The 72,089-nt window shown below is 40.3% G+C and overlaps 2 protein-coding genes across 5 annotated transcripts in view; both read left to right on the top strand.

Annotated features, from left to right (window-relative positions):
- LOC306765931 (choline transporter-like protein 2) overlaps nucleotides 1–15,955 on the top strand; it is a 29,191-nt gene extending 13,236 nt beyond the window's left edge. For 2 of the 3 annotated variants that reach the window (XM_079253471.1, XM_079253472.1), the window contains 18 exons: nucleotides 4,965–5,049; nucleotides 5,254–5,367; nucleotides 5,521–5,581; nucleotides 7,304–7,427; nucleotides 7,557–7,640; nucleotides 7,729–7,841; nucleotides 8,980–9,111; nucleotides 9,195–9,294; nucleotides 9,385–9,477; nucleotides 10,252–10,336; nucleotides 10,426–10,688; nucleotides 10,762–10,856; nucleotides 10,943–11,046; nucleotides 11,797–11,870; nucleotides 11,955–12,025; nucleotides 12,329–12,417; nucleotides 12,936–13,020; nucleotides 13,467–15,955. In XM_079253471.1, the coding sequence (XP_079109597.1) occupies nucleotides 4,965–5,049; nucleotides 5,254–5,367; nucleotides 5,521–5,581; nucleotides 7,304–7,427; nucleotides 7,557–7,640; nucleotides 7,729–7,841; nucleotides 8,980–9,111; nucleotides 9,195–9,294; nucleotides 9,385–9,477; nucleotides 10,252–10,336; nucleotides 10,426–10,688; nucleotides 10,762–10,856; nucleotides 10,943–11,046; nucleotides 11,797–11,870; nucleotides 11,955–12,025; nucleotides 12,329–12,417; nucleotides 12,936–13,020; nucleotides 13,467–13,639 (1,945 nt within the window). In that variant the 3' untranslated portion in view covers nucleotides 13,640–15,955. The remainder of the gene's footprint in view (nucleotides 1–4,964; nucleotides 5,050–5,253; nucleotides 5,368–5,520; nucleotides 5,582–7,303; nucleotides 7,428–7,556; nucleotides 7,641–7,728; nucleotides 7,842–8,979; nucleotides 9,112–9,194; nucleotides 9,295–9,384; nucleotides 9,478–10,251; nucleotides 10,337–10,425; nucleotides 10,689–10,761; nucleotides 10,857–10,942; nucleotides 11,047–11,796; nucleotides 11,871–11,954; nucleotides 12,026–12,328; nucleotides 12,418–12,935; nucleotides 13,021–13,466) is intronic. The other variant, XM_079253473.1, reaches the window with a different exon arrangement.
- A 12,098-nt stretch (nucleotides 15,956–28,053) lies between these two features.
- LOC306765021 (ral guanine nucleotide dissociation stimulator-like 1) lies at nucleotides 28,054–43,718 on the top strand. Of its 2 annotated transcripts, none has more exons than XM_079252350.1 (17): nucleotides 28,054–28,227; nucleotides 29,944–30,233; nucleotides 32,942–32,986; nucleotides 33,088–33,287; nucleotides 33,393–33,538; nucleotides 33,619–33,861; nucleotides 33,995–34,098; nucleotides 34,477–34,561; nucleotides 35,393–35,464; nucleotides 36,008–36,094; nucleotides 37,186–37,218; nucleotides 38,159–38,280; nucleotides 38,551–38,640; nucleotides 38,823–38,952; nucleotides 40,904–41,185; nucleotides 41,981–42,095; nucleotides 42,185–43,718. In XM_079252350.1, exons 1-17 carry the CDS (start codon nucleotides 28,204–28,206, stop codon nucleotides 42,322–42,324), a joined length of 2,208 nt encoding a protein of 735 aa, XP_079108476.1. In that variant the 5' UTR covers nucleotides 28,054–28,203; the 3' UTR covers nucleotides 42,325–43,718. The 2 variants fall into 2 exon arrangements, with proteins under 2 accessions (XP_079108476.1, XP_079108475.1); XM_079252349.1 differs by having other exon boundaries at nucleotides 40,904–41,236.
- Nucleotides 43,719–72,089: the final 28,371 nt, after the last annotated feature.

Below are 72,089 nucleotides of genomic sequence, written 5' to 3'. Positions count from 1 at the left end.
GAAGTTGACAGCAAAGCTCCAGGCGCCGTTTTCACAAAGAATCCTGGGGCTAAAAGTCGCTCTTCATCTGCTGATTTAGAAACAGCTCCTTCTAAAAAGACCTAAATTTATGACTCCTGCTTTGCCTGACAGTATTTCACAAAGCATTTTAGTGCTAAAACCATCTCCTAAACCTGAAAATGGTAAGAGCACAGTTACAAGAACTCCTAAATGCTGAGAGAAAACCGAAGAGAAAATCACTGATGGCTGCTGTCGGTTACCCAGGCAACTGAATCAACATGTAGAAAACTTTAATGATGCTTTTAACAGAGTTTTACCTTAATCACAAGGGTATCACAACTTTCGTAGAGCTGGTCCAGGATGCAGTAATGTCACTGACAAAGAGAAATAAGGAACACCAGAGATCAAAGCTGCGGCTACAGTCCGTTAGTTGGCAGCGGGACGTGCCGATGACTTCGCCATATCGCAGCCATCGCAGATCCACATCATCCCACAGTGTCCATGTAGCGTAATGGATGTTTGTTTAAACTGAAAATAAAAAGTAAATGTTTGGGGGGGGGAAACAGAACACTTGTGGGCGATATATCATATTTTTATTGGAATTCAGCAGCAAACCTCCTGCAGCAGCCATCAGTCATAACCTGTATAAAATAATCTGAAGAACAAACCAGCTTCTACAACCTGCCTGGTACTAAATACACGCTAAATATGCAATTGAAAGCAACATGTTGGGAAACATGACGGCATCCATGGCAACAGGCTCAACCCCGCCCTTTCTCTCAGTTTCTCATTCAGTTACACTCAGCAGCTTTGTGAATGGGTTTTCAGAGGAAGCTCTCAACTAAAAACTTTTACAGCTGTTTAGGCCTCTTAGTGGTGACATAAGAGATTTTCTGGAAACGTCCCAAGATGTCGTCAATTTTTTTTTTTTTTTGTTTGTTTGTTTTACAGCACTTTGAAAAGTGTCTTCAAAAGTGATAATACACCCCTGAGTTTTTAGCAGACATGTATAAAATACTAGAAATCTAGACTCAAATAAAAGAACAAGTACTCTATGAATGAAGTTACTTGAATAGAAATAAGTGTTCTTGAAATGCCCCACTTAAGTAGAAGTACTAAAGTATTTAACATTTTTTGTACTTAAGTATTACAAGTAGATTATTTTAAGATTTTTAACCAAGTACTGAAAGTAAAAGTAGTTCATTGTGTTGTGTATTTATTTAAGACAACATTAAACTTAGTATATCGTATTGTTTATGATTTCAAACTTTTATCCTGACATTCAGAAATCCTTTCGCTGAGCAGTAGTACATGAACAGGAACATCCATGAAAAATAACACACAGTTGTGCTCATATTCATTCATATCCTTTCATTAGAAGGAAAAAAAAACAGCTGCCTGTAAAATAAGCTGAAATTGACTAAAGTAATAATAAATAAAACTTTTATGAAAATGAATACATATGAGATGGGATGAATACATATGAGCACAACTGTATCAAGTGTGTTCATTCCCCTCCATAGCTTTTTCCCCTTCTTAAACCAGTACTACAATACTACAATAATAATAATAATGATAATTAAAACCGCAAGCGGTGATATAGGCCCTCGCACCATGGCGCCACTCGGCATAATGCCACCGCCTCCCCTGGCAACATCCTTCCCATGCCTCTCTCAACCTAAAGTGCAGCCAGACTTCACTTCAGGCCATTTAGACCTTATGAACGGTCACTTACTGTCACCAAGGGGCGGGGCTAATTTATAATCTAATTATTGACATACAGAAATGTGAAGGATATGACTGGCATCATCTGTAGCAAATTTGGTGCAGGTTGGTTGTTTTTTGTGGGAGTTATGTCAGTTTTCCTTTTCATTGCATCACATCTGCTTTGCTGCCCCGCCTCTCCTAAACGATATCCCCTATTAAAAGAAATAGCACAACTTTTAATCACACATGCCTCTTGAGCATCCTGACTCATTTGGGTTAAAGTTGGACAAAATTCTTAGGACAAGTTCCTCCAAATGCATGGCAAAGAAAATGACAGAAATGACCCCAAAAATGGCACCCTTTTCAAAATGGCCGACTTCCTGTTGGATTTAGCCCATATGTCCAAGAGACTTTTTTGAAGGTACTGGGAGGGTCTACAAGTTTCCCGAATCATATCCATGTCAGTCAATGTAGTGGGCGGGGCTGATTAATTAAAATATTGTAGGGGGCGCTATGGAGCCATTTACTATCTTCTCCACTATATTTTAATTTTACTCTATTAAGGGCATAACTTTCATGACTCATGGCAAGTATGGTGAAGATCAAAGGTTTCATGGCTTTGTTACAAGTACTTCCTGGTTCATGATATCAGACACTTGTTGTTGCCAAGGGGTGGGGCTAATTCATAGTCCCATTATTGCATTGCATATTTTGTTCATCATGGGACTGGCATCAAATGTGTCGATTCCTGTGCTGATATGTTGTTTTATGTGGGAGTTTTAGCAATAAGTCATTGTTAATGAGACATAAAACTTTGAGGGCCCGCCCCTCCTAAACTAAATCTTCTATTAGAAGAAATAACACAACTTTACATCACACATGCCTCCTGAGCATCCTGTGCAAGTTGGGTGTCAGTTGGACAATATCCCTAGGAGGAGTTGTTTAAAATGCATGGCAAAGAAATGACCCCAAAAATGGCACCTTTTTCAAAATGGCCGACTTCCTGTTGAATTTAGCCCATATGTCCAAGAGACTTTTTTGAAGGTACTGGAAGGTTCTCCAACTGTGCTGAATTTTATCCATGTCGGTCCATGTAGTGGGCGGGGCTGATTGATTGAAATTTTGTAGGGGGCGCTATAGAGACATGCTCCATGTATTCCATTATGTTTCAATGGGGCTTAGTTCAGGGCCTTACTGTCATCAGTCATGGCAAGTATGGTTGCGGTCCAAGGTTCCATGGCTTGGTCACAGGTACTTCCTGTTTCATGGCGTTGGACCGCCATTCGCCATGTCCCGTTTAGCGTAGCGACTTGAGGTTTTTATTGTGGCATCATGAAAGGGTTTGACATGTTTTGGAGGAGGCTCAAGTCTTTTGGACCATTTGCTTAGAAGCATGACCCTCAAACGTGCAAAAAACCACTTCCTGTTGTAAGTGGGCGGAGTTTAGGTCTACACCAGCAATGGTCACAGTAATCTGTTCAGGACTGATCCCTTATTAATCCCTATAAGTTTTAGGGTGATCAGATCAAAATTGACAATTTTATAGTGATTTATGATGTCACGCCGCCGCATAGAACTTCGCCATGGCGTCACGGGCACGCCGTGCAGCGTAGAGCAACGTCCTTTACCAGATCTCTTCACCAACATGTTTTGTGATGCCTGAGTGAATTTGGGCCATGTGGTGTCCACCAAGCCAGAGTTACGGGTGTGTGAGCAAAAAACAACACTTTTGACCTCCAGGGGGCGTGGCTATTTCATAATCAAAATATTGGCATATAGAACTCTGTAGGAGGTGACTGCCATCATATCTAGCAAATTTGGTGCAGAAATGTTGCTTTATGTGGGAGTTATATCCGTTTAATTTTTCATGGCGAGACATCAAACTTTGAGGCCCCGCCCCTCGTAAACTAAGTCTCCTATTAGAAGAAATAACACAACATTTAATCACACATGTCTCCTGAACATCCTGAGCAATTTGTGGCTCAGTGGGATAAAAGCTCTAGGACGAGTTCGTTAAAATGCGAGGTGCTAAAACGCCAAAATATTGACTTTGACCTAAAATGGCCGCCTTCCTGTCGACATTTCACCATGACATTAAGAGGATTTTTTGTTCGCCCTAGCATGTAGATCATGTGTATGAATTTTCATAAAAATTAATGACATGCAGTGGCGGGGCACCTAAAATAGGTGGCGCTCTCATTCAGTTTCGCCCAAACATTCTGGAGCACCTCAAAATATCAAATTTTTCGCATTCCCTTGGGGGGGTACGCAAAATTTGGTGAGTTTTTGAGCATGTTCAGGCCTCCAAAAAAGCAAATCATTTATTAGGAGAATAATAATAATAATAATAATAATAATAATAATAAACGCTGCAATTACAATAGGCCTTCGCACCGCCAAGGTGCTCGGGCCTAATAATAATGATAATAATGATGATAATAATGATGATGATAAAAATATAATACTTTAAATGCTTTTTATTTTATGTAAAGACATGTCTCTTCATCCATAACTTCTGGCAACCAAAGGCAAGTCGGCCACTTTTAAGCAAGTTCTTCTGTGAAAACTAAAGTAATTAGTATTGTTGACTCTTCCCTTTGGATCTGGGATCCATCTTCCGAAGACTCGCACACACTTTTTATTCAGTCATGTCGCTTACTTATAAAGCACAGGAGACATTATGTTGCTGCTAACTTGCTGCGTGATGCTCCTTCACTCCCACTCAGCAAAGCTGCCAGAGATCCTTTTGTTAGAGGAAAGAGATCCCACTCTTTTTATTTTTCTAACTGGCATGAAACTGAAACTTACGTACAGAGATTGTCTATAGCGACACACACATCGCACTCTTAACAACTATAATAGATTTAAACAAATCACCATCGTATTTTTTTTTTTCCTTTTGTGCTGTTGTAACAAATAACGACGCAAGACAATAAAAATGTAATGTAGTAAAAGTATCATAGTGATCCAAAATATGTAGTGGAGCAGAAGTATGAGAGAAAAAGTAATACTTCAATAAAGTAGACATACCACATTGTACTTAAGTACAGTAGTGAAGTAGTTCTACTTTTTTACTATTTTAGTCACTTTTTTACTTTGAATTAGCAAACATTTTCTATCTTAATCATATTTTTAGGAGATATTTATCTAATGAGTCTTATTCCTAATGAATCATATCTGTGGGCTTTTGAAAGCAAGTTAACCTGCTGACATAAAAGTTGATGCTTTTCTGAGTATTTTTTTTCTGCATTCAACAGGAAAAAAAGCCTCTTGTTCTACTTCAACATCATGAAGTGTGCCAGCCCCATGGTGCTGCTGGAGTTCCAGTGTCCAACAACACAGGTGGAAACTTCCCTCCTTCTCCGGAGTTATTCTCAACAATCATTTGGTTTTTTTTGTTTTTTTTTTAAAGCTTTGAATGCTCAGAATTGGTTTGTAGTGAGGAAATTATGTCAGCTTCTTTATGGTTTTTCTTCCCCTTTCATCAGACCTTACCTCTCTGCTTTTCCCTGCTCTTGTGTCCTGCTGTAAATATTTGCTCCTCAGATCTGCGTGGAGCGCTGCCCTGATAAGTTCATGACGTTAATAAAAGCCTACACCAAGCCGAAGGACTTTGACTACTACAAAACCTTCTGCAAGGAAGGTGTAACATCATCAATGGTACATTGCTGCTTTTATTTTTAGACCCCCTTCATTTCAACTTGCATGAGTTTTATACTGTTTTTCTTTGTTGTATTTCTACTAGTTTTCTTTGGACATAGATTTGTCTGTTTAGTTGAGAATGAAATAAAACTGAACTATGCTGTACATCAGGGTGTACCAGAAATCCTCCGTCAAGGTCTCTGTCCTGCCATGCTGATACCCAGCAAGTCCTGTAAGTTTTGTTTCTACGTATTTATGAAATGTTCATATATTTATAGAAACTTTTATATAATATTAGTTTAGTGTCTGTTGATTTGCAGTTTGCAGTGCACTGTTGGACTTGTCAAACTCCAACATGTCTTGGTTCTGCGGTCAGAGAAGCTACCAATAAACCCAAAAGCTTCATCTCAGACACTGTCGGCCTCAGTAATCACGTTGGATGTTAAAGACATGTGGAACAATTAGAAAAAGACTGCAGTATTGTGTTGCAGGAGGAAAAACACTTCTTTTTAAAAGAAAAGAATAAATAAAGCTTACCCTGGGGATCCGCTGAACGTTGTGGAAGTGCTGCGCCGAGCTTTCCACCAGACACCCTCTTCCACCTGCAGAGTTTCAGACGTCAGTGTCGCGGTTCACATGAGGATGGCGTCGTCGTGCTGTAGCTGCTGTACGCCGACTTAAAATGCTTTATAAAACTGCTTTAAAGTGAACAATAAAGCAGCCAATAAAGCAGCCACCGTTGCACCGTGTCTCACGTGCTGCTCTTTATGTCCTTATGGTGGAGATGTGTGGTGTCCAAAACAACAGGTTACAAAACGGCGCCGCTTCTCCGACATGAATGCACGTTTCCCACGCTGTCATTTATTAAGCGAAACTGTCTCGCATCTAACGGCTCGGTGCCGCCGGTGATAAACAAATGTTAATGTTTTTAGATTGAAGTGCATCCAAAGTGGACATGTAGTCTTTTACTGGTGGAGTCCACTGGATCCACTTTGGTTTTCATCAAATGATTTCCTGCCTGAACGATCCGCTCGGCTTCAGATTGACGTGGTTTCAAAGCAGCAAGTGGGAAAAATAGAAGCAACGTGTATTTTAGAGAAGCGGAAAGCGGCGGGACGCTTCAGAAACAGCGCCCCTGGTAAAACCAGTCCTGTTGACTGGTGTTGCGAAGGCGCAGTGCAGCCGCATCACGGCGCTTCCACGTTCAGTGGACCCCAAGATTATAGTTGTGTCTGAGCAAACCCCAAACTTTCTGGAATATTTGGACAGACTAAGCTGAAGATGAGATGTTTGTGCAGAGCAGTGTGGTTACACAGCTTATCAGCATGAAAGCATCATACCAGCAGTAAAGCACAGTGGTGGAGGGGTGATGATCTGGACTCATTTTACCATGGAGCCTGTGTACCAAAGTACTGTGGAGATAAATCATGCCTGATGGCTAAAAGCTTGGCTGAATCTGGGTCATGAAACGGGACAATAATCCCAAACATGGCAGCAGCGCTACATAACAACAGAATGAATGGAAAAGAAAAGAATTGCCGTGTTGACATGGTTCGGTCAGTCCAGATCGTAAATGGCTTGAAAAGATGCTCAGAGTCGTGCATTAAGAGCCGTCCACAAGCTTAAACTAAAGCCACACTGTGGACCAAAATCTGTCCAATCATGAGCTTGATGTGGTCATACAGAACGGTGGATTTACATGCTACTGGATCACGCTGTTTGCCGGGTTTTACATGCTACTGGATCACGCTGTTTGCCGGGTTTTACATGCTACTGGATCACGCTGTTTGCCGGGTTTTCCCAGTAATCAATGACCTAGTATAATAAGTCCTGTGTTCATCGTTAAGACCTGGTGAGGACCAGCTGAGTTGAATGTCCTGATGGCAGAAAATGTCTTTTTTTATTTATTTATTTATTTATTTATTTAATTTTTTTTTTTTCTGCTGTCATTCAGTCACTCGAAGGTGCTTCCCAAGTTTGGGCATGAAAGGCGGCGTGATAACTGTAGGAAACAGCTCCAAGTTCGAAGATGAATCCGGAAACATCAGAGATGCCAAGGATCTTGTGGACGGAGTGAAGTGAGTGGAATCATGGTGACAAAGCGTCACACTGATGTGTGTCAGGCTGAAAATGGCTACATCAGAACAGTCGTTACTGAGGAGTTCCTCTCTGTGGGTTCAGACAAACACTCGGGCGTCTCTCCACAGGAACGCCACGGTGGTCATCGAGGCTCGCCAGGTGGTGATGAAAATCTTCGAGGATTACACGCAGTCGTGGTACTGGATCATCCTGTGAGTGAAGGGTCTTCATTTGTTCCTGCTTCTTGTTCACTTTGACCCAGTCCGTGTGCCGTTAACCCCGCCCACTGACTCTCTGCAGAGGCTTGGTTATCGCCATGCTCACCAGCCTGCTCTTCATCGTCCTCCTGCGCTTCCTGGCTGGCATCATGGTCTGGGTTATGATTGCCATGGTGATCGTGGTGACTGGATATGGTAAGAGCCAAAGTTTCAGTACGGGTTTAACTCTACATACATGAAGTGACTCTGCCAAACTCGAGACTTGCAGCATTTTTTGCAGGAGCATAGTAGCAGGACTGGGCGATTAATCGGATTCATCTGGGTTTTCAGTGATCATAAAGATAAAAGGGTGTGATTATTTTTCTCTTTGCAGTTTCCTCTCCTGCTGTCTTCAGCTGCTAATCGAGCGTCTCTGGCGTTGCAGCGCTGTGCTGTAAACTCCTCCCACAGCCGCTTTGCTTTCATTCAGACACTGTTGCCAACTTGGAGACTTTCTTGCTAAATCTGGTGACTTTTTTTGTTGAAAGCGACAAATCTAGCAGCTTTTACTGGAGTTATTAGAGACTTTTCTGGTGTTTTGGCGACTGACTTGAAGACACATATTGTTCTGCAGTTACTGTAAGGAAGGAGCAGCGGGAGCCTCTCCCGTCCTAAAGCACTCCCAGGCGGCCAGTCTCAGTCGGCTCCGGCTGCAGGTCGATGTAGAATAACTGCAGTAGGTTGTGGAAGTTCACCTAAACATAGTTTATACCATTGTCAGTGACAACTGGCTGCATTACTTTCGTATACATAGTTCGGCGAGTTAAACACTGTAATATCCCTGCATTATGGGGCGTTACCATAGCAATGCGTTAACCAGCTGGTTCAGATCAGCTGTCTTTTAACAGGTGAATGAGAGAAATGTGCTGCAGCCTGACAGCGGTTGTTTGGTATAAAACATTCATCGGGGCCGACATGAAATGGTTCCTATATAAGCGGTAAAAGCGGATTAAACAACTCGCTGTGCATTAGACGGTTATAATGCACGACACGGAGTCTAGAACACCACGACGCGCAGTGTTGTTTATAAATACTGGATAATTATGTTAAATAATCCAGATCTCAATTTCAGTCAAAATAATCGCGGTTATAATTTTTGTCCTAATCGAGCAGCTATTAGCTGTGTAGCTATTAGAGCTCAGTTCTACCAGAGTCGGCTGAAGACCCTCAGTAAATTCCTCACCGCCTCATTATGTTTAAGGAGTCTGAACAGACAGATGTGAACTTTCACCTTCTTCTTCTCCGTTCTGGATTAAGAAAAACAAAATATCTTTTTGTTTTGCTTGCCGTTTAGGTATTTTCCACTGCTACATGGAGTACGCGTCCCTGAAAGGAGAACCAGGCGCTAACGTGACTCTGCAGGAGCTGGGTTTCCAGACAGACTTCTCTGTGTACCTGCAGATCAGGCAGACCTGGCTGGCCTTCAGTCAGTACACACCCAAACTACAGCACACTCTCTGACTCAGGTAATTCTGTTCTCTTTAAAACCCTCCCTCCTGTGTCTTCTAGTGATCATCCTGGCCGTTGTGGAAGTTATCATCATCCTGCTGCTGATCTTCCTCAGGAAGAGGATCCTCATCGCCATCGCTCTCATTAAAGAAGCCAGCAAGTCAGTTGTTTGCAGAGCATGAGGATGTGGGGACCGGCTTGATAAAAGTTAGATTGTTCTGATCTGGGAATCTTCTTTCTCGTGTTGCAGAGCCATTGGACATGTGATGTGTTCCCTCCTCTACCCACTCTTTACTTTCTTACTCCTGCTCATGGTTATCGCCTACTGGGCGGTAACTGCTGTGTATCCTTTACCGTGCAGATAAGAGAGAGTAGAGATTTTAAACTCATGAAGGCGGCAGCTGCTGGAACCGTTGATCAGGTGACAGCAGCATGTGAGCACACTTGTATGGTTGATTTTCATGAATTATTATAAATATCCTTCATGTTGGAGCCATCATGAGCCAGCAGAGGGCGATATGATAAATCCAAGCCTCAGACTTGCAGTACAGGTAAACCGGCGTGCTTCACATAACACTGATTACCTCCGCCAAGGTGGTTGTTTGTTTGTTTGTTTGTGTTCGAGATAACTTGAAGCGTTATGGACGGATTTTCATGAAATTTTCAGGATTTTTTGAGAATGGGAAAAGGAAGAACTGATTTAATTTTTGGTGCTGATCTGGATCACAGTTTGGATCCAGGAACTTTTTAAAGGCGTTGCCGGAGGTTTGTGCTCTGAGTGCTTTTCTAGTTTATGCATATAATAATATAATAAGCCATCACACACTAAGTTGTAAACAAAAACATAAAAACCCACCAGCCTCTTTTTGTCATTATTTTACTATTTTCCCTGTTTATCATTTTTATGAACCGTCTGATATAAAGATGGCCTCTTGAGCCCTTTTAGACTGGATGAATGTATTGAAGCAGACGCAGACTGAAGCTCAGTAGATCATGTACGAGTTTGTTTGGCTCAAACAGACAACATGCATGTTTTCACACGGTCACGGAGAAGAATTTAAATGTCCGAACAAAGTGCAGCGGTTTGCAGACTGCAGACCTTAACAGAAAAGATCAGCTTCCTGTCTACGTCTAACGAACCGGTCTACAAAGTGTTCAACGAGACGGCGTGCGAGCACTCGAGATCAACCTGCGACCCGGCCGTGAGTTGTCCTGGTTTCTCTAACCTCCTGTTTATCTCTGCAGCTCTCACTGACCATTAAATGTTCCGCTTTCCTGGATCTCTGTGCAGAACTTCTCGACGAGTCCCATGAAGGCGCAGTGCCCCGACTCCGAATGCCTTTTTGCCTTTTACGGCGGGGAAACGATTTACCACAAATACCTGATCGGCTTGCAGTTCTACAACGTCTTCCTCTTCTTCTGGTGTGCCAACTTCGTCACAGCTCTGGGACAGATGACTCTAGCCGGCGCCTTTGCCTCTTACTACTGGGCCTTCGTCAAACCAGCTGACATTCCTGCCTTCCCGGTGTTTTCCGCGCTGGGGAGATCTCTCAGGTGCGTCGGTATTGATCACTGATCGGTTTGATCCGTCTCACAGCTGCAAACTGAGAAGTAAATCTTGTTTCAGGTATCACACGGGGACTCTGGCGTTTGGCTCTCTTCTCCTCGCCATCGTTCAGACCATCAGGGTTTTGTTGGAGTATTTGGACCATAAGCTGAAAGGTCTGGCATAGGAGATGGTAGAACAGATGTTCAGCAGTCATTCAGATGGCCTTTGCTGATCTGTTGATTTGTGCCGTCCTTCACAGGATCTCAAAACAAGTTTGTGAAATACCTCTTGTGCTGCCTGAAGTGCTGCTTCTGGTGTCTGGAGAAGTTCATCAAGTTCCTGAACCGAAACGCCTACATCATGGTGTGTTGTTGGTTCGCTCTGCGTTCTTTCTCACATGAAGCTGTTCATAATGCAGAGTGTTTAAGTCAACCTGACACATTTACACGGGTTTAACTTGTGTACATGCGGGGCTCGGATGAAAAAATGAATCTAATACTCCGATACTCCTGTTTCTAGCTGGTATGATTTAGCTATGATGGTTTAGCTATGAGCCTCATTAAAATAACAGCATCCCTCTTTTTAAATGAAACTACTCCCGCTGTGAAAACACGTCTCTCCCCAACGGGCAGCAGGGAGTCTGAGCTCAGTATGAAACTAGCAAATGATTCATGGAAACCAGTCTTAAACCTCCCACTTGTGTTTGATTCCACATCCTGAACAGAATCCATCACAGAAAGGCTAAACTAGTCAGAATATACCTTTTTTTTTTTTTTTCCTTTCTCCCCCTGGTTGGTAAAGCCTGCAACAGATTCACACATCTGTGTGTCTAATGTCATTATTTTCTTAATATTTCTTAGATAAAAAGAACATTATGTAAAAAAAGAAAAAGGTTGTTAAACTCGAGCTTTAACAACTCGTTTTCCCATCTGGGATCCCATCAGAAAACCAGCCTGTTCGGCTTAAACTCGAACCACGGCCTTTTCCGGAGCCGGCTCTCTGTTTAGCATCTGTTACCATGGTGATCTGTTACCATGGTTTAACACTGAAGTCTGCACCTCTTTCGTGCCGTTGTACCTCTGACTTCTGCTGGTGTGTGAATTTGGCCTCTAGGTGGCGATATACGGCAAAAACTTCTGCACATCTGCCAGAGACGCCTTCTTCCTCCTCATGAGGAACATGATCAGGTGATTGTTTTTGTCATGGCTTAATTTTAATTTCTCTTCTTATTAATTAATTTTCCAATCTAAATAAAACCTTGAATCCATCAGGGTTGCTGTCTTGGACAAAGTGACAGATTTCCTCTTGTTTCTGGGCAAACTGCTCATCGTCGGCCTTGTGGGTGAGTTTATTTCATCCTTCATCTTGTCTAGATATGAAATACGACAGAAAAACCATTTTTTCTCTGCCTGCGTTGATGCTGGTGGTCATTGGTGGGACTTTTTCATTAGTTTATAGCACAGTTGCTGATCTGGACGCAGTCTTTTATTAGACTAAAGAATGAACTGCTAATCATCCTGATGGACATGGAGTTGCTCTGTTCTGTATCTAACTTTTAGTGTTTCCAGCAGCATTAAATGTGGATTGTTTGAGGAATGAAATATTTCATGTCCAGAACACACGATGAGTTTGGTTTTATCCACAGGGGTGTTTGCCTTCTTCTTCTTCTCTGGACGAGTGAAGGCATTTGAGGATACCGCCCCCAACCTTCACTACTACTGGGTGCCCATCCTGGTGAGGATTTTAGTCCATACATTTTTTAAAAAATATTTTTTTATCTTATTTATCTTTTTATATTTTATACATACCGTAGTTTTAATTTTACATACGTTTTTAATATTTCAGTGTGCACAATTTTTATTTTATTTTATTATAATTTTATTATTTTTATCACTTTATTATTATTTTATTATTGTTATTGTTATTATTTTTTTATTTTATTATCATTATTATTATTTATTTTATTTATTTTATTATTTTTATTACTTTATTATTATTAATGATTATTTTATTGTTTTATTTATTATTATTATTATTATTATTATTAATAATAATAATAATAATAATAATTATTATTATTATTATTATTATTATTATTATTATTATTTTGTTTATTGTTTTATTTATTATTATTATTTTATTTATTTATTGTGATTTTTCTGAATCAGAAAGTTGTACTAATGACCCAGGGTGGGCCAGAACAACTGAAGTGTTTCTGGTTTTGAATAAAACGAGTTTCTTGTCCCCGTCAGACGGTGGTGATTGGCTCGTACCTGATCGCCCACGGCTTCTTCAGTGTGTACGCCATGTGTGTGGACACTCTGTTCCTGTGTTTCTGTAAGTGTTTCTCTCCACACGGCGCTGAATTTGTGACGTAGAGGTAAAGTGACGTAAAAAGGATAAACTGCAGAAATGGGCGTGATTAAACTTTTCCTGACTTTGTGCTCTTGGTTTTGGGCTGTCTCTAATTCCAAGCTGCTTGCCGGCGGTGTGCCTCCGCTGACTTTCTCCGCCACGGCGAGACAAGTCTGGCGTTTTGTAACCTGTTAGAAGCGACGGACGGCTTTAACTTTCAGAAACTGCATTGCCTGTGGGTGCTTTTGCTTGCTTGCTGTCTGACTTCCTCTTTTGTCTCCTTTCTCTTTTTCTCACTTCCCACAATTCACCACCTCCCAATTTTCCCTCTTTCAACCTTTTTTTTTTTTTGTATCCCTTTTCAATTTTATTTATTTTATACTAATCTTCTGTCCCGCCCATTAACACAAACACGCACACACAACAAGGTGAAGACCTGGAACGCAATGACGGTTCAGCTGCACGGCCTTATTACATGTCCTCAACGCTTCATGACATTCTGTGGAAGGACAAGACGGAGGATCCGTGTGTGTCCTCTGCTCAGCGCCCGGAGGCTGAAGACGACCAGATCAAACCGCAGACCGAGGACGACGAAGCTTAGACACCAGGACTTGTTCTGATTTAGAAGCACAGAAAAATCTAGTTTTTTTGTTTTTTTTCCCCCTCGTTTCTTATTATAGTGAAGAGCTGCAACTTTGTTACCCAGTTAGTCTGAGACGACCTGTAACACCGTGACACGTTTAGCCTTAAACAGGAGGAGATTCATGTTGGGTTCTTTTAACATTCAGTCCAGTTCATTGTGATGCGATTTCAAATGAATCATGTTTAGTGCAGTTTGTGGAAAAGTTGGTAACTGAATCTTTGCCCTGCGCTGATTAACTGCTCTGATCTGATCCGTTCCCTCTTCTGTGCCGTTTAAAGTCAGAAAATATGGAGATATGTTGACCATTTGCTAAACTCCTCCCCCAGTTAATCCACATGGCAGGAATTATTACGTGGCGTGTGTGTGTGTGTGTGTGTGTGTGTGTGTGTGTCTTCATTCATTAAAACCCAACCCAGATAATCTAGTTGGAGATAAGCGAGCCCCTCGCTGCACTGCCTTCCCTCCAGGTGGATTTTTTCCTCCACAATATTTAAGCGTAAATAAAAGCAACCAAGTTCCAGATAAACTGCCCTCATTCCCGTTTTCCTGTTCCTGCCAAACGTCTGAATGCATCGGAGACGGATGTCAAGCCCACGGAGTCGGTCCTGCAACCATGACTTGTCTACTTTCACAAGATGTTTCATATGTCAGCTGTGTCATGTGACAAGATCCCCGTCTAATTACAGAAAGACGTGGATAGTTTACGTAGAAGAGGCAGACTGCCTCCATCATACATTTTATACTGGAGGCAACATGTTGACGTAGAATCAGACTTTTCTTCCAATTTACTTTTACCAAAAGAAAAGTCGGATCGCTGCAGTTCAGGAGCAAAGCACGAATCTTTGTTCTGTGTTTTGTGATTAAAGAACGGCCATTTTATTTTAACCATGAAGTTTCCTTCAGCACGCTAACTTCACCTGAAATCATTTCAAACGAAAACCTGAAGCTTCGTTTTCGTCTCTGCCAGAAATGTTTTCTTTTCATCCCGAGAAGCACAGTTCCCAGTCCTCTACTGGTTAGAACTACTGGGATGTGGTTTAGGAGATGGTCAACTGAACATTTAGCAGCATCATAATGTCAGTAGGATGATGTGTGTGTGTGTGTGTGTGTGTGTGTGTGTGTGTGTTTTTTTTCTTTTTATTGCATGATTTTAAACCTGTTGTAATGAAGTGTGATGTGTTGAAGGTAAACTCTGAACGCGTTTAGCTGCTCAGGTAAATCTGACTCGTTCTGAGGCGTAGCCGACCTCAGCTGCTGGCTTTTTCTTCCTAACACACTTCCTCCCACTGCCAGTACGAACTCATGTGCCTCATTTCCAGCTCCAGTTGATCATTTTGCACCTTAGTTTAAATCAGTCTGATTGTTTACAGATAATGTCGCATGATCATCAGCCTGTCCAGATTCTGCTCACTAAGCCATATGAAGAGTCTGCACAGCTGAGGAATCAGTTCAGCCTTGTTGATCTGAAGCTTCTTTACGTTTATAAACAGCAGAAAGTTTAACACGTCTTGTGTGGAAAAATGAATGTATGTTGCTTAAAGTGTATGAACTCTTCATTAAAGCTACGCGCCTTTAGTTTTCTATGAAACTTTGTCTTGAAGATTTTCTAACGACTACAAACGATCTGCGTTCGGACTGGAAGCAGCTCTCATGATCTTAGTTATAACGCCTTTCCTTTCGCCGTATCTCTGTCTAGTGGAGGATCTGGAGAGGAACGACGGCAGCACAGAAAGGCCCTACCTGATGCCCGAGAAGCTCCGCAAAATCCTGAAGAAGAACAACCAGACGGAGCCGGCTCAGTAGGGAGGCGAACGGCTCAGCAGCTCCGCTGTGTTTTAGTGGACCAGATCTTTGGTCCCAGCATGGCAGCATCTTTATAGGACCTTGTTCCTTTTGGTTCTTGAGATTTGGATCCATGAGCTCCTACATTTATTAGCTTTTAACCATTTTTAGAGTCATTGTTATTTTGAGCATGTTTTTAGTCTGTTTTAATGTTTTCTTTTAACTTGAACGTTTAAGCATGTTTTTTTTCTTTCCTTAGCATTCAGGTGTTGCATAAAGGTACACACTGCGTTGAAGTTGTTTAATTCTGTTACACTTTTATATTTTGAATATGTAATCTTTATTGCTACCAAAGCCATAACGTGCACTGCCTGTCAGTTCAAAACCTTGTCTACATTTAGATTCCTGTTTGAAACATCTGATGCAAGTTTATCTGCAAGCGTTTCCAGACAAATGTAACGGACACAAAGCACACGTTTCTATTTATATGTTGTACAGATGGAACATTTGGCTTCTGTTGTATTTTTGAAGTTTAAATATTTTCAATAAAACATAGTTTTTTATAAAATGTTTTCAACAATTTATTTTCAACAGAGATAATTGTATCAACAAGCCGCAAAGTCCTTCATGAAAAAAGGGAGAAAAACAAGCAGGCTTAGTTTTGTACTTCAATCCACTTTATTTATGTAGCACATTTTATACACGTAAACAGTTTCTAAATTTCTGCACAGAATAACACAAAAACACTAAAATATCAAATAGAAAGTAATAAACTTAAAATCAATCCCAATAAACCGGTAAAAAACAATAATGTATTAAAATGAAAGACACAGAGGACCACACAACTCACGCTGCGTTAAAAGCCAGAGAATATACGTTTTTTAAAATTTATTGAACCTTTATTTCACCAGGAAAGTCCCATCGAGGTTAAGAACCTCTTTCTCAAGGGAGTCCTGGCCAAAAAGTGAGTCTTAAGAGACTTAAAACACTCCAGGGTGGGGGCCATTTTGACATGGAGGGGGTTAGGTCCAGCTACAGAAAAGTTTTAAGCCTCGTCTTTGGGACCACAAGCTGGAGCTGGTCCTTAGGGGCCAGTCCCTTCAATGCTTTCAGACATGCTGTAGTGACGATCTGCATTAAATGTTTTCAGAAAACTTGCAGTAAGACGACAGAAACTCTGAAGGGCTAAAAGTCTGAAGCCATATCTGGATAAAGGGACAAAATAATCGGTTTAATGTTCCAGCTCCAACTCTGAATGACCTGAAAATAATCACTGCACCTGTCAGAAGACGATAAAATCATGCTTTTATGCTCCAGTCCTGCTTGAGAGGCAGAATAAAAGACGATGCGTCCATCTCTGGTTTAAACCCAGTGTTTAGTTTTTCAGGTAAACATCGAGCCAAAACTTTTTACAGTTTACACGATCAAAACGAGTTGCAACCTGTCTCATGTGAGGCACAGGATTAAAAAACCTCATAGAAATACACTTCCTGTGAGTGATCTTAGTTCCTTAAAGTGATTACACACTAATTAATCTGGCTTTATTATCAACAGTTGAGCTGCTTTACCCAAATATCGTCCAGTCCCTGCGGTGCAAGACCGAGGTAAAGTTAGTTTGAGTATACACACACACACACACACACACACATATATATATATATATATATATATATATATATATATAGAGAGAGAGAGAGAGAGAGAGAGAGAGAGTCATTGTCATATGTATTCACCCCCTTTCATTTAAGAAAAGGTTGAATTTATAACAGTCACTTAAATAACTGGAGACTGAGGAAAGAAACAATAACTAAAAATTTGCTAAATTAGAATTTAGTAATACAAGACACTGTTTTTTTTATTTAACTGAATCAAAGAAGAAAAGCAAACAAATGTGTCCTGGACAAATTAGAGCACTTTTCTGTTGAACAGTGGGACAAAATACCTGTCAACAGGTGCAGAAGTCTGACTGAGAGGAACAGAAAACACCTGACTGGAGCGGAAACATTAAAGGATTGTTCAACTAAATATTGGTTTATAAGTGATGTAATATGTAATAAATTATCTTATTTGTTTGCTTTACAAAAAAATATTTCTATTGAACCAGAATTAGAAAATAATGTAATGATTTTCATAAAAGTTTTATTTATTATTACTTTAGTCAATTTCAGCTTATTTTACAGGCAGCTGTTTTTTTCCCCTTCTTTAATGAAAGGGTATGAATGAATATGAGCACAACTGTGTGTTATTTTTCATGGATGTTCCTGTTCATGTACTACTGCTCAGCGAAAGGATTTCTGAATATTGAATGAACTACTTTTACTTTCAGTACTTGGTTAAAAATCTTAAAATAATCTACTTGTAATACTTAAGTACAAAAAATGTTAAATACTTTAGTACTTCTACTTAAGTGGGGCATTTCAAGAACACTTATTTCTATTCAAGTAACTTCATTCATAGAGTACTTGTTCTTTTATTTGAGTGTAGATTTCTAGTATTTTATACATGTCTGCTAAAAACCCAGGGGTGTATTATCACTTTTGAAGACACTTTTCAAAGTGCTGTAAAACAAACAAACAAAAAAAAAAAAAATTGAGGACATCTTGGGACGTTTCCAGAAAATCTCTTATGTCACCACTAAGAGGCCTAAACAGCTGTAAAAGTTTTTAGTTGAGAGCTTCCTCTGAAAACCCATTCACAAAGCTGCTGAGTGTAACTGAATGAGAAACTGAGAGAAAGGGCGGGGTTGAGCCTGTTGCCATGGATGCCGTCATGTTTCCCAACATGTTGCTTTCAATTGCATATTTAGCGTGTATTTAGTACCAGGCAGGTTGTAGAAGCTGGTTTGTTCTTCAGATTATTTTATACAGGTTATGACTGATCGCTGCTGCAGGAGGTTTGCTGCTGAATTCCAATAAAAATATGATATATCGCCCACAAGTGTTCTGTTCCCCCCCCCAAACATTTACTTTTTATTTTCAGTTTAAACAAACATCCATTACGCTACATGGACACTGTGGGATGATGTGGATCTGTGTGGGCGTGGCTTATTTCACAGCTTTATCTGCATTAATGTTCTGCATAAAAATTCTGATCTTTCTTGTAAAAAGAAAAAGCTCTATAAAGCTCCACATTTTAACTAACTAAAATAATTAGGATGTTTGGATATCATCAGATCAAGTTCAAACAGTGCTTGTTTTTTCTTTTTTGTCCCACAGATGAGATGTAAAAGTTTCGTGACCATGCTGGAGCATGTAATCACTATAAGTCAGAGACTTGAAGATCTTGCACTTTAAATGCTTTCTGCTTATAAATTGACAACACATTTTCATTTAAATGACATTTTCTTAGCAAGACCTCAGCTTTTAAAGGAACATTTGCACAGTGCTGTAATTTTGCTGTTCCATAACTAAACCCTGTGAATACTACTTTCCCACTTTTAAAAAGTAATCAGATGAGACTGTTTCTGCAGAGAACTTGCTGACTGACTGGTTTATATGCACACAGACGCTGAACTGGAACCAGGAGTGTGAGGATGCAAAGATCTATCTTAATGTTTGCTGAATGTAAGAATAACGCTGATCTCTCACTTTTAGCCATCATTGCCTGAAAGATACACACAGCTTATTCAAACCCAAATTACCAAGAAATCTTAGAATAAGTATATATAATAATCTCCAATTAAAAAAATCAAACAAAAACAGGATGCCCACTAATACAGGAGAACCAGCAACTTTAGACCAAATTCTATGCTACAATTTACATATATGTACAGCCAGTAAACAAACCGGTTATTCCTAAGCATGCCTGTCATGAGGCGGATGAATGCTGACACTGTCAAACGGTATTTGTCTTCTCGATAAAGAAGTGTCTGACTGCATTCCTCACAGCTGTGACATTTTGTGCTAGCCTACCTTGAAAGTCTTTAAATTCCAGATTTCCATGGATCAGATGCTTACATTTTACGGCTTTTTCTTTATAAGAGTAACAATGATTCACTGCCACTTTGTTTAGTTGATGTAATCAATGAATAACTGCTCCATATTTTGTCCATGGAGACCCCCCATTATAAGCTTTAAGTGTCCACTACTTCCATTTAATGGGACATGTTGCCTTTTAGCTCAATTACTGGGATGTCCACATCACTTCAGACATGAAAAATTTGGATGACACTGCTGCTAAAAGCAAAAGTGAGATACTTGTAAAGAGAAATACCTAAAGTGTGTCACACCTGCCATTTCGGATTTGGCCTACAGTAAAATATCTTTGCAACTATGCAATTAAATTTGCATGGTCCCCCCGAGGATGAACGTGACTCACATTCCTGGTAACACTTTACTTTATGTTGATCACGCATCACGTGTGGTTCGAGTATTCAAATTGATAAACACTCACCACACACCTAAGTGCATCTTTATTTAGTATTAGGACATTCTTTTGCCTGCAGAACTGACGTAATTCTTGGTCTCATAGATTCAACATGGTGTTGAATCATTATCAATAATATTGCTCATAACATTTAAATGTTATGAGCAAGATATAATTATTACAAACCTGCCCTTCAAGCCTCAGAAAGCTTGCTGCACATCATCTTTAACACACAGAAGTTAAACACACTTGAGATCATTTTACCTGATCAGACATGTGAATTACTTTTGTGGAGCTAAACACACAACTGAGGAAATGTTTGAAATTTGTAACCTTTAATTAGCCTAATCATGTTGGGCAGTTAGCTAAACTAAACTGAGCCAACCATAAATCATGTTGGGCTGTTATCTATGCTAAACTGAGACAACTTTACATCCTGTTAGGCAGTTAGCTAAACTAATCTGAGCCAACTATACATTTTGTTGGGCAATTAACTAAACTAATCTGAGCCAACTATACATTTTGTTGGGCAATTAACTAAACTAAACTTAGCCAACTATACATTTTGTTGGGCAGTTAGCTAAACTAAACTCAGCCAACTATACATCCTGTTGGGCAGTTAGCTAAACTAATCTGAGCCAACTATACATCCTGTTGGGCAGTTAGCTAAACTAAACTCAGCCAACTTTACATCCTGTTGGGCAGTTAGCTAAACTAATCTGAGCCAACTATACATCCTGTTGGGCAGTTAGCTAAACTAATCTGAGCCAACTATACATTTTGTTGGACAGTTGGCTAAACTAAACTCAGCCAACTATACATCCTGTTGGGCAGTTAGCTAAACTAATCTGAGCCAACTATACATTTTGTTGGGCAGTTAGCTAAACTAAACTCAGCCAACTATACATCCTGTTGGGCAGTTAGCTAAACTAATCTGAGCCAACTATACATTTTGTTGGGGAGTTAGCTAAACTAAACTCAGCCAACTATACATTTTGTTGGGGAGTTAGCTAAACTAAACTGAGCTAAATCCCACTCAAATGTGAATAAGTCCAACTTTATTTTTACTTGGAAAAACTATTAGCAAATGTTAGTGCGTTACTACTACCATAGACTGTATATAAAGAGCTACTACCAATTCAAATTTGATGAACAAACACACACACATACACACAAAGTAACCTTTTGATTTTTTTTTTTTTTTTTTTTTTTTTTTTTGTCTGTATGCAAACATTGCCTTGCTGCCATTATTAAACCTGCTGTTGATGTCTGGGTAATCTATATTCACATGCAATTTTTCACATACAACCTCCAGGGAGCTTTTACTGTCTTCTTAAAAAGTTCAGGAAAAGCTTCAGAAGATGTTTTTTTTTATTTTTTATAGCAGATTACTGTTGGATCTAAATGTCAAGATTTAGAGCCAACGGATACATGCAAAATTTCTAAGATATACTTATTACTGTAAATCATACATGTTCAGATGCTGTATATTCTTTGGGTTAAGCTAATCTTCACCTGAATTTAAAGTAATTTAAGTATAAAGGCCTACAGTCTGCTCAGCACTGATAAATGCCCTTTAGTTTAACGTAGACCACAGATGTCAAACTCCAGTCTTGGAGGGCCGGTATCCTGCAAGTTTTTGTTGTCTTCGTGCTCCAACACACCTGACCAAAATTCATAAATAGGCTGATAAGAAGCTGTTGGGTCTATTTGATTTGAATCAGTTGTGTTGGTGCAGGGACACAAGACAAACCTGCTGGATACTGGCCCTCGAGGACTGGAGTTTGACATCCCTGACGTAGACAATACATAAAAAAATGGTATGCTGATTAGCGGAGGTGGAGCTATTGGTTATTACGCAACACGATGAGTCAATGTACCACATCCGAATGCTTCAGAGGGTTTGCTCCCTGTGATGGTAATTGTGTTGTCTGGTTATAGAAACCAGATCTACATCGAGATTTCAGTCATGAAAGAGAAATGACTATCATTTGTCTGTTGTTTCAGAGCTTTGTTACCATGGATTTAGGAGGTATAGTTTCATGTATGAGTACTTGTAACCTCACTAAACAAAGCATGTGATTTTTTTGTTGCCTGTTTCAGCTGGAAGAAAAGAGGAAACAATACCTTAGTTGATTCAGGGTAAAAATGGCAAACACATGGAGTGTGGCCATTTTTCACAGAAAAGTTTAGCTTGTATTCCTTTTCTTAGAAATGCTGGTGTCATGGAGGTCACACTGAAGAGATGTTGCCCCAAACACAAACAGTCACTCAGAATGTAGGTGATCTGCATCAGGGCCGCATTTTCATGACTTTGACAAGAGTAATAAAATAATAACCTGAGCAAAGATTGGAAATCACAATCCTTTCAATCTGTTTTTGTGACAAACAGAAAACAAAAAACCTGTGGCGCTGTACAAATATAAATGAAAAGGAATGCATTCATTTAGAAATCTCATAGACCTGCGTTTCAGTCCGAACAACATTAACATAACATAAACAACATTAGATCTTTTTTTTTTTTTACCATTTCATGGAAAATATGAACCAGTTTTGAATCTGATAGCAGAAAAACTTTTTTATAAAGTTGAAACGTGGGAATAAAAGGCTGGAAAAGTAACCAACACACACAGAAAACAACTGGAGAAGCATTTGACGGCTAATTAGGTTAACTGGCATCAGGTTAGTAACAAGACTGGATTTACAGAGAGCATTTTAGAGAGTCGGAATCTCTCAGATGTTCTCAACTTCTTTTTTCTCAATACCAATATGACACCCTTGTAGTTTATCCACACTTACACCAAAATAAAACAATTGAAGTTCACATTGTTACAGTGATAGGTGTGTGAATGGGTCACACAAGGAAGCTTACAATAGCAGGCTTAATGGACAAAATATAAAGCAGTTGCTCATTGATTACAACATCTAAACAAGTAAATGTAGTTTTATTCATAAAGTATTTTTCATACAAAAATAGCACAAAGGGTTTTCACACATTCACTCTTTCTCACACACAAAACATGCATTTAACCACATCTATCTCTTCATCTGAATATCAATTATAAAATAAACATCTTTCTAAACAATATCGTACCAGGAGCCAGCTCACTCAAGCGCACAGAGGCTGCCACCACTGGAAAGCACCCAGATCAGGACAGGAAGGTGTCCCACACTACAGCCATAAGGCTGTGCTGTAGGACCCCCGCATTCCAAACTAGGGCGATCCCCAAGGCAACGACCCTGCAGACTGAGTAGTCATAGCCCCTAGCATGAAAGATCCCCATGACCAACACACTGGTGTTAAAAAAGTTACACAATAAGGCCAAATAAAAGCAACAGGTTATGTTATTATATTATAACAGGTTATAAATAAAGGCGTTACATACAACAATACAATATTATTAAAAAATACAATAAAAACAGAAAGCTACATGACTAAGGATGTTGTATTTAAAACAAACCGTAAAGTAAATAATTCAATAATCTAAGAAGAAAGGAAAATAAAAACAAGCATACAACAGACAAAAAAAGGATAAAATAAAACAAAAAATCCCAGCATTTTAAGAACATAACTGAATAAATATGATAGAGAAATAATATACAATTCAGAAGACTAAAAAGAAACAGGCATTGGGGGTGGCAGTGGCTCATTAGAGAAGGTTGTCCAATGACCGAAAGATTGACTGTTTGAATCCCACTCCCCCAGTCATCTGGAGTTGTGTCCTGAGACACCTCACCCTCCAATGCCAGTGCCTACATCACTGGTTTATGAATGAGAACAAATGTTTCTGTGGTGTTTGAAGAGGCTGCCACGTTTCCATCAGTCTGCCCCAGGGCAGCTGGGCGACACATGTAGCTACTCTCACCAAGAATAACTGCAGAGTGGATGAAAGATGGATCAAACGTAAACGCTGTCCTCAATAAAAGTGCCACATAAATCTAAGCCATTATTAATATAACCATAGAAAAGCAGGCAAGAGGCTCACCAATGTGAAACAAACTGCAAAGACCTGAAAGATCCCACCATTTAAAATCATCAACAGATTCAGGGGGAATCTCTGTGCACATCGGGTATGATACAATGAAGGAGCCATTAATGAACATGAACTGTGGACCAAAACTCATTTAAAATAACCTGAAGCAAAGTGGAAAAGTATCATGTGGTCAGGTGGATCAAAATGTGAAATTTCAGGACACATCCAGCATGTTCAGTGGAAAGTTGAAAAGTCTGCATCTCTGGTGGCACTGGGTTGCTGTAACATACCGACAGTTACACATCTTGTCAGCCTATCTTCCTCTGCCACAGCACATGGATTTTAAGAGGAAAAGAGGAGTGAGAGATAAAACTCTACCATTCCTGTGACCTCCCTTTCAGAAACTGCGACTGCACACATCACTGTAGAGGACAGTCATGTGGTTTTTCGTTCCTTCTTTTTTTTTTCCAGTTTTCTATGCTTGTGTTTTCTGATGTGAAGAAACTCTTGGGACCTGTCACAATCAAGATACTGGTACCAAACTGTAATGTTTAAGCTTTATCCAGATACAACTGTTTTGAAAAAGGCACTGTGCCTCCTCTCGCTTAGATTTGAATGTCAAATGAGCATGTGCCAACATAACCTATTTTCTGGTGGCACAGCTAGTTTTATGCTGATAATGGACTTTAGCTTGATCTGTGGATATCTAAATCCAACTGAGAATGGGTTGTTTAGTCATGTAGTGGTAGGGTTAAATAATGAATAATGCAATAGTACACTTTAGAAAGGGAAAATAAGAAAAAGTGCAGGTGTATTAGCAACATGGTCTCATAGTTGGTGTGCTGTGGATCATCTGGTTGAGTGGTAGTTCCATGTAGCTCCTCCATGCAGATGGGCTTGATTTGCTCTGCTTTTTACTGCCAAGTAGCTTTTACATAAAGGCAAGTAGTGCGCAAAATCATTTTAGTGTGTTCACACATCCACTCAACAGCCTCTTTGTTAGGTCCACCTGTTCACTTGTTTGTTGACACAAATATCTAATCAGCCAATCACATAGCAGCAAAAACATACATTTAGTTGTGTAGGTTTGATCAGGACAGCTTGCCAAAGTTTAAACAGAGAATCAAGATGAGGAAGAAAGTGGATTTTTAGTCATTTTGAATATGGGATTGACCAAAATGTCTTGTTGATGTCAGGAGTCAGAGGAGAATGGGCAGACTGGTTGGAAATGGTAGAAAGACAACAGGAAGTGAAATAATCACAGGTTCCAACCAAAGTATGCAGAATAGCATCTCTGAACACACAACACGTCCAACCTTGAAACAGCAGAAGACCACACTGGGTGCCAATCCTGTCAGCTAGGAAACAGGAACAGGAAACTGAGACTACAATTCACACAGACTCACCAGAACTGGACAATAGAAGATGGAGAAACGTTGCTGGTCTGATGAGTCTTCAGATCCACATGCAGGTAGGATCAGAATCTGCTGGAAACATCATGAAAACATGGATCCATTCTGTCCTGTAATAGTTTACGCTACTGGTGTAATGATGTGGGGGTATTTTTTTGACACACTTTAGTACCAGTGTCACATGGTTTAACCAGCACAGCCTACCTGAGTCCTGCTGCTCACCATGTCCATCCCTTTCTGAGCACAATGTAGCATCTTCTGATGGAAACTTCCAGCAGGATGATGCACCATGTCACAAAGCTCACATCATCTCCACCATGACGATGAGTTCACTGTCCTCCAACGGCCTCCACAGTCACCAGATCTCAGTCCAACAGAGCAGCTTTGGGACGTGGTGGAACGGCAGATTCTCATCATGGGTGTGCAGCCAACAAATCTGCAGCAATTGTGTGATGCTGTTATATCAACGTGGACCAAAATCTGGCTGCCAGGTCACCCAGGCGGTAAATGGTGAGGAACCAGTGACAAAAGCTGTCTTTTAAATCACAGTTATGCAGATGATGTGTGTTTTTGTCACCAGACGACTGCAGTCCAACAGAATTATTGTGCCAGTGTTTGGAGCAAACACACACCTGGATGAGAGAAAATTTTTAACAATTGAATGAAGAGCAAGCTGAGGTTATTGTCTTTGGTGGTAAAGAGAGAAGGGTCAACACCTGGAGACTCAGACTTCTAAAACTACCAACCATATTTGTAACCTTGGAGTGTTGATAGACTCAGATCTGACTTTCCGCAGTCACATCAAAGTTGTCACCAAGAAACTTTTTTACCATCAGAAACATCAACAGATTTAAAAGTTTAATTTCCAAGAAAGATCTGGAGAAACTCATCCACACGTTTGTCACTAGACAGAGCCGTTTCTTGCAATGGGCGGACTAGGCAGATGCCTAGGGCCCCCAAGCTACCCGGGGACCCCCAAGGTGCATCTTCAGCTTCTCCTGAAGGAGAATTAAAATGTCAGTTTTTATCTGTAGCTATCTTGTGTGTTTATGACTCCCCTTATAGGCATAAAAACAAAGATTAACCTAAATAAAATAAACTGCAATAGGAAGCTATTTTTTTTTAATTTTATGCCAATTTTAGGTTGTTACATTAAAGGTGGTAGAGGTGCTTCTTTTTTAACCTAATTGTGTCCCACATTTTGTTCAGCATACGGTTGTATGTCATTCCACACAAAAGCATTGTGTGGAATTACATTTCACAAAGTTGATAAATAATTTGTTATTTGACCAGAGAAAAATAGATAAATAAATCCAAATGCATCAATAAACAATCAAACATGTTAGTAACAAATTCATGGATACATTTATTTATATTGCAGCTACCTTATGTCTTTGTTAAATAGCAATATAAGAAAATAGCACATTTTAAAAAAAAACTGTTTAAGTTGTTGGCTCAGCTTAAAGATCTTTACTTTTCCCTGCAGCCTGTTTTGTTCAAGAACTGTAAAAAATGGTGGCATCTTAGTAAACCATCAAAATGGTTAGGAATATTTTCATCACAGTTTGACAAACTAGAGGCCCCCAAACGACATCTTGCTAGGGCCCCCACAAAGCTAGAAACGGCCCTGTCACTAGATCAGGGTCTGAAGTTTGAAACTGTCAAAAAAATTGTGAAAGTGAAAAAAAAATTCTCAAAAAAAAAAAGTTTAGACCTTTATTTTTAAGATCTAAATATGAAAACATGAAAACCTGACACCGAAAGAAGAAAAATCTCATCTTAAAAACTGGAGCTGTGACGATATGCTTTTGTCCCGATTCGATTCGATTTTTGGGTGCCGATTTGATTTAATTTGCGGCTCTCACAATTCTTCAATATTGCTGATTTTTGAAGATTAAAAACAAAATAAATTAATAAAAACTTTTTCATTTTTCTTGATTTCAATGAGGAAGAAACAACCCAGTAGCCAAACCATCATTCTACTGCTATAATGATCAAGAAGACAAGTAAAAAGGTCAATAAAAACAATCAAAATGACAAATTTTTAATAGATTATTTGTTTATTATTTATTTTTTAAAAATCAATTTTTTAACAAAAAATTAAAAAAAGAAAATCGATTTTAAAATTGTGAAGCAAAAAAAAAAAAAATCCCGATTTTCAATTAGATTTTCCCACCCCTATTGAAAACGTATATGATACTGAAAATCTATAAAGTCTGTTTAGAAAAAAACATTGATATAAACATTTGATGCATTTTCTTTAATCTTGAATCCAATTTATTCATTTTTAGCTTATATTTTCACCCATTTTAAAATATTTCTAAATGAACAAACACCATGATTTGTCTCCATACAGAACCTCACAAAATGCTTTTTATTTATTTATTTATAAATCTTCTCACCACACGCAAAATCCTTAAATGATACTCTACTAAGACTTGAAGTGATCAACTTATCTCTACAAATTCCGTCAGCTGGTTAAGCAGCCGAAGCGCGCGCGCGCGTCGTCACGGACACGCCTCCAGTTGCGCCACTCCTCCCAGTATAAAGCCGAGCTGGTTTCAGTCGCGTCCGCGTCCCGCAGGAGAGCTCCCAGCGGGTTTCGGTCCGCTCAGGTCCTTCCTCGGCAAACACGCCCCAGCAGGTCGCGTCTCCTCCGGCTTCCACGCAAACAGCCTCGCAGGAACAAACCGTCGCGTTTTCTCTCAAAAGACAAAATATCACGCAAACGTTCGCGTTTTAAAGAACATATATATATATATATATATATATATATATATATATATATATATATATATATATATATATATTTATTTATCCGCGCGTGAATGTAGTTTCGGACCAGACAATCTAAAGAGTTTTTAGATCTATGACAAGATGCGACCATAAGAAGTTTACAGTTTAATATAAAAGGAGAAAATCAAGTGGAAATTTACCTTGAGACCAGTTGCTGTCATGGAGAGCAACTCTCCTTAAACGAGCAGACAAGATGGGAAAATGGGAGCTAACCATGGTGAGTCTGACCTGATCACATTTTATACTCTTATTTATGAAACAAGCTGTCAGTGGAGATTAAACTCACCAAATGTAGAAACTTTTAAATCCAGATTAAAAACATTTCTCTTCTCATGCGCCAATGCAAAACATCTGCACAGTAACTCTGAATCAATTCTGATTCATAATTTTACTGTGATTTAGCTATTGATTCTTTCTTTTATGCTTTTTTTTTGTTTTGACACCATCTGTAATGCTTTTGTTTAATATAAAGCACTTTGAATGGTCTTGTGCATGAAAGGTGCCCTACAAACTATCTTACCTTGCCTTTATAAAGTGTTAAAAAAAAGTGGAGCCAGCTGTCACTTACAAGATAAATTTACTACTTTCATCACTACTTAATTAGTTAGTTGGAATATCTTATTAATTTCTGCACAAAAACAAGATAATCTTTCCATTGATGTGATTGAAATGTGAAATGAACTCCGGCGAGGCTGCAGGTGATCACAAATCCAACCTTGCAGCAGTTTGTGTCCCCGCTCACAGGCTCATTACTCCTCACGCTTCTGTCAGGAAACCTTCTTCTATGCAGATTTGACTTTCTTTAGTGCTTTGTACCGCCAGTGCTCTGCTGACACCGACACCATGCAGTGTGCATGATTCCAACTTCTTACAAAGACAATGGGGGCTTGTTTCGTTACTGGTTTCTGCAGATGCAGAGGCTGACCTTCATTTTTACAATGAATTATATTTGAATAATCATTTACATGGAGGACGTGCGAGTGCATCTGTCACCGGGCTTCCTAAGTGATTTGTCAGCAGATTATTTCTTCTCCTCTGCAGCAGCGAGCATGGAAAGATAGGTTTGTGAGGCGTCTGCTCCTGGAGAAACCACTATCAACACCTCTGCTTATATTTTCCAGCTGGAACTGGAAGTGGTGACTTGCTATTAACTGGGTCATGGAGGTTAAGTGAATGGTCTGACAGGGAGGTGTATAATTTTTTTTTTTTTTTTTTTTTTTTTTGTCCATAGTGTTATTTATTATGCACCCCAGCTGCTGTCTTGTTAAAATCTGAACAAGGTGCTGAATATTCACGTCTGATTGAACCAGTTTCTCTGTCATGTCGAGTGCCGCTCAGCGCTCTGGAGAAGTTTGATTCAGTAAGCTCTCAGAGATCAAACCAGACCCGACCTCCTGGCTGAATACATGATAAACCCTTTCAGTAAGGTCAGTGCACCTGCTGAATTAACGCCCACACTTCTCTATTCTGTGTTTTCTTTTCATCTACAAACCTCATGCTGATCCCTTATTTGTCCACAAACACTCTTGTACCCATAAAATTCTTGGAGAGTTCTGTGATGCAGGGAAATGGGATCTCGGCGTAATGTGATGCTTTTCTTCATGGGTGTGTAGCTGCATATCTGTTCCATCTTTCCAGAGGGGTGGACGTCTCTCAGCTTATTATTATTATTATCATCATTATTACCCAGAAACCTGTTTGTGCAGTTTGCGTAGGCCTGGAATGACGCTGCGCTCATACGACGGATCATTTACCGGTACATGGGCTGTTTGGTAGAGTAACTTGGCTGTCGGACTATCATGGTTTGTCACTATCTTTAGCTTATTGTGACGTGACCTCTGACCCTACTGTTGTGACCACTAATAAACTTTCATTTAGATTTTGCACATTTGACCCAGATCTGTAGTTTTTAAGCTGTTTGTTTTGTTTCTAGAACCCAGTGCAGGAGTGGGGTGAGGAGGTGGACAACGGCGTAGTGTATGGGATCACTCTGCGACGGGAGCCCGTCCCGACCTCCCCTAACCCTGATGAGACGAGCCCCTGCTCCGCCTTTGTTCAGTACCGGACCTGCAAAGTGCGGCGCCTGAAGGCCGCCACTCTGGACCAGCTGGTCAACCACCTCCTCGACGGCAGCAGTCAGGAGCCGGACTACGGCAAGATCTTCCTCTCCACCTACAGAACCTTCACCAGCACCACACAGCTCATAGACATGCTCTTCCAGAGGTACGGCCGTTTGGTTTTTAGCACCTTGTGCCGGCTTTTGGCTGTTATCTGTGTGTAATGCAGTTTAATGAATACTGAAATGAAAAAAAAAAAAAGAAGAAAACCACACAAAAACAAATGAATTCATGTCTGTTTTTCATGTTCTCACCTCTCATTTTGACATTGATACACAATATATGCATTAAATATTGACGTACAACACAGAAATTCTTCTGGATGCTCACCTTTTCGGTAAAATGTACAGATAACGTAAAACGCTCCTGCTACTGAGATTACATTATGATTGTTGGGTATTAAAGCAGAGTTATACAAACAGTAATTTTATCATCACAAACAACTTATTATAATGTGCCATGTCTGTCTGATCTCAAAATGATGAAGAAGAGGACTGTTGAGATACAAGCTGCTAGTGAGCCAGAACGTTTAATGGTTTAGTCGTGGTTCAGACTTCTGTTTTTAGGTGGTTTATTGCCTTGTTATCACCAATATCTTATGTCTATTTTAATGTTAGTCATTTAAAAGGCAAGGTAGGAGATGTTTTCTGTTTGTTTGTTTGATGTTTTTTGAAAGAAATCTGGTGGTCTGTAGGACAAACAAGACTGAAAAAACACCATCCAATCATTTTAACTGGCCTGTTAACATGATTGGATGGTGATATGTCTCTCAAACTTTACTGTGATTGGTACAACCCCCATCAACCACTCTGCGCGTGCCCCTTTTCATGCCTTTTCAGAGGTTTGGAGTTTTTGGAAAGGCAACAAAGCGAGAGCCAGAGCATGGCTTGCTACATTAGCTAGCTAGCTAGGATACCACATCAAAATACAGTACACACATAAATAAAAGGCACATTATGGCAGACAAGGGGTCTGTAAAGAAAAGCTACCTTTTTAAAAAAAAAAAAAAAAAAAAAAAAAAAAAGGGTTTCTTCCAAGAAAAGAAGCTGGAAGGGAGTGTGTGTTTGTGTGTGAGTGTATTGGAGGCGTGGCTTCAGGAGGAATACTAACCAGATGTTTGAACTTCTGAATTGTGCATTTCCAAAGTGTAGCTGTTTTCCAGGATCTCCTACACTGCCTTTTAATGTAAAATATAACTTTTTATTAACTTATGTTTACATATGTTGGGATGTGTTGTGTGTAATCATGTGTTTGTTTAGCAGGGATGTCCAAAGCTGATCCATGGGGGGGTTGTCCTGCAGGTTTTGGATGTTTCCTGTTGCAACACACCTAAACCACATTAATGGGTCCACATGTTTGGGCTGCACTTGACAAGCAGTTGAGACATTTGATTAGTTCAGTTGGATCAGGGAAACATCTAAAACCTGCAAGATTGGAAGTTGGCCACCTCCTAATATATGGAACAGTTTAAAGGCAGCCTACTACATGCATTTACTTAATTTTTTCATGATTAAATTGACTTTTATTCATATTTAAATGAGAAAATGCCAGCTGTTTTGTGCTATTTAAATGTATTTGTTCTGTCCTTCAATCCCACAAAGATTATGTTTGTGTTTAAGAAGATTAAAGACAAGACAATCTGTTACACTAATAGATACCAGGAAGCTGAAATTGACACTATAAAAGTTTTGTACATCATAACCGTGGAGTGGAAAACTGATGCTGTTGGTGTTGGGCGGTACACTGGTTCACACCAAAAACCAGTTTTCATTTTCTTTATATACATTTTTTTTTTATTCCACAAACACCAGTTTACACACATTTTCAGGAAACAGTTTGAGTGGGGACCTTTTTCACTGCTGCACCACTAAACATGCAGTAGAGCAGCTGTGTTTTTGGAGATGTTGAATGGTAAAAAGAAAATGAAACTGTAGCCAAAGTCTATATCGTGATATTCTTTGTTTTGAAAAGGCCAGACGTGAACTAAACAACAATATACTGCAAATGCTGTGGGGCTGGATGGAGGTGGCAACATGAGCAACTTTCTGCGCTACCTTAGCCACACCTTAGCTTACAGTAACAGGAATGGATGAAACAAAAATCCACATCCTCATTTAAAACCTAACACCATGACATTCCAGTCAGATGTCATTTGCACTGCTAACAAAAAAAGCAAGCGATACCTTGAGAAGACCAAAGCCATCATAATCAATCTTGATATACAAAGTATTATGGGAAAAAGAGTTATGATTAAGGCCCAGGAAGTGGCTATTTTTAGCTAATATACTCTAAACTGGTGGAAAATGTGGTGGAAACCCAGCCATGGATGGACCAAAAAAAAAAAAAAAGAAAAACCCGTTAGACTGTGAAAGCAGCATTAGTTTCATTATATCACCCCGCATTAGTAGCAATCTTATTGTTGCACCACAGTTTCAACCTTTCTGATAAAGAAAGTTGAAGATCCACCTTGTGACGTCTTTTTGAACATGTTCCATACTTGGAAAGCTTCTTTTTTTTTTTTTTCTTCCCCTGGTTCTGCAGAGTCACCATGTTGTATAAGAACTTCTCATTCCATGTTTCCACTGATAAAACCAGCATCTCATGGTGGCTTTGATGTAACGATAAGTACAATGCAGGTGCTCATTATCTGTAGGTTTTCAACAACAGTTCTGCTCACAGAGCGTTTTAGACTGTGACTGGCAGGATTTGAGGTCAGGTTCAGGTTGGCAAACAATAATTATAAACTTACCTTTAAAAGAAAAACACAAAAAAATGCTGCGTACGCTGAATTTTGTTTTCTTTTTACTGTTGCAGAGACAGCGCTTGTGCAGACCTGGACAACACTGAATGCTACAGGAGGTAAATTTAAACTTTTAAGTTTAAAAATGGATGAAGCATAAATATTGCCTCAGTCATTTTCAGTGGCGAAAGGATAACGACTCTTCCGCTTGCCTCCTCAGCCCTCTGTTGGCCTTTGTCCAGGCATGGTTGGATGAGTACAGCGAGGACTTCAGGGACCCTCCGCTGCACGCGGCGCTCAGGCTGCTGTTGGATCACCTGAGGATCAGCTCTGCTGTGCACGACAACATGCACAGTCAGCCCAACTTCTGCTCACTGGCTGGGCAAGCTGAGGCGCTGCTCAGAAGCTTCCAGAAAGAAGGTGACCTTTCGTGACATGGCATGACTTTCAGTCACTCAGGATTTGTTCACAATCACTAAATCAGTATTACTGGTGATGAAACTGTCTATCTGTTGTCTTCTTCAGAAATTAGTTCTGCCGCAGCAAATCCTGAACAAGATGGGGAGGAGAGTAGCGATGAAGACTCAGGATATGAAAACTCTCCAGATCAGAGGGGGATCATGTGTTTCTCTGCTGCAGCCATTGCTGAACAGCTCACTCGAATGGACTCTGTACGTTTTAGAATATTCCTAACACTCATAACATTCTGGTGATAAAGTCTCACTGATGGGGGTTTTTCTGAATATTTCAGGATCTTTTTGTCAAAGTGGTGCCCTTCCAGTGTCTGGGCTGCGTGTGGTCTCAAAGAGACAAGAAGGAAAACATGTCTACGACCATCCGAGCCACCATCACGCAGTTCAACGCTGTGACCAACCTGGTGATTGTGTCCCTGCTTTGTCAACCTGCAGACTCGGGTCGTTCTGCCTCTTGTCAGCCCTCAACGTCGCCGGCGCAGAGGGCTCGAATCATAGAGAAGTGGATCAAAGTGGCACAGGTGGGTCATCATGTCAGTGTGATTTTTCTTACTTGTTGCAGCGGTTTTTTGGAAGTTTCAAAAGTATCATGAAGCCTTATAATTAAAAGCAAACTTACTGGAACACTTTTTAAATGGACTTGCTTCTTTGCAGGATTGTCGTCTGATGAAGAACTTTTCGTCTCTGAAAGCGATCCTGTCTGCCCTGCAGTCTAATGCCGTTTACAGGCTGAGGAAGACCTGGGCAGCAGTCAGCAGGTAGGCATTGGGATACTATGACTCTGTGTCAAAGGCCACATTCCTCCTGTTGTGTTTTTTATGGTTTTTCTACATAATCACAACTTAATGAGGACATTGAACCTTCATCGAGTGCAATTCAGTGCCAGCAATGGAGCAAGTCAGCAAATGTTCGGCTTTTGAGTGATGACCCATATTCTGGTTCAGGTCATGAACATTGGACTGAAAGAATAAAAAATGCTAGAACTTCAACTTTTCTGTATGCTGTCAACAGAATGCAGGCCGTAATATGTCAATTGTTAACACAAGTTACTGTTTCTTCAAGTTAAATGATCAAAACATCTCAGTTTTGATCAGCTGACTGGGATTGTATTATATTTTTGTCTGTTCTTTTTGTAGAGAGAGCATGGCCACGTTTGATAATCTCTGTGAGACCTTCCCTGATGAGAATTGTGTTCTGGCAAACAGAGAGCTACTGTTAGAGGTGAGAAAGAAACCTCTTTGTTCAATTTGACCTATTTATCAATAAATACTTTTTATGGAACAATGGACAGGTGCTCTAGGGACAGGGACTTTATATGTGAAATTCTTAGTCATCCAGGTCAAAATCATCCCTTTTGTGCTTATATTGATTTAATTTCTTATCTGAAAAGGACTTGTGTTCTAGGACTTGGAGGAAATATTACAAAAGTAGTAGAAGGCTGTGGAAATGATTGTCCTCTCGAGTGTGAATATTCCCTATTAATCATTAAATAGATTCCATATTGAGTTAATATTTACTGAAATGTTCAGCAAAGTGGTAATGGCAAACAAGAGGCCTTAAGCACATTGTGTTCCCTTTTTTTTTTTTTTTTCTCTCCCGTGTTAGTGAAACAGCCTTAAGGCATCTGCATCAGAGGACTCTTTTGTCCAGTTTTAATGGAAAAAAAAAAACAAACAAACAAAAAAACTTCTAAAATCATCTGTTCACAACAACCAAACAGCAAGTATTTACTGCTCAACAATAATTTCTCTTTTCAGAAAAGGTGATGGCCTTTATGAAGGCTTGTTATGCTTTATAAACTCTTAGAAAATAGGCTTTTAAGTTTATCAGTATGATCTTTAAAAGCTTGGAAAATGCTGATCTATCTTTTAAAAAGGATAATAATTAAACAGCCTGTACATATCAGTGTAAACCAGGTTGTGTTCAGCTGATATTTTGTTTATGCTTCATTTAGAAGTTGTACAATAAATTATTACATAAATTTATACCTGTAAGGGACCCAATTGTCTATGCCTGTAACCCTTTAACTGAGTATAACCCCATCTTCAACAGGATGGAGGCCAAATAACTGTGGGTAACATTTCTCCAAAGATATCCAAGAGGTGTCGACTCCCCAGACAGATGGTAAGTTTTGTGCAAAACGTAAAAACAAGTTCTGAAAGGCAGTGCTGAGTTCAGCCTGAGCACACATTAAGAATGTTGCAAGACATGATTTTTTATGTTGATGTTATTTTCAGGTGAGACAAAAGGCTCGTGTAAAATCCCTCATGTTATTCATGCTATCCACCTCAAAGCCACAGGAGCACAGAATTCCCTTGTAGAGGGTGGAGTATCTCTGCCATGGCTGAGACCCAAACCTATCTTTAGCTTCACTGAGAGCTTAGCAGGTTTCAAATGGCCTCATGTCACGATGATTATAGGACAGTAATAATAGACCAGACTAGGGTCTTTTTATGAGTCATATGCACATTCTCCTGGGCTGAAATTTGAGGCCACAGTGCTGCTGACTGGGTTCTGCCTTCTGTGGATATTGTCGTGTTCAACTGTGTCAGTACTGAAGGAGGGGTGGGTTGGGTGTAATGACCAAACTAAATGAATGGCTGCTAAGGCAATACACTAACTCCAGCAGTAACCTGAACATGTGAGTGTTTTGTTGTGTACTTGCAGAGTACCTCAAACGGAGTAGTTCCTTACCTGGGTACCTACCTGACTGTTCTCACCATGTTGGACACTGCTCTGCCAGACACTGTGAAGGTACATCCCAATCAAATGAACACTTCTGTCACATCTGACAGTGTTAACTGAGGATTTTACATATTTGTTAAATTTTATTTTATTCTTGTTAAGTAGCAAGAACTTTAATTGACTTATTTGATGCGTAGAGTTTGCACACTAAGTCTTTATTTTAAGAGCTTTTGCTAAATAAAATGCTATTACTAGTAGCCTACTGCTAATGCTGATTACTGAAAAAAACAAAACTGATCAAAAATCTCTTAATTTTGTTCATTGCTTGTAAAAATAAAAACTAGTATATTATTTGAATGAATGTTTTCTAAAAGCAAACAGTGACATACAACATAAATACACCTTTTAAACAAGCTAGCATCCAGGTTAGCTTACCTTTTAGTGTTGTTTTCTTCTCAGCTTTAGTTTGTAGTGGGACCTTCCAATGTTTTCTTCTTATTTCATTTTTTGTTTAGTCTTTTAATAATGTTCTGGCAGTTTTTAATTTTTCTTACGACTATAATTTGTCACTTTTTTGTGGTTAAACCCCACTCCTAAGCCATCACCACATTGTGCTGTACAATGTTATGTAATATGCGTCTCCCATGTCGGTCATAAATGGGCTGCAAACTTGTCTCCAATAGGATCTGTAGCTACTGTATTTTTGAAAGTATTATTTACAAAGACCACACATGCAAGTATTGGTTGAGACTAGAAACTTACTTGGATGGAAAGTAGTTTCAATTTTATTTAGCTAATTTAATGCATATTATTTCAGCCAGGCTGAATTTGATCTGATAAGCAAAAATGGTGTTAGATTTACTGTGTAAATTTCCTCATTCATGCATATAAAAAAAGATCACATTTTTAATATTCATGGACAAATTGAAGACATTTTAAGAGAGTATAGCTATGTCTAAACTCTCAATCAATCAAGCAAATGCTAAAGATTTTCAGGATTTTTTTTTTTTTTTATTACATATGTAACATGTCACATCTACCCTTCAACTAAATAGTTTCCTACTTCTTTCAAGTACTGCTTTGGTATTTTTTCTATCTAATTAATCATTGTGTGCAATAAATTGAAGTACTAACTGGACTTTTTTTTTTTTATTTGACAGAGTGGCCTCATAAACTTTGAGAAGAGGAGGAGGGTAAGTGGTAACTCTTATATCATCTTTGACGCATTCCTCTTTTATTTGACCTTTTTTATTATTTTTTTTGGTCCACAACAATCAAAAGGTCCAAAGGTGTTTATCATTTTGACATGTTGGCTGGGTGTGTACAGTAAATATATGTTAAAGTAAACAGATGGCAGGACACCTTCCTTAGCATATGGCTGAATCAGGAATCCCATGATACTTTTTAAACATTAACCTGTTAACTGTAACACACTTCATGTTGTTTCACCTTTCTAGCCTAAGGTGGTTATGCAACTATTTTAGTGACAGCAAGCAGGACACATTGAACCAGGTTTTAGTCTGGTTTTTCTGTTTATCCAACAAATTACAATTTTATTTATTAAAAATATTTCAGACAAAAAGGACAAATGCTTTACAGTTAAAAAAAAATTGTCACAGTCTTCACACATGTAAGTCTATGACCAAACAGTTAAAAAAAAACAAAAAAACCCAAACAAAACAAAACACACACACACCTGATCATAATCTCTCACACAAGCACTCATGGGTACACAGACACGCAGCATGCATGCATTCCCCTTCCTGTCTCTTTAACAGAATATTAATATGGACAAAACATCTGGTTTCACATTGTTGTGAGGAAACAATCTCTTGGGAATCAAGTCACACTGGTCGCCAACCCACTCACAAACTCAGCAGCCACCACTGGAAACCAGGGCATGCCACGGGTCCACACCACAGCCATAAGGCTGCAGTGCAGGACCCTCAGCCAATGTACTGTATCTGGGTAAAACAAAACCATAAAAACAGAGAATATTCAAAATAAATAGAAAAGTAAACAATGAGAAATGAGACTAAAACAAAATTAAATGATTAGAAATTTAGGTACAAGCTAAGCTAACAGCCTCTTGTTACAAACATCAACAGTATCGATATTTCTCTCTCCTTACAGGAATTTGATGTCCTGTCACAGATCCGTCTGTTGCAAACGTCCTGTTCACAGTACAGCCTTCCTCATCACCCCAGAATCGCTGCCTGGATACATGGAGACAAACTGCTCACTGATCAGGAGAGGTGAGCCAAAGTTTTACTGGATTTCCTTTCTATTGGCACATGACAGGATAACAAGCAGAGGAAGGCCAGCGGGACGTTAGACGTCTGGATGTTATATCGTCTTAAAGTGTGTAACTTTCAAAGAGGGCAAGTGCATGTGAGGCCTTCGGATGGCAAACAGTAACATTTCTAGTCATTCTGATTTAACAAACTAAATACTTTAGACTGAATCAACAAGGTTTTCTTGATCAGTCAACAAGATTTGCAGGACTCTTGTGTGTTTTGTTGCAGCTATGAGTTATCAAGACAGCTGGAGCCTCCGGTGGATTTATGCTCGCCGCCAGTCTGGAGTCACCGCTCACTAACAAAGAAACTCTCCTTGTGAGTATCACAGTTTGCATATTCCAACATGCACACATTTTACTAAGTACACAGGTTAAATGAACCAGATGCGTGGGTCATGCTCTCTGTTAACATTATGTAATCTAGTTTTCAGCTACAGTATACTTGTCTAGCAATGAGAATGGTGTAGCTGTGCTCTCAAACCAAATCTGTGTTTTCAGTCTTCGAACAGTCAGCGATGGAGCCAAAAGAGTCCCTGCTGACCAGATCAGTGTTTCGTCTTCTGGATCCAGCGGGTCTGAGATGGAGGATCTCTCCTCCCCAAACTTGGCTTGTTCCATCAGACTACAGGTAGTTTTTGATGCCTTTTGCCCTCACCATGTATCCCTTTTTTAGTGAATGCCATGCTAAAAGTTAGGATCTACTGCTTCATTCTGGGATGGAGAGCTTTGAGCCAAGTTTACATGAGGGTTTTAATTCATAATAAAATTTATATCTTCTTTAAGAAGATTAAAAATGACCTTGTAAACACCTAATTTGTAATTATTCCAAAATCCAAATTAAATTTAAAACCAATGTTAGTGGCTGGTTTGTTCCTTAGTCATGTATATATTCATTCTGCTTTAAAAACCATTCTGGTCGTTCTTGTTCTCTTGTTGCCGTGATGCACATATTTGCGAGCCAATTGTATTTATTTATTTAATTGGAGCCTTAGAAGAAATGGATATAATGAAAAGAGTAGATGGACAGAACTGGTTTCATCTGGTAGATCTAAATTTGTCACATCCGCCTTGTCCAATCAGAACCCTTCCCAACCCTACAAGGTCTGAAGTGAAATGGAATAAAAGCAAATAAACATATTTGGAATTGATATTTCCATGTAAGCTTAAAGGAAAAGACTTAAATCGGAATTATTTAATTCGGAAAAATTAAGAATTTTAAAACATTGTGTTTCCATGCCCAGGGTGGAAATTTAATAAACACAATATCCACACATTTTGATAGAGGATTCATGTTTCATTTGCTTACCTTGCACTTGTTTTGCAATAAACAAGCCTCTTCTGTAATGCATGCTACTTAGCACGTTGCTAACTTTAAAAAAAAAGGTAGCCCAGCCTGCCATTTATTTGCAAAATGATTTAAGCTGCAATTATGCAGTTTTGCTAAATAATTTCAAGAAAAAATAATATAAAAATGACATGGATGAAAATTCTTAGCTAGTGGTTCAGTATCTGAGATACGGAGGCATCCGTTCTTGGTAATATGTACGTGATCGTACAAAAAGATCAAAATTACCAACGGCGACGCTGCATTCTCAATATTCTTTCCATGTCGCCATCAGCACTTTGACTTCGTCCACTTTTATCTGCCACTGATCTCACAGTACACATGATGATCACAGAAAGAAATGTGTTTTAACTTTGTCTCCACTTTGCTCATACGCTACATCCTAGACTTGTTTGTTTTGTTGTTTGAAAGCACAACCTGCTGCATAAATGTTTTTTTTTTTCCTAAGAAGAGCTCAGAAAGAAATAGTTTTAGGATGCGAACAGGCTGCCTGAATGAAATGTACCTACTGTAAGTTGTTTAAAAAGGCATTTTTGTTTTCTTTTTGTTTTTTCATTTTGACCACAAAAGGAAGCTTGTTGGCCTCACAGCTGTGAGACAGTAATATAACAGTGTACTATGTTGATGCTGAATATGAGTAAATGCACCACAGCTGCTGATGAAAAGGGATTTTCTTGCTTTATATTTGCTGTTTTCTTCCAAACTTTAGTTTAAAAATGATAAATAGGATACAACATGACCTGTTTGTTGTGTGTGTTGAAATAAAAGGAACTGGATTGACTATTTCAGCCAGTAACTCGGTTTCAAGGAGCAAAAGGACACTTGAAATTAAGGAGAAGGATTTTTTTTTTTTCTTGGTAACAGTCTCCCCTCCATGATCTCATCTGTTTTCTGCCCTTTTGTTCTCAGTTGTGTAAACAGTGTTGGTCTTTGTTAAAAGGAAAATGATCACTGTGTTGAGAATAGCGCTGTTTGTCCCCTCATCTCATACACAGCCTTTTTAAAGCAGTAAAACAAACCACTGAAGCCTTTCTAATGAGATAAAATGTTACATAATGTCTGCTTCTGGAGGACCATCGAAACTGCGGTGAGTTCCTCACCAGTGGTGTGTCAGCTGAGCGTGACCTGAGCCTGTAATGCTGCACACTTCTCTCTGTTTCATGATGTTTCTGTATCTCAGCTCTTCTCCATAGTGATGCTGATCAGCTTTCTCTCTTCCCGTTGTCGTCTGCAGTCCTTTCACAGCTCTTGCAACAACGTATCTGAGGCCTTCTCGTCTTCCTCGTCCTTGTCCTCCTCATCATCCTCCCCCTGCTCTTCAGCGACTCTCTCCTCAGACTCCCCAACGCCCTCCAGCTCTTCCTCCGACTGCAGCGCCGATCTTTGCTCCGCTTCTACGTCGTCCGGCGGCGGGACGCGTCTGAAACCCCCTCCGACTTCCCACCATAAACGCTCCGTGTCCATGACCTTGCTGCCCGTGTATAACCGGCAGGTGGCCGACTGCTGCATCGTCCGGGTCAGTGTGAACCTCGGCCACAACAACGGAAACATGTACAAAAGCATCCTGGTGAGTTACAGCCAAGCGGCAACCTCCAGTGGTTATAAAGTGAAGCCTACGCGGAAGTGCATAAACCTGCAGTTCCTCCTTCATCCACTAGGGGCTCCAAAACAGAGCAAATCCCCGTAGACTCCCATGTTAAAAAGACCAACTTCACGGCAGAAATAAACATGTTTACAGCCTGGTTCAAAAATCCATTTTTGGTTTAATAGGTCAGGTTTACCTTTATGACAACTGTGGGGGGAATGAATTTTCGGCATATTTAGGGGCGTGTCCTTTTGATTGACAGGTACCCGATCTCCTGCTTCAAGTCAGAAGAACGTAGAACAACCGCGGTTTTTAGCTGGTTAACAACGTGACTTAGCTTTAGCCCGCTTACCTCCGTTAGCTGGTTAGCTCCGGGTTAGCTCTTAGCTACAGAAAGCTCAGAGTTCGCTCGATCCACCATGATGCTCACAGCCCTGCTCTCAGCTCCACCTCTTTGCCCATATTTGTATTTTCCGGGCGAGACGACGCGCATGCCCCTGCCAACATGGCGACGGTAGGAACCGCCCACCGAGCTTCAATTCAGCTCTTCAGAAACCTATGGGTGACGTCACAGAGGCTCCGCTCATCTTTTTATAGACAGTCTATGGTTACAGCGCAGGACTTCATTTTAAAGTTGTGCTCTGTGAACGTAAACACCGCTGGGTCAACAAAACGTCAACAAAAGTGTCAACAAAGTGTTGACACTTTGTTGTTTCTCCTTCACAGCTGACCAGCCAGGACAAAACGGCCCAAGTGATTCAGAGGGCTTTAGAGAAGCATCGCCTTGAGCACATGAACCGGCAGGACTTCACCTTGTCGCAGGTCATCTCGCAGGAGAGAGGTCAGAACAGAACCGGCGTGAAATCTGCTGAAAGGTGGTGAAAGCAGGATCTTACTAACTGTTCATCGTGTGTCTTCTGTTTGTTTTAGAGCTGCTCATACCAGACAAGGCCAACGTCTTCTATGCCATGTCCACGACGGCAAACTTTGACTTTGTTCTGCGCCAGTATCACAAAGGTCAGAGGAAACCGCTGAGAGCCACCTCTAGTCTCGGACGGTTCACAAAGTAAGCACTGAAACCAGTCCGAGATGAGCCGAGCTCACTGGGAAATGGCGTTCTCCTCAGTGGTCCGTCCTGCTTAGAGATGAGACACTTATGTGGAAACTGACAAGATTTTTACCAAAGCACTTTAAAAAGATGAACGCTCCTCTCAGCAGAAACTTTCGGAGCCTAAAAACTTGATTTAATCCGTTTCCCTTTGGAATAAACGGAGTTTGAATCTGGTAATAAAGGGGTGGAAAATGACCTTTCCTTCCCAGTGGCGTCGGTCAGCACAGATTTATCGCTGCGAGTTGCCATGAGGACACGGGGTTGAAACCCCAGCCGGCAACATGTGGCGACATCTGTGACCTATATCCACACTGACACCTGTTTCGTAACCCAGCTGGACGCCATTACTGAGCTGCGTTCTTTTAAAAAGGGATCAGCGCGTGTTGGTGTTTAAATCGCCGTGCAGCGGGCGATAAAAGCCACGCCGCTCGCTGTGCCGTCTCGGAGGCATGGGGAATGTTGTCAGCAGGGATCGTTGTGTGCCCGGTGAGCCCCGACTGGAAGGATGGCATTCCTGAGGCTGGCTGGTGACGCCGGCAGCAGAGACGTTGATGCGCACATGACTGCTGGACGTAAATCAGACATGACTTGTTTTGTATTTTCAGTGTTACATTTTGTTTCATGTTAAAAAAATTTTAATGTTTTCTATTTATTTCACTGTGGCTCGACTGTAATTCACTTTAACTGCACCTTTACTTGATTCGCACCTCTTAATGACTCGTTAGGTTGTCTGGATGGGAAGGAAATGCTGTAAATGGAAAAAAAAAAACCAACTGTGGTATAAAACTGTTTTTAAATAGTTTTTAAAATGTCTTATTTCCTCATAAAAACTGCTGATATGCGAGATGCTGACCATGTAATCTTATTTAAACTGTATAGAAACCAACTTTAACTAGTAAAGCCTCTCTGTAGCCGATGCTGAATGAGCTCGATTGGAATCCCGACCAGTTCTTCATGCAGGTGGAATCATTTCAGCGACGTCCGACACGGTGGATGAATATCTGTTCATTTGTTTAAACTTCCGGGAGTTGTAGAAAAGAAAAAAACCCATCAGTATTGTTGACACACAAGGTAAATCACAAGTTTACTCACTGCAAAGGGAGATTTCCTCGAGGACGACTGTTTCAGGAAGAAGCCAACATTTCTCTGACCTGCTTTCTGAAAAGCTCCCTTCTCTGTACAGTCTGTCGCTGCTTTCTTGTTCATATTTCTTGTCCTGTAAAAAGCTGATGTCTGTCCAATATTAATTCTTTAAAATGTTAAAATAAAACAGAATAAACTATTTTTAAATCTGTAAATTGAAATGCATCACCACACTGTGTGAATATCCTCCTAATAAAACCTTTAAAGTTCTTCTTGACTTTCTGCCTTATTTTCTTCTTTCATGGCTCATTAGGGTTAAATTTCAGGACCGTTTCCATTTAAATTAATTTCTTTTTAATTTGTCAAGCAAAATGATCTGGTTGCTGTGATGTGCTGAATAAATGTGCTTTCCCAAACTGGAAGCGTTATGGAAACAAATGCACTTGCTGAGTTGTAGAGTAACTCTGGACCTGACTGGGAAAACGAAGGAGGAGGGGAGTGAAGAAAACGGGGTAAAAGTAGACGAAGATAAGAAATTCGGGAAAAAATCTGTACAATCCGAATCATCCATTAGCTTAATCCAATTCAGGGCCGAGGCCAAAATCGGGGACTTTTGCTGTAAGGCAACAATACATCAAGCTGCATCAACAAACCAATCCTAGTCAATGGCTGCGTTTATTAGAGTTTTTATTCCGAATAAAAGTTAATTCCGCTTTAAACCGATGAAAAACAACCATGTAAACACTTAATTCCTAATATAAAAGTCAATTCGGAATTAAGTTTAATTCCAATGTAAGTGGCTGGTTTATTTTATAATGGTTCATTTTAATTCCGAACTATTTAATTCTTCCGTCATGTAAACCTTCATTCCGCTCTAAATCAATTTGGGTTGTTCTGAGCATGCTCGTTGCCTTGTTCTGTTCCAGAAACGCGCGTTGTTTTGCTTCCCGTGTTTGGTGGTCTATCTTTCTTCTCAGTTGCTAAAAAAAGAGCAAAGTATTATGCTTGTGTTGAGCTGGTACTTCAAATGTATTGCATTGTGATGAACTGCTGATTTACACGGCTGGTGAAAACCAATACACCAACGTGCAGCTTGTATCAAACCCCAGACAACCGATGGCTACACCTACATGTGTTCTAGGTGTAGCTGTCGGTTGTCTGAATGAAAAAAGAAAAAGTTTGCTTTGTGCTTCTCATCTTTTTGGTCGTAACATGGAAAACTATATAATACCATTTTTGCCACTATTTTGATTATAATTTTGAAGTACCTGATTGACACGAGCATAATACTTTGCTTTCCTAAGTGCTCCAAATTCTGTAAGAAAACAAAGAGGGGAAATATGATGAACAGCTACTGGATAAAAAAAACTTAGAAAAATATGAACAATATCAGTGAATGAAAACATAACTGCATTATTGATGATTAAACCTGCAGGAGAAACCTGTTCCTGTGTAAGCATGTGTGTTCATGTGATCATGCAAATGCAACTGCACACCTTCCTAAGACCCAGGTCGCCAGCAGCCCCCACAGAGCATGAAACCGGAACCACCATGAGGCCCCATGCCAGGGACCCCATGGCCATGGAGCACGAGCCCTACGAGGCCCCCCAAGAGCCTGAGAGCTTTCCACAGCCACAGCAGTTACCCACCCATTCATTCACTGTCAGACACAAAACTAAACTATTTTCCTCAACGATGAACATTCTGGCTTTAAAAACACAATAAATACATTTTTACTGTCATACACATATTGCGATGAAAACAAGAATAAAAAAGGAAATATTTAAAGATAAATATTTCAGAAATACTCATTTTCCCTCTCTCTTTGGTCTAAATCCTTTTCTTTTTGTACTCATCGAAACAAGATCTTTAAAAAAAATCTTTTTCCATTTCCATTTGTCATGAACATAAAAAAATATATGTTTACATTTCTACAAACTAACAGGATAAATGTGCTGTGTGGTTGTGCAGCATGTTTTATATTGTATTCCAGAGGTTTTATCATGCAGCTGTTGACTGTACAATACATTGTTGAATCTCTAAGCTTAGACGGCGGATTTATTTTAAGGTATTTTAATAAAGAAAAAATATAAAGCCTTAAAAAAAAAGGATAAATTGTTAAAAAAAAAAAAGAATTACATGTAACAAAATGAAATGGAAGGAAATTCATATGCAGTGGTTCAGTGTCTGGGATACAGATACACGTAAATTGTTGTGCAGGTTGTTCTGCTGCAGATAAGAACAATTGCAAGGAGTTATACGGCAAAAAAAGAAAAAAAAAAAACCTGCTGTAGTTTATGGATGTTGCCACCTCACATTTGCCACAAGCCCTTTGGATCATGGCCCGATGTCGGCTGTGGACAAGTTCTTCAAAATGTCTGCAACTTGCTACAAGCTAGCCCAGTGGTCTGCACCCTTTACAATCCACAGAGCCACTTCTGACAGGAGTAGGAGGAAAAAGAGCTGCAAATTACCTTTTCCAAAAAGACTATTTTTTATATTTCACGACAGGAATTCTGCTGTTTTTAAGAACCATGTTTTTTTTTCTGCTTAAGGTTTTATAATAAAGAAAATACATAAAACCTTTAAAAAAAAGGAAAAACATGTTTTCTCCAATGGGATGTTGATAGTTTTGGAAAATGGTGGAAAAAAAGACAAACAAAAAAAGGGCCATAGTTTCCAGGATCTTAGTGACATTGTGTCATGGAAATTCTAGGCAACTATTCTATGAATAAAAGCAAAAGACAGAAAAATTGCTAAAAACCTGCATTTGTTATTATACCTATGTATTAAAATCTGTTGGTTCTTTCTTCCTTTTTTCTGCCAGTGTTACGGACAGCCACTGTGGAAGGTCCAGAGAGCCACTAGCTGCTCCGGAGGTTGCAGACCTGCCATGTGTTGATGGAGAAAAACATCCTTGAAACACTGTATATCAGAGGGACTGAATGTGGAAACACCTTAACATCTCCTTAGAGCTTATTTATACTTTACCAAACACCACTTTGATTGGGCCCGAGTTCACCACCAGATGCTGCTGAAGAGATACTCTCTGGTTATTGTAGTGTCACCGAGTATTTAAACACAAGCACATAATACCATATCTGGGATATGCTTTCTGCAGTACATATGTTGAATATTTAATAACTTAGTTTCATTTAGTTGTTTTATGATCGATACCATATGAACATGTTGATCCCAGCAGATTACAAATCTGGTTTTATGGATGGTTGGGCATCATGAGCACCAAGCTGTTTCTATGCAGGTTATTTCTCAGAACTGAGAATGATGCAACTTTTCTGTGACACTAAGACTAAAAGCAAAAATAGTCTAGACACGTAATTTTGTAAAAGCAAAAAGAACACATATTAAAAGAGCAAACACAAACTGTTTTACAGTCTGTAGACGTGTTGGGGACATGTTTATATGCTCATGTATTATTTCAAGATCAGGACATTTTATCATGCTGATGGTCTGCTTCCACTTGAGGTCCTGGGAGATGTTGGTGCCCAGGAAACGGAAGGAGTCCACAGTGGAGATGGGGGAGTCTGTGAGGACAATGGGGGAGTGTGGGGCTGTGAATTTCCTGAAGTCCACAATCATCTCTACTGTCTTCTGGGCGTTCAGCTCCAGGTTGTTGTGCTTCAGGACACCAGTCAGTCCACTTCCCTCCAGTAGGTAGACTCATCACCGTCTGAGTTGAGCCCAATGAGGGTGCTGTCAATGAGGGTTGATCAGTTTTACAGACTGATGGCTGGATATGCTGCAGTTGGTGTACGGAGAAAAGAGTAGGGGGGAAAGTACACTGAGGACATCCGGTGCTGATGGTGAGAGTATCTGAGACAGTCTTCCCTAGCAGGATATACTGGCGATTTTTATATGCCTATTTTTTACATAATCTTTCAAATGACAAATTATTATAGCCTATAGTACCTATTGATTTGAAAATCACGGCATTTAGTGCTTTTTGTAGCTTAATTAAAAGCGACTCAACAGCACGTCCTTCTGGCTAGATAGAGAAGCTACACCAGTAACTGTATCATGGGACACAACCTATATTGAAGGCACAGCGCTGTTCTGTCTTTTCCTCTCATTTCAACGCAAAGATGTGTGTTTCTGTATGCACAATGCAATCAATTTCCACATATATATAAACCACTGACATAAAAAGGCAGATCACTAAGCTTCCTTTTTACGTTACTGGTCTATGTAGGTTAAAAGAAAATTAGTGAATTGATGCTTTGCTCTGAAGCTGGCTGAAAGGCTTACTGGCTGGATGACCCTGCTTGTGAGGTTTAAACTTTTCCCACATCTTTTTTTCTTTTGAGGAAAACGTTAGCATACGCTACTGGTTGTCATGATCAAGCGGCAAACCAGAACAAATCCCCATAGACTCATGTTAAAAAGACCAACTTCACAGCAGAAAAAAAAAACTGTTGACAGCCTGGTACAAAAAAAACATTTTAGGCTTAATAGGTCAGATTTATCTTCATGACAACTGTGGGGGGAGTGAATCTTTCTAACTCCTCAGTTTAAAAGTAATATAATCTAGAAATTCTGCAATTTAGGGGCGTGTCCTTTTGATTGACAGGTAACCGATCTCCCGCTTCAAGTAAGAACTAGAACAACCGCAGTTTTTAGCCGGTTAACAGCATGACTTAGTTTTAGCCCGCTTCCCCCCATTAGCTGGTTTGCTCCTGTTAGCTCTAGCCAGCTCCGGATTAGCTTGGTTAGCTCATAGCGACAGGCAGCTCGGAGTTTGCTAGATGTCAATCATCCATCCCCATGCTCACCGCTCCCCTCTGAGCTCTACCTCTGCCCATATTTGCATTTTCCGGGTGAAACGACATGCATGCCTCTGCCAAAATGGCAATGGTAGGAACCGCCCACAAGCTTCAATTTAGCTCTCCAGAAACCTACGGGTAACGTTACGGAGGCTACATCCACCTTTTTATATACAGTCTATGGTCATGACATATGAAGTTAATTGAGACTGGGAAAGTCTGGGGACTGCTATTGATAACGTAGCTAGCTTTGCAAGTTATTAATGGTGTCCTAAGATCTTGATTTTGTAAGAATAAGCAGGCACTTAGCAGTCTGCATATATAAATGATCACTAATCCGACACATTTTGCTGCTGTCTGCCTGTCAAACTCACGGCACATGCTTGATGCACACGACTGCTTGCAGCACAGGTAAGTGCTCCTTTGTGATTGGTCAGATTGTGATGACATATCTCCAGATTTCTAGATCTTCTAGTTAAGTTTGTGCTGTAAACAGCATTTTTCAAAAACAAACATCTCTTAAAAATATTTTTAACAGAATAACTATTTTGTTTTTTGCTAACACAGACTCGTGTCATGTTGGCCGCCATTGTTTTATAACAGGAAATGTCTGCTGGAAGTGACCTGACCCATCGAAAGAACTCTGTGGAGTTTACCAGTCGATACCAGCCCTGCTGCAGCTTTCAGATTCAGAGGAGAAACTGTTACACAACACATTAAACACACGCTCTGGTGCACAAGAATATTTCACCAAGTTTGTACCATGTGTTCAATGTAAGTGTGGACATTTAAAGCTGGGGTAGGTAATCTTGCTCAGAGACATTATTTATTTACTCTGGCTGATAGTAGTCTGTACATTTTGTAGTTATGAACAAGAAATATAGTTCGACCCCTCAGTTTACTGTAAATCTGTAAAAACTAAAGCTTCTTCTCCCGGCTCCCCTCCTTCACCTCCTGCAGCGCATACCTGATAGCCACACCCTGCATATAAGTAGCGTGTTACGGTGAAACTACAAAGTAGTAACCCGGTTTGGTTTGTTTGGTTGTGCTTTCTGTTAAACAGCAGAGAAAGAGAAAATCGTTGGTGGAAAAAGCTGCGAATAAAAAAGCCTTGGATCACACAAGGAGCAAACTCAGAAGGGGAAGAGCCAAGACAGGGAGCCACTTTCACATCTTGCTAGCTCCCCAGCATTACCTAGCCCAGCTTTCAAGCTAACGATTGTTGGAAAACCATTAAGTTTGACCACTTTTTAAATTTTTTTATTTTTATTTTTTGATGCGCTCTGTTAATTCTCTTAAGCCATGATGTCAATTCATAAAACCCACGATGTCTCCCAGATGAGTGTCCGACTTAAAACAATACTGCGTCATGTTTGCCGGAACCAGACCCAAAAATGCCAGACAGAGGCACAACCACAGAAGGTTCACAGAGGGAAATAATCCTTTTAATTGCTCAAAAAATAAAAAATGAGCAACTTCACCAAAACACTAGGCAAAAACAATAAAGTGTAACACAGGAGCAATGCAGGCAGCAGTCCTGGGCAGCCACACACACCCAAGAACTGTGCACCACTGACGACCATCTGGCAAAGACTGAGAGAGGAGCGATGATGGAATGCAGGTGTGTTGACATGCCCAGGGCTGCTGCACAGCCTAAAACAAAAGGAGGAGGGGAAAAAAGGAAAAACAAATTACCACAGGAACAAATACACAAACCATAAAAAACAAAACCCTGACATACTGACCAGATATAGTTTTACATGTTATTAGTATCTGCTGGCTAAAAACATTGATCTGACTGGTTGGATGTCACAAGAATTATTTTCATTAGTTGGAATTTTTTAACATCAGATATTTTCCTTAATCTATATTTGATGGCGATATAAAATATTCAAATAAAGGCCCCCTTGTTGAAAATCTCATAAATCAGCGTCACACAATATTTAAAAATTTAGTTATACAGATTAGTCAGCTCAAACTTCACATTGTTTTTTACAAATATGCTAAATATTCTGCCAAAAATGCCACTTTTCTGGGGAGTTTGAATAAAATAGCCTTAAAAATAAGATTGAGTTATTCTCATTCCACTGCAGGCGTTTTGATATTTAATATGTCTGTCAGTGTGTATGTTTTAAAAGAAAAGAAAAAAAAATATTTTAATATATTTCAATCAGGCTTTTTAAAGTTGTGTCTGCATAAACATGGCTGGAGACCGTCCAAAATGTTCTCTTCAAGTTATCCTCCATAATTCCACCTGGTGGCGCCAGAGAGCTGTCTGCTCAGTCTCTGTGGTCTACTTTACCTGTGAGCTGTACAGACATAAATACGCCACTCGTTTGCAGTAAAGCCTCAGCAGCTGCGTCCAGCTCAACTATCACTACATCTCTTCAGGCGCTGCAGTCTCGTTAACCTCCGCAGTTATTTTCCTTTTGCAGATGTTTCCCTTCATTTCATCAAACCTCTAAAATGAAGATAGCTTGCTGACCTCTGGGGTTAGTAAACAGGGTTGAGTCAAGCTGCTGCTGCTGCTGCACAGTAGTGGATTTCTGACACACTTGAATGGAGTCTGCTGAGGGCTACTGGCACTTGGCTGCAGTAGATGCACACTCAGCAAAGCGATATGGGTTTGCATTCATTAGATGAGGATTTGCCTCTCACAGTGTGTTAAGGTTTGCTGCATAGGTCAGCAGTGTTGGAGGAGAACCAGGGCATCGCCCCCCCCTTCTCATACTATCTCATGTATTATGCATGCCTGCCATGTCCGGTTGTGGGCTCAGCTCCGGTGTGGCGATGGACAGTACTTGTAGAAATTCTGCCCTTCGCCCTGAGACATCAAAAGCATATTTATCTGCCTTTGAGGTACAGCTCTGCAGGCCAGATGAGATTTGGATTTGTCCAGGAAATCAGTAGCAGGTTTGTCTTGAAGATTGATGACCTGGAGTTTAGATGTCAGTAAAGCCGATAATGTTCACCTCTGGTGACCTAAAAGTGTTAAAGGAAGTTACAGGGAGTTTCATATCATGCCTGCTTGCGCTCTTCCAGTGAGGTGTGAAACCTGCGGTTGAGATCAGTCAGTATTTGTAGTTTCTGGCCTCTTGTTTACTAGCTAAGAGCATAGATCATGTCAGATTTGTCCCGCTCTTGCAAGTTACAATGCTACTGCTGCGTTTGCACAGGGTGTTGCTGACATCATGTCCTGTGCACTTTATAAGAAGGAAATAAGTCATGTCAACCTTCAATAACTTTTACTTGCATCAGGATTAGTTTCAGGCAGCACATGAGGGCTAAACCCATTCCACTCTGCTTTGTTTTGCTTGTGTCATAACATTGATTGCAGGATCATGTGAGGGTGTGAAAGCTGTAAAGATATCAGATAAGAACTCACCTGATCTCTGCTGATGGTGGACAGATGCCGCCTGACCTACTTGAGCGATTCTCTCTTTGGTGAAGCAAAAGGAAGTCGATTGTGTTTTGTTTTTTTTTACTGCTCAGAAGCAAAGGAAACAACCCAAGCAGCCTTCTTATATTTGACATTAAACATGCCTGCTGTGTTTTTATGGTTCCCAGATGTGCTGCTGACCATGAACGCTTTAGCAAAACCAGCTGGCCCTGCACGCTGTTGATAATCGCAATCTTGTTCCCCATTTTCTCAGAAAGGGAACCAAGAGTGTAGGAGGGTGTTGACAGTAACTCGTGTTCTGATACCGCCACTTGTGCCACACGGACACGAGCTCATGCATATTCACCAGATGCTAAACATGAAATAAACTTCCTTAAAGATGCTTTGCTTGCACACGTGAGTTATTCATAGTTGTTCAACCTCACCTTTGAAATCAGTGTGGGATGTTGATGAGATTGTGAACCTTTTCCACACCATGGCGACCGTTGCTACACTGCAACTCTCCAGTGACACACTGGAAGCCTATGTTTGGGTCTGGTGTAGTTATATTTCTCTATTTGGAGAAGATTCTAGTGACACGTTTCGTCAATCTGCGTCATCCACATAAACTTTGTTCTCTTTGTCTTAAACTTGAAGTAAAACTATCTTCAGGTGAGACACTTAAATGAAAATATTGACACTAAAAAGGGAGTTTGTTTTTGATGTTTGTGCAGTTGAGATGTGTGTAACAGAGATTAAAGCTTGGTTTTTGCTTTCCTGTAGAAGTTATGGGAAGATATTAAGTGATGAACTTTTAACAAAGTTCAGGTTTTCTCTTTTTTTGGTTTAAACTTGGGATGCAAACGTTCTGTGGACTAAATCGATGATTATTTAACCATTCTCTGAACAGGTGTTTGCTAACCTGGTCGGGTTGGTTATGCACACACATGCTGTTTCCCATGTTAGTGTTGTGTAGCTGGAACAAAGATTTGCTTTTTTTCTTATGGCTTTGGTCTACAGAAGATCAATGTGCATCTTTCAGTTTGAGTATATTAGTGGTTCTAATACTGGAACTTGCCAGATAATAATAAAACATAGATATCCTACATTTATGAAATAACTTTGGGATTTTTATCAGGGCTCTACAGTCAATCCAGGGATGAATTTGTGAAATTAGCACATAAACTTTTAAATAACTTCGTCCACATGCCATATTAAAAATGTCAGTTTGGCATAATCTCAGTTGAAGAAGCTGATTTTGGGACTTATTTATAAAGAGTCTAACAGATGCCTGCAAGACGATCCATTTAATATATCACACAATTAGTCCCTCGGACACGGCCGGATTAAAATTGCACAGGCCCCTGGGCCCAGAGTGTCCCAGGGGCCCCCCTTCCCCACCGCAACAATGTAAAAATTGTGAATGATACACTGAAATTAAATTTCTAACGTCTCTCAGCCAGTGGTACCAATAGCAATACAGTAGACATTGTGGTGTAACTATCTGGCTTTTATGTACATTTTGTTTCATGTCCAAACTGTAGGTGCATGTCGTATGTGGGTCTCACGTGGGCCCCAAGTGGGCATGGGCCTGTGGGCCTGTGCTCATAATGCCCATTGGATAATCTAGCCTTGCACTCAGAGGTTGGCGGTGCGTGGGTGGGCATCATGAACACCAGTGGTGTAGTGGTCCCTAAAAAAGTGGGTATAATCTCAATTTTTCGCCCTCAAAAAAACCAAACAAACAAACAAACAAAAAAAACCCCCAGAAAAAAGTAGCCTACAAAACGCTGTTTCAGAAAAGGTCACATGTAACCAGTGACTGCTTGATTTAGTTTACTCCCAAAATACATCAGCATATTTTCTCATCATCACATAATTTCTGCTCTTCGGTTTCAGGAAGGAAGAGTTATGAAATGACTTAACCGATACTGGCACATAGACTGGACAGAGACAGGCTCATAGACATATATACATATATCTGTATTATGTCTATGTTCAGGCTAAAGTTAACACAGCTGATGGCTAACTGCACCAGTGTAGCATACTGGTAACCTTAGCTGAGCTGCTGAGTGACGTAGCTACATGTGTAGGGATGTTTGTAATTGTAAAAGCAGCATCAGGGGGTGTTTAGAAGTGGATATACTCAATGCTAACTGAAAAGTGGCATATACTTTGTATACCTGCGTATACCCTGGACTACATTGCTGGCAAACACCTACATATGGATGTTAACTTGGAGGTTGTGGCTTAAAAAGTTTGAGAACCACCGGAGTAAGCGATGATTGGGATTAAATTCATGTCGGTGTGGCTGATTCACACTTTCAGTCGATCCATCTGCAGAGCTACATCACAAGTTGGTCACAAGCCAGGACAACCAAGAGGGGGAGAAAAATGGGTAACACTTTAAAGTACTGGACACACAACTTGCTTCGTTACTGGAGAACGCCTTAGGGGTGAATCAGCAACTAATGGGTAATTAACCAGTACTTACTGGTGACCACAGAGAACTGGCTAAGGAGGACTACTGGTTAGAAATCCAAAGAGGAACCAATCAGGGACTATAGATACTTAACCAGTACTTGCCACGAAGGCAACGACTGGTCTTTGTGGTCACCACTAAGTACTGGTTACGTATCTGTTAGTCCCTGATATAACCTTTCCACTGTCGCCTTGTGCAACTCAGGATGGGGGACTGGCTCAAAGTGTCGGATTGATGCAACCTGTTTGTTTTTCTTATCCAGGCTTTTTATCATGATGTGTCTGTAAAGTGTCCTGAGATGACATTGTTGTGAGGCAACGCTGTACAAATAAAGCTGAACTGACTTTAATTAAACTGATTCGGTCCTCTTTGGATTTCCTGATGACTAACCAGTTATACCTAATGAACCTGGTCTTTGTGGTCACCAGTAAGTACTGGTCCATTACTAAGTAGTTCCTGATTCAACCCTAAGGTGTTCCTGAGTAAAGAAGCAAATTTTGTGTCCTGTATTGTAAAGTGTTACCAAACAATGCAGAAATGTTAAGGGAGAATGAGTGTAGCCGTAGAGGGCCACGGCTGCGTTAGTGTGATTGAAAATGACCTCGGATTATCTTCCCAAACTGTTGAAGTAGTTGATGAAAACCCCCACTACATCGGTTGTATGGACGCAACAAAGTCTTTAACAAAAAAACCCCAAAAACATCATTTTTGATAGCTTGTGCGCACAACAAACTGATCTCATGGAAATACTACGTGCACAGAAGATCAGTCTATTATTTCCAGTCAGCTGTGAAGAAATGACAAAACGTGATTTAACTTAATAACATAGATGCAGCAGCTTTGGGTATTCATGCTGGTAAGGGAGCTTAAATGGGCCTTAAAACTCTAGTTGGTAATCTTGCTCAGAGACATTTTGTTACTCTGGGTGAAGTGGTTCCTCGTCCTGATAGTAGTCTGTACATTTTGTAATCATAAACAATAAGAAATAAAACCCCTCAGTTTACTGTAAATTGAGGTTGTTTATTTCTTATATTTTGTAAGCTTCTTCTCCTGGCTCCCCCCCTTCACCCCCGCAGAGCATCCCTGATACCCTGCATATAAACAGCGTGTTTGGACGAAAATACAAAGTTGTGAAGAAGAAACTCGGAACTAAACACGGCTGAGAAATGCAGGAAGGATTTCCCCGACCCGGCTTGGTTTATTTGCCTCCTCCTGCTAAACAGCCAAGAAAGAGAAAATCGTTGGTGGAAAAAGCTGCAATAAAAAAGCCTTGGATCACGCAAGGAGCAAAAGCAGAGGGGGAGGAGCCAATGCAGGGCGCCACTTTCACATCTTGCTAGCTCCCCAACATTACCTACCTCAGCTTTAAGTCTTTCCCAGTTGTCACTGGCTCAGGCCTGGAAAGAAATCTGCTCAATGACATCATCAAAAGTTCCTCATCGACTGAAGCGACTGCTTGTCAACAGACAAGAAGCAAAGCTGGTTCCAGCTAGGCTGGTATGATGCCTTTCTCTGTTCCCCTCCGACCACTGTTGTAGGAAACTCTCCAGAAAGCTGGGTACACTACTCTTGACACTTCCAGTCTCAACAACTTAAACTCCATCTTTAGGTCAACATTCAGTACTTGTAGTTTGATCAAGATGACATCATGAACTACGTTGATTTGTCTGACTGTAACGAGTCTCCTGTACAGACTGGGAGGCTTACTGATACGGGTCCTGCATTCAGCGATGAATACTGAAAAATGGCAAACAATATCATAAGCTACCATTAGGAATGAAATTGTTAAAGGAAAAAAAAAACATTCATTCATTTTCTGAACTGCTTAGTCTGATTAAAGGTCACATGGGAGCTCGAGCCTATCCCAGCAATGTTTGGGCAAGAGGCAGGGTGCACTCTGGTCCAGTCCATCACAGGGTCACGCAGAGAGACAAACAACCATTCACACTCACTAACTAATGTGGTGGAAAATACTCGAGTGAGGAGGAACAGAGAAGAAACTGTGTGGGCTGGTTTCTGGAGACATTGAGAATTTTGCCTGATAATTCTACAAAGGTGTGGGATTGACCCTCTGTGTACATCCGCTGCAAACAGAACTAGTTCCTTTGCAGTAGGAGGTTGATGTACAGCACCATTAAGAAGTTGAAATCTCTGTCTTCATGTGAGGGGAAACTGGGGTGGTTGTGTAAAATTTCCTGTGTTAAACTTGATTGGATTGATTGTGTAGAGAATTAAAACCACGTCTTGTGAAGCCACACCGGACTCTCGCAGGAGAGCCAAGAAGCTTGTGTGGGGGTAGACAAACGTGGGGGCACGACCCATTCACATGCATTCATCCAACTGTTGAAGTGAATTGTTTGTGTAAAATCTAATTTACTGCAGTAAGAAAAAAAAAAAGAAAAAAAACAAACAACAAAAAATGTATGAGAGAAGGAAGTGAGGAAAAGAGTGTGTTCATTAAAGGCCTTCTGCTCACTGAAGGAGATGATGTCATAGCATGTTAGGCAGAAACAAACATATAAATCCTGTGTAAAATAGCTGCTTGTGCTTTTCTTCCTAAAGCTAAACTCATAACAATTTTCCCCAACACTAATTAACCCAGCATGCATGTCCTTGGGCGTTGGGAGGAAGCTGGAATACCTGGAGAGAACCAACGCATACTCCGCACAGAAAGGCCCCCACCAGCTGAGGATTGCACCAGCAACCCTCTTGCTGTGAAGCCACAGTGCTAACCACTACGGCACCATGCAGCACAGGAAAAAAAAATTATTCATAATAGTTCATATCTTTCGACAGTCAGTTATGAACAAGATTTGTAAACATGGTAAACCAGCATTATACCTGATTAGTGGTGAGGTTATCTGGATTCCAGGGTAGAGTGGGATTTAGACTCTCCATCATGACTTGAAACAGTTTCAAAGTCCTCAGAGACGCGTTGGCAGCCTGGGCCAGGTGGGAATCAGACTCATTATTAAACGGTTCTCCATCTTCAGGTTCCTGCCAGCTTGTGGGTTGATGTGAGTCATTCTCTGCTCTATCAGAGGATGGTGAATGTAGGGTCTCTGCAGCTTTCGTCAGAGAGTGGTTTTGCGTGGACTAGCTTAATTTTCCTTGCATATCATAGTTATAATAAAAGGACTTTATTAGCTTTGCTTAGCTTAATCTTGTCTAAGCTGTGATGAATGTATGAACGTGTGTTGCCTGGTGACTCCTTTATAAGCTTTGTCCATTAATCGACTGTATGGTGGGACAACTTTTCAACACTTGTGAACATTATGGTCTTCATTCTTGTTCTGATGGTTATTCTTGTAAACCCAGTCTTAACTGATTTTATCAAACTTCAGAAAACCCTCGACAAAAGTGATGAAGCATGTTGTCAGCTGTTTGTTCTTCACATCTAACGTCAAACTTCCTCCGGTGACTAAGCTGATATCTGTTGGAGGTTTCTGTCTCAATTGACTGACTCTTCGTGGTGGACTGATGCTATGCTAGCTTGAACCTTTAGATCTGTGTTTCTACTTTGTTAGCATCACATCTCACATTGTCACACACTTTGTATCAGAGTTAAGCGTTGTGATGCTTCTTCTGTTTTTTCTTGTTTGACGAACAAGTTGATAAAGTGGCGCCATCTTGTGGTGGTAGTAATATATTGCTACTAGATGCTGGTTAAAACCATAGACTGTAAATAAAAAGGAGACTCTGTGATGTAATCCGTAGGTTTCTGAAGAGCTGAATTGAAGCTCATTGGATGGTTCCTACCATTCCCATCTTGGCAGTGTCATGCTTGTTGTCTCTCCTGGAAAATACAAAAATGGGCAAAGAAGTGGAGCTGAAAGGGGGTGCCGTGTGCATGGGGGTTGATGACTGAACTCCGAGCTGCCTCTAGCTAAGAGCTAACCGAGCTAAGAGAAGCTAACCAGCTAATGTAGGTAAGCGGACAAAAGCTAAGTCATGCTGTTATCTGTGGTTGTTCTACATTCCTCCTTCTTAAAGCGGGATATCAGGTACCTGTCAATCAAAAAGACACACCCCTAAATATCTTGAATTTCTTGATGAAATTACTTCTAAACGGAGGAGTTAGAAAAAATTTTACTTCCCCCATAGTTGTCATGAAGGGAAACCTGACCTATTAAACTGAAAATAGTTTTATGTATCAGTCTGTACACGATTATTTATGATGTGAAGTTGTTTTTGTTTTTTTTTTTGTTTTTTTTTTTTAGCATGGGAGTCTTTGGGGATTTGCTCGGTTTTGGAGCCAGCCCCTAGTGGATGAAGGGGGAACTGCAATTTTTGGTTCTTTGCGTAGGCTTCAGTATTAACCCCCGTAGGTTTCTGCTTGGTTAAAACAAGACACATGATGATGCATAAACTATTTTATCTCTTGTGTTTCAGTGAGTACTTGAAAATAATTTCCCATGTGTCTCTTTAAACAGGAACACAAACCTGTCTGAGGCTGCTTGGATGCTTTGGGGCCTCGTTTAGATGTCAGACTTAAAACTTCCAAAGAAACCTTTATAATGTTGTCAGTCTAGTTCAGTGTTGCAGGGATGCTGCAGGGAAGCATAGAAAACATAACTGATGCATTGACTCGTGGCACCTTTGTTTTATTGAAATTACAGAATATGATCAGAGGCAAAGTGAAGGAAACTGGGATTAAGAGATTATCATTTTATTAAACGCAAATACCATTACAAAGATACATCCTTTATAGACAAGAATGATAGTTTATATGTACAATCAACCAAACACATTCTTCTGGAACTGGGCTTCTATCAGAAGCTCCATTTAAACACCAGACAAAATGGCGGAAAGTTGACTTTCTTGCTTGTGTGTGACCCATTTCTGATCTTTTAATGATAGTTTGAAAGGCAAAAATCTGATATTTTCAAATCCAGCCCGAGACATTTCCTCATAGGGTACTTAATGGGATACATATCCAATCATTTTCAAAACGACTTCAGTCTGAACCATCATATACAAGTTTTACATCAGAAATCTGCACCAAGTTCCGACACATAGGCTCCTCTGTAAGGAGGTAGCATCCACTGACCCACAAAAACCTGTTGACAAGATGTTTTTTCTCCTTACAACTCTGATCATTTGGTCAGAATTTTGTTGATTTCCTCCTGCACGAGAATTTTGAATAAAAACTCATGTAGCATCCACATTTATCTCAGCACGCTGTGGGTTATGCCCAAGCGGCAAAAAGTGAAGCATATGGGGAAGTGCATAAAACTGCAGTTCCCCCTTCATCCACTAGGGCTGCCAAACAGAGCAAATCCTTTTAGACTCCCATGTTAAAAAGACCAGCTTCACAGCAGAAATAAACATGTTTACATCCTGGTACAAAAATCCATTTTAGGTTTAATAAGTCTGGTTTACCTTCATGACAACTGTGGGGGGAGCGAATTTTTTTCTAACTCGCCCGTTTAAAAGTAATTTAATCTCGAAATTCAGCATATTTAGGGGCGTGTCCTTTTGATTGACAGGTACTGATCTCCCGCTTCATGTAAGAAGAACGTAGAACAATCGCGGTTTTTAGCTGATTAACAATGTGACGTAGCTTTAGCCCGCTTACCTCCGTTAGCTGGTTAGCTCCTGTTATCTCTGGGTTAGCTTGGTTAGCTCTTAGCTACAGAAAGTTCGGAGTTTGCTCGATGTCAATCATCCACCATGACGCTCACAGTCACAGCCCCTCTCAGCTCCACCTCTTTGCCCATATTTGTATTTTCCGGGTGAGACAACACGCATGCCTCTGCCAACATGGTGATGGTAGGAGCCGCCCACTGAGCTTCAATTTAGCTCTTCAGAAACCTACAGGTGACGTCACGGAGACTCCGTCCATCTCTATATACAGTCTATGGTTATGCCATGCCTTCCTCTTGCACAGGGGTCACTTCAGGGCCTTCCAGTTCCCACTGTGGTGTGATGGAGGTTGCATTTAGATGATAATGTGTACAAGCATGAGATAAAAAGGATTTCTAAAAAAAAAAAATTGGATCTGAATATGTAATGCGATCAATTATCAATTAGTTAAATCAGGAAACACGTTTTCCCCACTGCTGTAGCGCATTTATGAAAGTATATACATTCATCCAAAAGCTTTTTTCTTTCATACACAAGCCAGTGGTTAAACTTGGATCTGTTTTCCAGATGTGTCCCAGTTTCCAGCTTTCTGTGGCGACCTGCTGGACGTGTTGCATTTGGCCTTGACTTTAGGACGCTTTCTCTCCTCCTTGTCTTGGAGCCGGAGGATAATTTCCTCCCAGGAACCTTTCTGGCTTGTGGTGTCAAGTACATGTGCAAGTGCTGCTCTGTGTGTTTATTCCCTCGCCTATTTATAGACAGTGGGCGTTCTTCTGCACATTACCTTTATAGATGGATTTATGTGCGTATGCGTGTGTATTATGTGTGTATGTGAATGAGGACGTGTGCGTACGTGTGTGTGTGTAGCCTCCTCCAGAGTGAGTCATCCCGTGACGTGAACAGCTTCAGTCACTCACACGCCTAACCCCAGCACATGGCTCTCATACAACACACTCCCTGCTTTCACGTACTGCGCCCCCCCCTCTCAAACACACACTCCTTCTCTTCCACTGTTTCTTTGAGTGTTTTTTTCTCTTTCTATTTTACCCGGAACCCACCCACTTCCTCAGCTCTGCCTGTTGCTTCACGGACAATAGCAGCCATTATTATTCTCTGATTTACGCAGACGTAGCTAACCTAGTTTTTTTTTTTTTTTTTTCTTTCTGCAAAACAACCTGCTGAACAAAGCAAGAAAGCCGCTTTGTTCTCTTTCACGTTTTGCATCAGTTCCACTTAACAGCAAACTTTTATCCAGATTTTGTTGCAGAATCATGGTTGTCCTGGCTGAAGCTGCGTGTAAACATGTTCCAGCTGATATTACAAACCAGTGTGTGTTGCTCATGAGCTGGAAAAAAAAGAAGAGTTTTGCCATGAATGCCAGTGGGAGGGCTTCTTAGAAAACAGATCAGGGAGGGGAGGATAGTAGGTCAAGTCAGATTTGAGAAGATTGTCGACCAGCATGACTTTGGCGGCTGCTTTCTAAGTGCAAAACACACAAACGAGGCTCTTCGCAGCAAGTTCTCAGGCTTTAACAAAAGCGTGTGTGCTTTTTGTTATGGCAGCGTTTATTTGCTCATGACTGAGTGCAAATAAAGTGAACCATCCCAGCTGTACTGTTAAACGGTGTTTCCAGCAGCGTGAAGCGCTGGAAGACCCGGCGTTACAGGTTCACTGACCCACATACTGCAGGAGAAATCCCAGCTTAGCTAGCTTTGTGCTGGAGCCTCGTGGAAACGCAGCCTGAGTGTGTGTTTAGCTTCGCTTTGGTCTCTTTCCTGTTTGTGTGACTCCCTGAACTCTGAAACTGCAGACACATCAGTCATAGCCAGACATTGCAACACGAGCCTGTTTGTTCAGAAATGCCTGAAATCTTTTTTCTTCCAGTGAACCTGTTGAATGTGAAGCCCTCTCTGCTTGCCAGGCAGCACGGCGTGGTGGCATTTCTGCAGCTTAGGGTGCAAACCTCAGCAGTGGAGCGGCAAACACAAACAACAGCTGATGTTTTGAATCCCTTATGTCCAACTAGAAACCCGACCCCCCCCCCCCCTCCATGTTTTCTCATGCCCGTGGCAAAGTTAGCTTATAGAGTGTCTAAGTTTTAGCCTGGAGCTGCTTTACGTAACAGCCGTCTTGTCAAGGTGTTACAGTAACACGTTGAGTCCTGGCTGCATGTGAGCAACAGCTCACATGGGGCTCACAGTTCATCCTCCCACCTCCCTCCCCCTCCAGGTGTTTGGATTAGAGGAGGAAGGGGAAGAGCATGGAGGCCGTTACTGTAAATGGACTCCTCTTCTGTCACTGTGTGCAGTTTTGTTGCTTTGCTGCTGCTGTTTTCCTCCTGTGTGACTCCCTCTTGTGCAGTTTTTTTTTTGCAGCCATTTCTTATCTTTTACTTTTGACAGTTTTTGAGCTCGTGAAGCGTTCTCCAGCTTTCTCCTGCCTGACAACTGGGAAAAAAGAAAATCCCAGGAAGACCCAGCGCTGCTAAATCCAGCATTACATGAACGTTTTAACAGATTTGTGTAGTTTATTCCAAACATGTGCTGAAGATTTAACCACGAATACTGACCATTATAGAATGAATGTGGTTTACAGACGAAAATATGTACAATTCTCAGAAAAGAAGGTTTTACAAATTTATTTTATTTTATTTTATTTGAAAGTATTTGGGGCTCCTGTAGCCTTAATATCAGAGTAGATAAACATGATTTATTTCTTTATTTTCAACTTTTCCAAATTTATTAGGGTCAGAGCTATTTGACACATAGATCGGGCCCTATTGTGGTTGAATTATTATTGTTGTTGTTGTTGTTATTATTATTATTATTCTTTTTATTATTATTATTATTATTATTATTATTATTATATTATTATTATTTTATTATTATTATTATTATTATTATTATTATTATTATTATTATTATTATTATTATTATTATTATTATTATTATGGCCCTGCAATGGACAGCTGTCCAGGGTGTACTCTGCCTTTGCCCAAAGACTGCTGGGATAGGCTCCAGCTTCCCCGCAGTTAAGGTGATGAATGAATGAATGAATGAATGAATATTATTATTACTTTTATGTCTTTTTCCATCCATCTACTGAATGCTTTTGGTTCACTTATTTATTTATTTATTTTTTACACTTTATCCATTCCTTTTCCTTCAGGGGCTCTAGTGGTCTCATTTTACCAAAGAAAACACTCCTGATATTGTTAATTATTATTATTAATAATGTTTCTCAATTTCTCCTTGTCATCACACACACTAGACACCATGATTTTATTTCCTTAATCAGAAGTTTGTAAGTGCATGTATGTAATTAATCTGTTTAAATGATTTGGGCTCTTTTTTTTGCTTGTTTGATATTTTCCTTTGTTTGTTTGTTATAGTTAAAACCTTCTAGTGTTGTTCTGCAAATTTCACTAAATCACAATAAAGTTCCACTTATTGAACGTCAGTTCAGTTTCCTGTAAATGAGACCAGTAAGATGTAAAGAGCAACAGGTTTAGACATTTTTAACCACTTTTTGTTTGGCGAGCCAGCAGGTCTCAGTGCAGTAACATAAATGGGGAAATAAGCGCTTCATCATTGATTCGTGGATTTCTCAGCTCTTCTCCAAGCACAACAGACATTGAAGGTTTTCCTTCATAATGTTGCTGATATAATCACTGACAGGAATTATTTGTTATGCAAAGCTTTTTAAATCATTCATACTGTCATTCCAGCATATGATGATGGAAACTAGAAAAGCACTGTGAGAGCTCAGACTTGTGCTGTGCAGCTTATTTCCACACAGATTATTTATACAGATACACCATTACATTCCTACACACACTGATCATGAACCCAAAGTGTCTTGGATATAGTGTAATGTTTGTTGCGTGTTTATATCTTCATTTGTTCTCTTGCAGTGATGAAATTCCTGTTCTGGATGGTAGAATCCAGAATGTGGCCGAGATCCAGATTTGCCTTTTATATCCTGTTGGAACTTCTGCTGGATTTATTTAGAGTTACATGCACATGAACTGAGAATAGTCTCGTCTCACACTCATAAAGAATCCTTTAAAACGTTCCTGGATCCAGATGGTGATCCAGATCATAATGTACTTAAGTCTGACAAAGACCCATTCCCAGAAAAAAAAAGAGTTTATGTGTAAACTAACTGGAGGAGGTAACGAGTCAACCCCTCTATAATGTTTAGGGATTCCACAGAAAGCCACATATTGTGAATTTCACATCAAAATCTTCCTATAAAATCGTGTTTTTTGTCATTTTGGCCTGGAAAGTCCGTCCTACTCTGCTTTGCTGCTCAGAAAAAGCACAAAAACAACCGTAAACTCCAACTTAGTCACCAAATATGATGCGCAGCACGCTTTCCCATAACAGTTTCTCCCTTGTGGGTAAAACAATGACTTGTAAAAATGTCATTCATTCATGTGGATCCGGATCCTCATTAACTCCAGCATTTACCAGCTGCAGCTTTTCCCACAAGTCCACTTAAAGAAAAATCCCTTTAATCTGAAATATGCAGCATTGATGACTTCATCAGTCTGTGGCTTTCAGTGATTAAGACACTGGTTGCTTTTCTGTTCATGATCTTTATGTGTGTGAGTAAAAGAGCGGGATGGTGTTGCTTCATCACTCCTTTTCAAGTCCCAGTCGTCCCACCGCAGGTTAGATGATGAAAACAGTTCATAATAGTCGTACCAAGCATGCAGAGGCGAAGGTGAAAATATTTCCCTCTGACACGTTTAAGCTTGTTGAACAGTCAGTGTGTGTGTTGCCTTTGGTGATTTGGTTTGACTACAACAGCGGAGGTGTTAACAACTTTCCGTCCCCTGAGGACGACCCCCCCTCGTCAGACAAGGAGAAACACCACATTAGTTATCTAACACAACACAAGTGAAGCTTTGTGTTAAAACGGCAGCTGATGGGAGGAGACTGAAATCCTGATGTGTAATTACAGACCATCAGCTCGAAGCCTCAAACACACTTTCTACGTTTTTATTGGCTCAGACGATGAAAAATATGTTGAAAAGAAAGTAATCAAATAAATTAGAAAAACCGATCCATTAAATGGTCCTTTAGGCTTAACAGCAACACCAAGCGTTCCTTCAGCAGCCGATGTGGCTGTAATTACATACAGTATGTTGACGTAACCAACTTTACCAGTTTATAGCTCCATTTTTTTGCCCTTTTTGACCAGCAACTTTACAGTTTCTACATTTTGACTTTTTTTTTTTTTTTTTTTAATTTGTTTGTTTGTTAGCATTTTATAAGCTAAAACCCACCAGCCCAGTAGAAACTGGCAGACACCATCAGCCTAACTGGTGCCAGTAAGCATCTATCATCCCTTTTCTGGCCCTCTGATACATGAATTATAAAAATAAATGCCACATTTTTCACGTGCAATATTTGACTTCTACAGACATGTACAGAGACACTTTTCTTTGTCTTCAATTTGGACTTTTTATTTTGTTTATTGATTTGATCTATTCTATTGAAATATTTATAAAATAATATATTGTGAATATTATATAATAGAAATATTCAATGAAAATGCACCAGTATCATTTTATCGTCCTGTTTATCACAGAGGTAAAGTTGTTTTACATATGAAATATTATGCTATTTTTGTTTATTCTGTAGTGAGTAGCAGTGTGTTGGTGACTCTTGTAATATCCACTGAGGTGGCCAAATTGCAAACATATGAATATACAAAAAAAACAGCTTTTAAATAGATGTCCACTGTGAGGAGGGGGGTATTTCAGCATCATCTCACAGTTAGATGATGCTGAAATACCCCCAGGTATTTTCAGCCTCAGACAGTCAAGATTCTAACTCATCTAGACTGTCTGAGGTATTTTACATGATGTTATTTTGATTTATTTATGAAATTTGCAACGTATGTATGATTTTCCTAATCTCTTCTGCACTTTTTAATGCTTCTTTTTCCACCCCATTGTAATGCTTTCAACCCTTTAAAGACCAAATTAAGAGCAGCTGGGGAGAAAATCCTAATTTATTTAATCTGAAGTCTTTATTTGGCCTTTTAACAAAATTTGAAACAAAGTTTAATTTTCTTTTCCTTTTCCCCATTTATTACTGTGTGATCGGTTAAAAATATTGTAGTGTAATCTTGGAGATAAGTATCAGATTGTGTTCAGCAGGATTTTGAGCAACGTTTCTACCATAAAGTGATGCAAAATGTCTCTATGTATCAAATATGATACGTTTGGCTTTATACGGCTTTATATGATAAGCTCTTTGAATTATCTTGTACGTGAAATGTGAAATACAGACAAACTTTGTTTTTTTCTGTCAGATGTTGGTGGGAACTAAAAGAAAAAGACCCAAAAACAAAATGAGCCAAAATATGATTAGTAGACACTTTATTACGTTCACATAATAAAATGTCAGGTGATCATAAATATTTTCAATTGCTGGTAAAGACGAATAGTTATCATCCAATCACATCAACTTAGTGCATTTAGACAAGTAGGCTTGTCTTATGTCACCAAGTTCCCATCTACTCCAGCTGCTTTCTTCACCATGACCACCAGTACATTAAAATGTTCATCATTGCTTTGCTTTTTCTTGACTCATCTGTTGAGAAACATCAAAGTTAGTCAACTTCCGTCTTTTCAATAAGATTTGAACTTTCTTGTCTCATTGTAAACACAGAAGCTGGTGAATTATTTCCCCTCAGCAGCTCCAGTCCTCCCTGTTTATGAGATTATCACACCAGGAAGCCCCCCCCCCCCCCACGCCTCTGCTTTGTTCTCATTCTCCAGCTCTCTTCATCCATTGACACACTATACAAGAAACAGGAAGTGCTTCTTTGGTCTGCCGCCTGTTCACACTTCTCCAGGACTGAGAGCTACAGGTGTAACTTTACTGGCCTGACTGGCTGCTGCTGAACTCACGTTCCGTGGGTGCACATGCGTGTTCATTCCCTTCTTTCTGTGTTTGTGTACATTGCTTACTGGTTGTATTTGTGCTTATGGTTGTGTGGCTTCGGAGCGGTCGGGAACATGAGTCGGCGCTGCTCTCCTTACGGTCACTTGAACCAGGATGCCTGTAGACAGTTGGATGGGCCTGTTGACACTAATCCACTGCATGAGGTAATGGATAATCCACCGCATGAGGTAATGGAGTTAGCCTGTGTTGGTGCTCTCCTTCACTGCCACTCCTGACTTACTGACTGACCTACTTAACCAGCAACTCACGTGGCACCAAAGCAAGAACACACTCTTCTTCTCCTTTCCCAAAGCTTATGAGGCTGCACGCTAACGCAATAACATGCTGTGTGTGTGTACTGGGTACACACCCGCTGATTGTATAATTTTTTGTCAAGATAAGAGCCTGAGTTAATAATTGATGAATTCCGGGTATTTCTCTGTATGCTTTCACTTTGTAGTTGAGTGTGTGTGCTCAGTGGGTGAATGGATCGAGAGTTCAAGCAGTTATTCATATGTTTATAATTAACAAAAACTCCAACAGGAGGACTTAAATCTCTCTGGAAGACGCTCATCTCATAAATGAGTAAACATGGTGACAAGCTGACATAAAGGATGATACAGTCGATTTGAACCGTGTTGTCTCCTGACTGGAAGACCAAGAGACTCGTATCTCCACAGTATGTCATAAAACCATGAGCTGATTACTGAATTTGAAAACAATTATTATTGTAATAGTCCTGCCTGCTATAAAGACTGTGTCAGAAAGAAGTGTGTAAAAAGTATCTGTCATGGGGTGTGGTGGAGTTGAGGACCCAAATGCAGGAACAGGAGCCAGGAATGCAGAATGAAGAAGTTTTAATGATGTAACGCCGAACTGAACTGAAGGGAAGCAAACACCAACACTAGCACGACAAAACACAATGAACCATCAAACATGGTTACCAGTATTGATAACCAAGGGCTATCAATACTGGGGAACAAAACAAGATAGGTTAAATGGATGAACTAACAAGACCAGGTCAAAACTACAAGAACAAAGGCTACACCGGAAACAAGGCAAGAGAACCGAACAGGGAAAAATTAAAAAATAAAAAACAGCGCGAGACAGCGAGGTGGGCTTCCCCAGATGGGCCAACAAAGGCAGGGGGTCCACAAAACCAGCCAAGAGCAGGCAGGAACAATGAAGACAGTGGACCGACCTCTCTGGGTACTGTAGGTGGAGGAGGAGCAACCTCCTCGTTGGGCACTGAGGCAACAGGGGCCGGTGGAGGAAGAGCGACCTCCTTGGGTACTGGGATCAGAGGAGGACCGTCCATTTCTTGGAACCCCTCGGGAACAAGGGTCAGAGTCACCGGATGGGATCTGGGCACTGGTGTTGGAGCCTGCAGTGCCTGATGGGACCGGGGCTGGGACGCAAGCGGCGACTCTGGAGATGTGGACCGTGGAGCAGGAGGCAACGCCCATGATGTGGAACCCTAAGCAGATGACTTTATAGCTGGTTTGGTTCCCTTGAAACCTGACCGGACTACTCTGTCCACTGGCTGTGGTTCCTCATCCAGCATTCCCACAAGTTTGCTGGATGTAATGGTCACAACGTCCTTCTGCTTACTGCGCTTGGACCTTCGCCTTCTTCCAGGACGTGAATGTCGAGAGCTGGAAGGAATGAGATCAGGTCCTTCATAAGTAGAGAGGTTCAAGAACTCCAGAATTGTCATTCCTGCTGGGGTCCAAGTATGGCTGGTTGATTCTGTCACGAGTTGTGGTGGAATTGAAAACCCAAATGCAGGAACAGGAGCCAGGAATGCAGAATGAAGACGTTTTAATGATATAACTCCAAACTGAATGGATAAACTAACGAGACCAGGTGAAAACTATGAACAGGAACAAAGGCGACACTGGAAACAAGGGAACTGGACAGGGAAAAACTACAAAATAAAAACAGGAAACTAGAACTAAAGACACAACACAAAACACATCATGAAACGTCATATCATGACAGTATCAGCACATGCGTGTAGACTGAATGTGTACTTGTTTTAGTATTTGACTGTCAAGTGGTGCCATATATTTGGCTAACCCCTTAAAGACGCGTTACTAAACTTTTGCCATTTTCCCCATTACACGCCCCCTATTGACGGCTAGTTCGGCATCAATCTTGCATCCTACCTGACCTGTTAGCACTCTCCTCCCAGCAAATCACGATCTTTACAATGACTCTTCTTTCATCCCTTTCTCTCTATTAATGTACTTTGTTGCATGTTCAAAACACGCAGTTCTTTATTACACCGTGAAGCGAAGCGTCATGTCAGTGTCCTGGATGTAAAAGTCGTGTAGTTCAGTTTCTCATCCTCAGGACTCTGCTGAGTAGCAGCGGCTGTAGAAATGCACATGATAGATCTCTCTGTCATCAAACAAATCCAGAACGAGGAGTTTTAGGGTCTGAAAGTTACATAATGCAACTTTAAGGCTTACTTATAGTCCCTTATGTATGTAATGGTGATGTCTGTTTTAAAGGTCATAAGTAGCTGTCCTCATACTTCCATGTGTCCTTTACATTGAAATAGTTGTTAAGACAGTCCATCCACAAGAGGGCAGTGCTGAGTTCAGAGTTCACGTCCACATTTTGACACCTGTTGGTCATAGTAATGCACCGTTATAAAGCTCGCTGTTTAACCTCATGCTCACGTATATGAGCGTAAGTGTTTGCATACCTGGTCATGTATGATGTTTTGTAGTGGAAGCTCTACTAGGGGGCGCATTGGAGAACTCATGCTGGATAAAGTTACCCAGTTTGTAGGGTGTAAACAAAATGCCAAACATGGCAACAGTAGAGGAGGCGAGTGTTTTGGTTCGTTTTGAAATCCTGGCAAAAAAGACGATGCTAGCGGTATCAAGAGCTGTGTTTCCATGACCCCTTCGGATGAACACAAAACCTAAATATTGCAAAAAAAAAAAAAAAATCCTAGTAATGGAAACACCTCGATTTCTTAAAACTTTTCAAAAATTCCTAAAAAGTTTTACGCTCTCATGAAGTGATTTTTCAGATGTGTTGATATAGAAGCATATCGCAAAAGTGTAATAGAAACACTTTTTTCGCATTTCATATTTACACGTCGCTGGGCTTGATGACCAGTTCATTTCAAATACGGTGCGATATGTATTGACAGAGGAGGAGATGGAAATTACTTTACAGATATTTAAAGAGAAAAATATAACCACCATCATTGATATCAAATGTTGCACCCTTAAAGTAGGCAGCTTTAATGACCCTGTACTGTATGTATCTTTTAGATCTTGGTGGACTGTTTTGAGACAACTGGGACAAATGACGGTACCATACATAGCAACTATCACTATACAGACGTGCGTCGCACACACATTGTCTGCAGGCTGATGATGTATTTTTGTCCAACATGTTCCTGCAGCAATACACAGCAGCAAATAGAAAAGAAGAAATTGTCAGATCTGCTCCTCCTCTGGTTCACTCAGCCTCACCTGCCTACTGATCACTGGCCCAGTCTACATTTCCCAGGAATCCCCTGCACCTGCCATCATGGAGATAACCCGTGTTCCTCTCGTTGTCCTCATGTGCTACTCCTGAGTTTCCCTGTGTTTAATCCCTGTGCTTGGACAGCTTCCTTGTGTAGTCTTCTCTTTCCTGTGGCAGACTTTCACCCTGTTTGAAAGTAATTAAAAAACTTTTTTTTATCTCCATTTATCCTGCGTTTGGGTCCACCAAGCCCAATCTGACAGAAATCCCCACACGACGTGAAGCAAAAAAATCGAAATGCCCAAAACGCTTGTGAATAAAACCTAAATGAGGTTTCATTATGCCGTATTACTCCCAGGCTGTTACACAAACCACTGCAAATTGCAGAGATTTATAAGAATTAGAAAAGGAAATGAGGGAGAAGGTTTTGGGAAAGCTGTGGCAAATCCTCCAGCAAGTAGAAAAGGCAGAAACGACGCTAGCTAGCATAAGCGCTGAACACCTGCTAGTTGCAATTGTACTCTGTCAAAATTTTAGAAATATCACATTGATTTAGCTACAAATTATAATATAAATGCAGCTGTACATGGTTTGTTATCCCATTAAAAATGCTGTTTACCAACATCTTTATCTGCCGTCTTGATTTTCCTCTGATCTAACTGGTCCCAGCACTGCCCATAATGTTTATCTATAAATGATGCCACGAGAGAAAACGTGGAGCGACAGGTTGTTTGTGGTTTTATACCAGCATGACATGAAGCAGATGACTGGTAAAAATGCAGCCTTTGTTATTATTTCCAACAGTGATGTAGTCGATGTTATGTCTAAAGAGGCAAATATGAACAATGCACTTTTACAAGGTTGTGCAATTACAACTGAGAAAAAACAAGTTTATTACAGGAATTACACAGAAGCTGACTCAGCTGATCTAATTTAAATCTTCCTTTTGGTCTGCGAGGACTTGTTGGAAAATGGCTGCTGACTCATGTTTAGTGAAACTTTCCTGCAGAAGCAGTCGTTGCGGAGGTTCTGTTTGCTCTTACCAGATGACTTGATAAGAGGAAATGCTATCTAGGAGCCTCTTTATGGGTGTGGAGGTCAGCAGCGATGTTCACACTTTAATACTGGAAAATTGCTCCTCACTATCCCTTTAATCTGGGAGCAGATGTTGTCTGTGTTGCCATGAACTTTGAGCTGAATGGTTTAAATAATCACGATCATTATTTTGACCATAATTCTTCAGCTCTTGCTGATGATTTGGTAATTTTACAAGCTGTGGTGGAAACTCACTGTGCAATAACTGAGACAGAAGTGAGACATTTTGCCAAAGGTTGATTGTTGAAAGTCCAAATCTGAAGTGGGGATTCTAGGCATTGTTTTTCATCAAGGACAGATGTTTTTTGGGGGTAAATTAGATAATATCTAGGCCTACTCATGCATTACAAAGTCTGCATTGATAAACTTGAACTAATGACATTATTTGTCCTTTCATTTAAAGGATAATGAAGCTTAACACCAAAAGCTTTCATCAGGCCAGATACTCGTTGTCCAACCTGAGTGGAACAGTTTCACCTCAGATCATTTATCTGTCTTTTTTTTTTTTAAACATCCTGGTTTTCTTAAAGAACAAATAGATGTTGGACATTTTCCCACAGCCTGAGTTTACCAGTCAGACAATGAATCGCTTATCCCACAGACGGCGTGGAAGGTGAGTCACTCTGTGTGTGGTAAGGACTGGCGGGAGCCACAGATACGTTTTATTCTTTGATTTTATCTCTTAAAGTTAAGTGTTGACACTTTTCGAAGCCAGGAAAGGGATGGACTGAAGTTCGTAACTTGCATCTACCATTTTACAAGTGTGACAACAATTACAGGTAGAAATTAAACATATAAATGTGTATTAATTCTAAAACCAGAGCGTCTAATGTGGAGGTTCAGGAGGATTCCTGGTGGGCTGCA

The sequence above is a fragment of the Telmatherina bonti genome, assembly GCF_933228915.1.
Source record: "Telmatherina bonti genome assembly, chromosome: 14".
NCBI classification, from domain to species: domain Eukaryota; kingdom Metazoa; phylum Chordata; class Actinopteri; order Atheriniformes; family Telmatherinidae; genus Telmatherina; species Telmatherina bonti.
This window is presented reverse-complemented; position numbering and strand designations above follow the sequence as displayed.

What these genes read in the sequence shown, in the direction of transcription:
- LOC306765021 (XM_079252349.1), top strand. Translation starts at nt 28,204, where the DNA reads ATGGGAAAATGGGAGCTAACCATG. An exon ending in AGCTCACTCGAATGGACTCT is followed by an intron (nt 33,539 to 33,618) that starts GTACGTTTTAGA and finishes TGAATATTTCAG; the next exon opens with GATCTTTTTGTCAAAGTGGT. An exon ending in ACCTGGGCAGCAGTCAGCAG is followed by an intron (nt 34,099 to 34,476) that starts GTAGGCATTGGG and finishes TTCTTTTTGTAG; the next exon opens with AGAGAGCATGGCCACGTTTG.